The 72089-nt window shown below is 39.7% G+C and overlaps 3 protein-coding genes across 11 annotated transcripts in view; 1 reads left to right on the top strand and 2 right to left on the bottom strand.

Annotated features, from left to right (window-relative positions):
• Positions 1 to 13620: 13620 nt before the first annotated feature.
• On the bottom strand, positions 13621 to 43469 carry LOC121869254 (COP9 signalosome complex subunit 3-like). 2 transcript variants are annotated; one of them, XM_042370502.1, is made up of 9 exons: positions 43351 to 43420; positions 37073 to 37164; positions 33270 to 33518; positions 31831 to 32048; positions 28321 to 28515; positions 26487 to 26638; positions 17806 to 17965; positions 15917 to 16030; positions 13621 to 13992 (listed from the first exon to the last, which is right to left on the bottom strand). In XM_042370502.1, the coding sequence occupies exons 3-9, from the start codon at positions 33397 to 33399 to the stop codon at positions 13831 to 13833; spliced, it is 1131 nt and encodes a 376-aa protein (XP_042226436.1). In that variant the 5' UTR covers positions 33400 to 33518; positions 37073 to 37164; positions 43351 to 43420; the 3' UTR covers positions 13621 to 13830. The 2 variants fall into 2 exon arrangements, with proteins under 2 accessions (XP_042226436.1, XP_042226435.1); XM_042370501.1 differs by lacking the exon at positions 37073 to 37164 and having other exon boundaries at positions 43351 to 43469.
• Positions 43470 to 48405: 4936 nt separating this feature from the next.
• Positions 48406 to 50927, top strand: LOC121869251 (tetra-peptide repeat homeobox protein 1-like). The gene is made up of 2 exons (XM_042370492.1): positions 48406 to 48482; positions 50177 to 50927. Exons 1-2 carry the CDS (start codon positions 48474 to 48476, stop codon positions 50498 to 50500), a joined length of 333 nt encoding a protein of 110 aa, XP_042226426.1. The 5' UTR covers positions 48406 to 48473; the 3' UTR covers positions 50501 to 50927.
• Positions 50928 to 71291: 20364 nt separating this feature from the next.
• Positions 71292 to 72089, bottom strand: part of LOC121869252 (myosin-11-like) — a 19529-nt gene continuing 18731 nt past the window's right edge. For 6 of the 8 annotated variants that reach the window (XM_042370494.1, XM_042370497.1, XM_042370499.1 and 3 more), the window contains one exon: positions 71817 to 72089. This exon is cut by the window's right edge and continues 36 nt beyond it. In XM_042370494.1, coding sequence (XP_042226428.1) covers positions 71956 to 72089 — 134 coding nt within the window. In that variant the 3' untranslated portion in view covers positions 71817 to 71955. The other 2 variants (XM_042370498.1, XM_042370500.1) reach the window with 1 other exon arrangement.

The raw sequence follows: 72089 nt of genomic DNA, 5'->3' as shown, positions 1-72089 counted from the left end.
CTACGTTGATGATCTGCTTCTCTCAGTAGATTTGCCGGGAAAGGCAACGATAATTACCCATTGACAGGGACAGCTGAGGAAGAAGGGCGGATTCAGACTTACGAAGTGGGTCTGTAATCACAAGGAAGTCCTCAAGGCAATTCCACAGACAGAAAGCCGTGGGAGTAAAGGAAGTCATTTGGAAGACGACAGGCTCCCCACTGAACGAACGCTGGGAATCTTGTGGGACCTGGAAAGGGACGAACTAGAGGTCCGGGTCCAGATCCCTAAGAAACCAGAGACGAAACGAAGCCTTCTGAGTATGGTCAGCTCCATATATGACCCACTGGGACTCATCGCTCCGAGCTTCACAAGAGCCATAATTATATATTCCAAGATGAGTATAGACGAGGTATTGGATGGGATGAACGAATCTCCTTCGTGTGTGACAGCCAAGCTAGCCCCTCTGAAACAGCAGACCATACCTCGACTCGAGCTCTGCGCGGCAGTACTGGCTGCCAAGGCAGGCAAACGACTACGACGAGAACTTGAATTACAAATAGACAGATCAGTGTTCCGACCAGACAGTACAGCAGTCCTTCAATACATACGAAACACCGAAAGACGCTTCCATTCCTTCATGGCCAATCAAGAGGCAACGATACACGAGGACTCCAATGCAGAACAATGGCGCCACGTGAAGTTGGCACTGAACCCGGCCGACGACGCTAGTCGTGGACTACATGGAACAGAGCTCAACGATGAGGGCAGGTGGATTCGGGGACCTACTTTCCTTTTGTTGGAAGAAGACAGTTGGCAAAAGAGTCCAATGAGGATTCCAGACCTCACAGACGGAGACCCAGAGGTGAAGAAGGAAACCACGGTGCTGACGACGAACGCTGACCAGGGGGAGGGTACTCTCGATAAGCTATGGGCCAGGTACTCCTCGTAGCATCGACTTCTGAATAGCGTAGTGTGGATTAGAAGGTTCATAGAGTGGCGGCTTGGAAAGCGAAAGAACAAACATCACCGAAAACATCGACTCAAGGTCAGCGAATTAGAAGATGCGAAGTTATTCGTCTTAAGATTGATATAAAGGAAGGGATTTCCCATGAGATGGACGCGCTGGAACGAAGACACTCCATCAGGACTGGTGAGGTAAGCAGACTGGAACCTTACCTGGGTGCAGACGGCCTGATCAGAGTAGGTGGCCGACTAAAGCGTGCTGCTCTCCATCCAGAGCAAAGAACCCCATACTGATACCCAGGGACAAAAAACCACAGAGCTTATCGTAACTGAGGTACATTCGACCAGGGCTGGCCACTCAGGACGCGAGCACACTCTAGCTGTGCTACGCGAGACATATTGAATACTCAAGTGCTGTAAGATGATCGACCGAGTACTACGTACGTGTGTAATTTGTTGAAGAAGCAATTGGAAGCCTACCCACCAACGCCAAGCTGACCTGCCAGAGGATCGGGTACATCCAGAAGATCTGCCATTCACCTGCACCGGAGTCGACTGTTTTTTGGTCCCTTTATGGTTAAACAAGGGCGAAAGGATGGGGACGCTTGTTTACATGTCTGGCCACCCGAGCTATACACCTGGAAGTCCTCACCTCACTGAACACAGACTCATTCATCAACGCCATGATGAGGTTTATATCCCGCAGAGGACCTCCCAAGGGTCAGATCCGCACGGTGAAGAAGGTTCTCCAGGGTGGGGGGATGGGCACACAGGTACTAGACGATGAGCGACTCAACACCCTGTTCTGTGCCGTGGAAGAGATCATCAACGGGAGGCCCATCATCCCAGTATCCGACGACCCGAGAGACCAAGAAGCACTCACGCCGCTTCACCTACTGCGAATGCACGCAGGAACCCTGCTCACTGGAGGCAGTCAGTCCATAGCAAAAGCGTACCGACAAAAATGAAAGCAAGCCCAATTCATTGCAGACCAATTCGGGAAGAGGTGGGTGAAGGAATATCTCCCGACACTCCGGCGGCGACAGAAGCACTGCCGGGCGCACAGCAACTTCCTCACTGGGGACATCGTCATCATAACTGGACATCCTCTCCCAAGGAGCCAATGGATGCTGGGAAGGGTATTGGAGGCGGTACCGGGTGATGACGGCCTGGTGCGGCGTGCCAAAGTGAAGACGAAGGACTCAGTGTTAATACGTGTAGTGACAAAGCTCTGTCTATTGGAGGGAGTCGGAGAGTGAGACTCCCGGCAGACAATGGGTTTCGAGCAAGCTCAACAGGGGGAGTGTTACCGCCAGTAGAATAAACTAGAAGGGAGAGAGGGAGAGAGAGAGAGGAATAGAAAGAGAGAAGGGGGGGGGGCGGAGGAGAGACAGAGGGAGTGTTGACAACGAGCTTTGCTGACTAGCTCGAGTAGTCTCTATCCGTCCAGTGAACTATCAAGTCAGGGAGTTAATAAGTCCTACATTAGACCCGAAACACGTAAGTTTTATATGGTTTAACACCCTACTCTACTCAAATATATTATATGTAGTCGTTAATAGTAATGGAACATACGATTGAATTAATTATCTCATATGTAACAAATGTAATTTGTACTCTGCAGGTTTTGACCGAATAAAGAACAATTGAGTCCTACGTGCAAGGGTCTCCTTATCCCACAGTCGCTCACTGGGCGGTTACAGTCTGAAAGAACGGTCCTCACTGGCGACCCATTATTACCAACCTCAATACACCAGTTGGATAATTCATGAGAATTGATAAGAAATGGAAGCATGGATGTGATTATTGCTCGGGAAAATGTTCGCCTATCAGTTTCCCAGGTAAAATCTGCAAGATATAATGTGAATAATTAAGTTAATGAGTGGATGATAGCGCAACAACTCTATAAAGACAAACAGTTTATAAACGAGTTTCAGAGAAATTCGTTCACTTGTTTCAGTGTCAGTTTGATCGCTGGTGCTGGAACAGGCCTATTGCCTAGGTATTTACTGTATGTATCAAAGGTCAAAAATGTAAGCTGTGTTCAATTGAATATGGTAATTATCCGTCTGTTTCCATCGTCTACTAACTTATGGCTCTGGAGAGACCAAGTGGTACTTGCCTTTACCACTTCCCTCAGCTCATAATAATTTATTGAGATATATAGATATAGATATAGATATAGATATAGATATAGATATAGATATAGATACATCAGGAGCATTATACAGAAAACTTCAAGTAACGAATATGTTGAATACTCTTGATATACCATGGGCTACACGAGGTCTGTTCTGCTGCTTCTTATAGTGTTAATTCGACACCGATTCTCCATTGTATTCTGATATATGAATAGATACTCTAATCACCATGGTTTCTTCTTCAGGTAAGCACTATATTAAGACAATGTCATCATCCATCAGCACTAACGTTGGCCGATATTCACATTAATATCCTTCCCACCTATTTTTCGTGGGTCTTGGTTCTAATCAAACTTTTCCGGTGTCAGTTCGACTCTGTGTTGATGGGAGGTTGAGCGTAGTGACCTGACGGCTAGGAAGGGTGCAACAGACTATGCTCTCTTTACCGCAGATGTATAACGAACTTCTGAACGGAATTGTTTTTCTAAATTATGGGACTAAACCCCGTTAGAGAGTCAATTCCAAAACGGTCGCAGGTGATCATAACTTTTGAACTAAATACACTGAAATCATAAATGAGGGGTCATTTTCCACTAATTTTGACGTGTGAAATATGATGGAAGGTTAATAACTACTGTCTGTATGTATACATTTTAGTTTATTTACATATGTCGCTGTAATCTATTAAAACGACTAAGGTATTAACTTGAATCAAGATAGGGAGCGCTTATGTCAGTTAGTGGTAGTGGAGACCTGAGTCTAAGTGCGGCACTGTTAACTGTTCGGAAAAAAAATATATCGAGTGGGAGTGTGACGGGTCTGACCTCATATCCTCTCTAATATTACGTCAATCAAGAGAGGAAACCTTTTAGCCAGATGACACCGAATGTCAACACACCAGCAAACTCTTGAAAATATTTCCTCAAGTTTCCCAATATTTGTCAGTTGCGTGGGTGTTGTGTGGCAAGCGGGAAATTGCTTCTTTGATTTAAGGCAAGTTGGCTAAAGTGTATTTCGGAGAAAATACGGTGTTTCTGATCAAAAATCACGAGTTAATCTTTACTTAAATATCCAGGTTCTAGGCGTAACCAAACAAAAAAGTGAAGTAAATTAAAAGGGAATAAAGATAAATAAAGTAAACCTTTAAGAATTTAGTTAATTAAATATTAACACAATAAAGAGCCTCGTAGGCTGTCACAACAAATTGATTCACCATCGAAACTTTTAAGACAAATGATACTAAACATCGAAACATCTAAAGAAAAATAAAGCATTGGATTACGTTAACACTGCATAAACATATAAGAACTATTACTGAAATTAACTAACGTGAAACAACATTGAATTACTTAAATGTAACTAAGCAAATACTGATGGACATAAATAGAGACATAAATAGGTACTCACATAGATATACCACATTGGTGGCGACAGGAACAACACAAATAAATTAAGTATAAGTAACAAGTGTCACTCAAAGGATGTGAACTGTATGACAAGAGGACTGAACTGACTCAAGTCAGTTGGTGGGTCCTATATATAAGGTCGGCTCCAGCCACGCGACCCGCCGGTGGGTCGTTTAACGATGCAGATGGTCGTTAGAGAACAAAGAAAGCTGGTTACAATACAAAATAAAGAAATAAGATGGGCTTGAACAAATAATGACAGTTAAAACCTTAACAGCACAGGGTAAGGTGACTAGAATATATAATAGTAAATTTAACACATCATTACAGGAATAATATGGAACATGGGAGCATGTTATATATAAAAAAATAGAAAAATACGACACGGTCGTAACAATATATATATATATATATATATATATATATATATATATATATATATATATATATATATATATATATATATATATATATACACATACAAGTAAATCACTGTAGGTGCGCGTGATCTAGGTATATGCTGATAACCACAAGGAAACAAGAAAACACTAAGTTCCCAAGCGCTTTCGTGTAATTCACATCTGTTGTCCTCTAGGGACTTGATCTCACTCTCCTCTACTGTATATATTAGCCTTGTTAAGTATTACTCCTTAGTCTGTACTCACCCTTGAAGATGTGAATTACACGAAAGCGCTTGGGAACTTAGTGTTTTCTTGTTTCCTTGTGGTTATCAGCATATACCTAGATCACGCGCACCTACAGTGATTTACTTGTATGTGTATATATATATATATATATATATATATATATATATATATATATATATATATATATATATATATATATATATATATATATATATATATATATATATATATATATATATATATATATATAAAGTTGGAGCCTCTGTCTGTTTGTTCACGAACTCCTCCTAGGGTTGTGGAGATAGACCCCCATCACCATATATATTCTGAAACTACATTACCCAGGATACTTGGATAAGTATATTTCATTTTGATCAAAGGGGGTCCCGGGGGGCACAAACCCCCCACTGAAAATTTTTTTCCCTTCGATTTAAATGAAATTTAAACCATAGGTAAATGACCAGAAATGATGCCTATTCACAAAATATCAGCAAATTTCAATAATATTAAGACACCCTAATGGGGGCTAAACCCCCCTATTTTGAAAATTTTGGAAGCCCATAACTTGAGTATTGGAACCTCTATTATCCCGGGCTTTTTCTATTAATTAAACGTAAAACAACAACAAAAATTACCTCTCTTTTATAGAAAAATTTGGCAGATTTAGACATTTTATCTATGACAAAACATCACTAGAATTATGGCAAGAAAAATTATTAGTTAATGCCTCTACTTTTTTAACATTTTCATTTATTTTTTTTTTTCAGACATCCATTATGCCACGGAAAAGAAAGTCCAGTTATGCAAATACTCCACATGCACAAAAGATGAGGCTTCGTCGTCAATCTGAAAGCTGTGATGCAAGGGAAGAACGACTTTCTAGGCAAAGACAGAGGCAAACAGAGTCTCGGCAAAATGAAACCTTGGGTGAGCATCAAGAAAGACAGGAGCAAGATAGATTTCGCCATATAGTTGCAAGAAGAAATGAGTCTGAAGAAGAGAGACAACAGCGTTTGATTGCTGATAGAAACAGGTATCAAAATTTAAGACAACGTGAGATTCAAAATGCTAAACGTTCTGCATTACTGTATGACAAAAATGACCCATGTAACAAGGCTGCAATTGGAGAAATAACCAAACTTTGTCAGTGTGGCGCTAAGAAATTTACTGGAGAATCACTAGGAATGTGCTGTGGAAATGGAAAGGTTACACTGGATCAATTTCCACCTCTGCCTCAGTTATTTGAAGAACTGTTCACTGGGGAAAGTCAATTCAGCAAACACTTTTTGTCAAGACTCAGGGAGTACAACTCTCTGTTTGCCATGACCAGCTTTGGTCACAAAGATGCATCTGTCCAAAGTTGGAATCCATCTGTAAGAATCCAAGGTCAAATTTACCATCAACTTGGGTCACTGATGCCTCCTGAAGATAGAAGAGCAAGATACTGTAGTGGACTTCTCCCCTACAACTGCGTAGCTGCATCCCACCTGCGACGCCTTCCTTAGCAACCAAAAGAGCGGCGTCACCAGATGCGCCGCCGTATCCTAGCAACCGAGCCAAAGACCGGTTACTTCTTGGGTTTTCCCAACATGACTCATAGATGACTCACGGCTGCTGGGTATATAAGCTCTGTCTCTCCATTGAGATTCATTCTAGCCTCACTTCTACAACAAGCAACACCTCCTCCTCCGCCGCTGCCTGGCGCCCCTCGCTTCTCCACGCCTGCCTGGCGGTCCTCGCTCCCGCCAGCGAGCATGGCGACCCACCAGCTGTCCTTCTCTGAGCTTCCTCACCAACCAACTCTCATTCTGGTCTCTCTTCTTGAACAAGCAACACCTCCTCCAGCAAGCTCCACGCTGTCAGCATTCATTCAACCAGGAGGCCAGCAACAGGCAACATCTTCTCTAACGAAGCTCCTGCACATCTACCTCCTTCAACACGCTACTCACCGAACGTCTCTACTGAGCAACTCCTCACCACACGGCACCTCCAGCACCAGACTGTAAATCATATAACGTATATTATACAAGAAAACCACCTTAGAGTTTCCATCCATCCTGAGTGCTAGACAACATTAATACCACGAAACCCTACACTGTATACAAGTGAGATGAAGGAGGTTAGGGTTTAGCACGTCTAGAAAAACGTATAGGTAGTATTACCACTCCCGTAATGTCAGTAGTTCGAAGTCGAAATTCTCGGTGAGGTGATCGTCACTGTAGTTCTTGATAGGACGCTAATGAGAGTACATTTGTGCATGTCTAACTATTTCCGGTTACCTGATACTTGCTGATGAAAGGTAACTTCACAGTCACGTTTATAAAAAGTTTATGGGTTAAGTTTGCAAACCCAAGTGGTCTTTTCTCCATTTATCAAAAAAAAAAATATTATGCAGTCAACTAGAATATCACCGTAATTAACACTTTGAACTGTAAATGTTAGTGATGGACGGAGCTTATCAATAATAGCTTTTATGTTGACGTCCATCCGTGTTGAGATTTTGATTTTGATTTTGCCGCTTACAGCGGCTACTTTATTGCACACCCCACACTCATCCTGTGAGCGGTAGTGCAAAAGGATTACATAATAGAGTTTACAACGGGTCATAATAATTAACTCCCGTTGTCAGGATAATATGGCACCAAATGTTACACAGTATTTTAATTACATTATTTGTTTAGTTCTATACATAAAGGGTAACTTATTCACAAATGCGTGAGTACAGGCGTGTGAGGCAGTATGTCTGGCCGCACACTTTGTTATTCACATTTGCGTGAGAAGTATTCAAGCACATTGTGTATTTGGTTCTATACATGAGAACTGATATAGTTGCTAAGTGCAAAAAACTGGATACAATCTTAATATGTCGGCTATCTTGCCATTAGAGATGAAGTGTTGTGCCATTTCACACACAGTGTGCTTGGACCTGTCCCTAAAAAGTTCTATCTTCATACAGTCGAGGACGTAGTGTTCAAATGTGTGGCCATATGTCTGGCCACACATTCTACATTTAGTCTTGTTTACATCTGCTTGAGGAACATACTGCCGGAGGAACTTACATCCTATCCTTAATCTAGCGGTTACAACATCTTGTAATCTAGTGAACTTGTTACTTGCTCCATATACACGTTTCACTTGATACATGTCATCATGGTAAACTATGGATCGACTAGTGCCTGTTTGCACTTGTCTACTTGCGTCAAATTCATCAATAAGTTCATTCCTAATTACAGTTTTAAGGGTTCTTTTTGACAGACCCAAATTGTATTCAACGGTGTCTTTGCAAGACGCGAGTTTGGCGAGGGCATCAACTCTGTCATGTTTTATGAGGCCTATGTGAGAGGGGATCCACAACAGTTTGACCTTGACACCCTGGTCAACAAGGTACGCATATTTGTGTCTGGCTTCAGAGACAAGAGCGTGACAACCTGAGTCTAGGGTGCCAAGGGCAAGTAGTGAGGATAGAGAGTCAGTGATGATGAGACTGTCAGTGACAGTGGTTTCAATGAATTTAATAGCAGTGACAGTGGTTTCAATGAATTTAATAGCTGTGAGTATGGCAACTAATCCAGTTTGTAGGGTGGTTGCCCAGTTGTTAATTCTAACTCCTTTTTCAATTATATTACCATCAGGTTGAGTCACAACAATAACACTTCCAGCCCTCCCACAGGCGGTGTTAAGAGATCCATCAGTGTAGATGGTCTGTGTGATATTATCATCAGTCTGTAGAGTGTGTATGTGTTCAAGAGCTCTCACTTTGGCAGTGTGTTGGAGATAAATACATTGTATAATTATTTTTTTAGGCGGATAACTCGGTATTGTGATATCGAAGGGAATTGTCCGCCAGGGTGGCAGGAAGCGCTGTTGTGTCTCAACTTTGTACAGGTGGTCTAGTCCAAACATCTTCAAATGTGTAGCTGTAGTTTGGATCCATTTAGACTAACCAGTCCCATGGTTCATACATTCTAGCAATTTTAAGGAAACAATGTTAACAGGATCACCACAACACTTGACAGCTGCTGGAGTTGGGGAGTCGACTTATACCGTAAGTATACCTCTATGACCAAATATTTTGCTTGAAAAAGGGGGGTCGACTTATACACCAGGTCGACTTATACTCCGCCATATACGTTAGTTATGATATACGTACTTAACAGTGAATATACCAGATGATATATATTTTTTATTTTAAATGAACAGTGTAAGAATAAGTTATTACTTTATTATTTAACCCTCTCAGCCTCGGAGTCCGAGACACATACGTGCATGAAAAATTATGCTCAGCCTCAGAGGTTTTTACCGAATAATAGTCGATTTTTTTTTTTTTTTTTAGAGCTCATTTCACTGCCATTGAATTGTTTTAATAATTGTATTGGGGTCTCTTCTCACATAAATTTGTCTGAAAAATTGTATGAAACCATAAAAAATTTAAAATTCTTGAAATTTAATCCACTTTTTTCGAGTACAAGTTGAAAAAGTAGGAAAATGTTTAGTAACACCTCGATTTCCATTCACATTTTCCTTGTATTATGGTGTTCATTGATATGTAGTACAGGTTGAACCTCTCTAGTCCGGCAACCTCGGGACCCGACCGGTTCCTGACCATGGAAATTCACCCTTTTCCTGGACAGATAGTGACTTACGCTTACGTTAGCACCACTTTCACTGCTTCGTGGTCTCTTTGAAGACATATTGAAGGGTTAAAAGTCGTACAGTAGCTTCTCAAATTTTGCGAGTTTTTAATTCAATGTTTTTTATTTGGACATACAAAAAAAACACTACATAATTTAAAATTTTGACTGCAGAAACTCGAATTTCGACGGGTTTGAACGGCCCACCAACGTTCAGACGTATACAATCGTGTAAACAGCGTCATTTCTCTTATGTACAAAAGATTCATTATTGTTTATTACTGAATGTCTTTGTTATTGAATTAATGTTTATGTGTGCAAAATGAGCAATACAATTCATTAATAATTCGTGGAATATTAAAACACACGAGGAGACGAGACGGCTGCCGGCATTGTTTTCGTTAATGTTTACAAAACCAGTGACTGATTGGTTCTACATATAAAACAAGAAAATAAGACCCTGGTTGTAGCTGTAGAAAAATTAATGTAAAAATTAATATGGTTGTTTGAAGTAATGTTAATAAATGGAACAATATAAGTAGCTAACCATTAATGGTAAAGGAAAAAAGTGAGACTGCACATATGTAAGTGAGCACATGTGAAAACATATCGTCATTACTCTACATAAGAATATGAAAGCAACACTTATTTACTGCTCATATATATATTAAAGGGTCAAATGTTGTACTCTGTATAGACAAACAGAGAGAGAGAGCAGAACTGCCGGATGTAAACAAACCTTAATTGAGTTATAGTAGTATCTGTACTCCCAACCTTTCCTCTGTCTGCAGAAAAACAAACTGTCCTGGTAGCACAATATTTGTAAGGCTGAGAGCCATATTAGTGCAGGTAGGTCAAATTGTCTCTACAGCGTGAGATCTGCGCCTTGAGGTGGACTGAGGGAAAGAGGCGGACAAGCGCCTGCGGTCCCCAATCATAGCCTCTCTCGCTCATAGCAAGGTTTCTTAGCTAATGGGAGTCCACATTTCTACAAAAATGTCATAGGAATGTTATACAGTGGTCCCTCGGTTAACAAGCACAATCCGTTCCAGCATGTTGCTCGTTAACCGAAAAACTCATTAACCGAAACCATTGTTTCAATGGGTTTTTGGGTAATTGGTTCCAGCTCACAGAAAATTGCCAAAATTCAACAAAAAATGTAGAAAAGCACACTTACTTTGAGGTGTGTATGTAGAAGGCTCCTGGATGATGATGATGATGATGATGATGGGAATTAGAATGGGGATGGAGGAGAAGGGAGAAGAAAAGGCATTGGGGTGGAAGAGAAGTCACCCCATGGTGCCATTTCACCCATAAAATTTTAGTTCTCTTGGTGTAATTCAAAATTATTTTCTTTAAATCAACATTGCACTGCATTATATATTGTCAATATGTAAAATAAATTTCAAAATGACCAATAATTTGCTTGGAAACACAGAAAAAAAACATTTAGTTGAAGAGAGTCTCAAGCAATATGTTACCTCCACTGAAAAGAGAGAGAGACTAACGCCTGTTTGTGCGTTAACAGGCTGGATGGCGTGCCAGAAGCTAGTTTCTTTACCTTCAATTATGTTCAATAATTGTTAAAATGACTAAAAAATATTAATATTAAACTTTTAAAATTATTGAATAGTATAAACTTATTGATATTTACTAAAATAGTAAGGAATTTAAGCCCTAAAACCAATTACTGTATTGGCGGACTAATACTACAGCTGGTGGACCGCCAAATGCAAGCGAAAACATGTTGGGGTCGGCTTGTAAAAAACTCGTTAATCGAGGGATTGCTCGTTAACTGAAGTTAAGAATCTTATGGAAGGTAACTCGTTAACCGAAATCTCGTTAACCGAGGCGCTCGTTAACCGAGGCGCTCGTTAACCGAGGGATCACTGTAACACTTAAACCATTTTTTTTATTTTCCAACTGGCAAAAGGAGGGAGTGGGGGGCCAATCAGAGAGAAAAAATAGAGAGAGGAGGGAGGGTGAAGAGGGTGGGAGTGAGGGCTGGTGGCACGTGGCATGTTCCAGCCTGTCCCAGTGACGAGTCTTATCGCACCAATAGGGGGGAAACATAGGGAGGAGGAGGCTCCTGGGAGAGAGGGTGGGTGGTGTTTACTGTATTTTTCTATTAATAACTAGACTTCAGTACCTGCATTTGTTTTTTTTACTATACTTTTTGGTGCTTGGCCTCAGTCAAAATATTGGTAATACCTGGTATGGTTTGCTTTTATGCAAACAGTACAATGACCTTCGACTTTCTGGTGTGGTCTTAATACATTATTGCTTCCATGCAATGAAAATTATACGTCAACAATGCATATTAATGAAACTGCAAACACTACCCGTCAAAACAATGCAATTTTTACGATAAACAATCTGTTCAATTAATATGACTTTAGTATCTTATAACCAGCTTTAACAGCTCTATACTCTGCCACTTGCATGAACTCAATATCTTCATTGGTTCAAAAGTTGCATCATCTTTAATTTTCCAAACTATAAAAGCATTTTTCTCTATTGTGATTTTTGGCACTTGGCCCCTTGTTGCACTCGGCCCCTCATATATGGTACAGTGGGGTATGCTATAACGAATCTAATTGGTTCTAGAACCTTGTTCGTTATAGCATTCGTTCGTTATAGGATTAATCCGTTCCAGGCCCCCAAATACAACCACTTAACACTGAAAAATATAATATAAAATTGTAAAAAATGTAAAAAAGTGCATAAATATGCATCTAAATCCCTGAAATAAAGAATATCATTAATATTTGTAATAAAAAAACAATAAATTAGAAAAAAAAAAAAAATTAAATAATGTTCGTTGTAGGAGTTTCGTTCGTTATAGCATTCTCAATTTTATAGGTAAAACCGTTCGTTATAGGAATATTCGTAGTAGGATCCGTTCGTTATAGCATACCCCACTGTAATTCAAAGTACAATAATGATAATGTGTTTAAGTAAACTGTAAAATATTATTAATTCTGGATTTGGGCCAGGTAGAAAAGTGCATCGTACAGCATATGCCATAAAATACGGTAATTTCCCTTATGACAACTGGGTATTTGTCACCAGCCCAGTCAAGTACTACCTCCCTCCAATGTGACGTGATAGCATACACACAGTACAGCAGTCCTCATTTATGACTTTCTTTTCAGGTGAAGAATACGGCTAGTCCTCATGGATATTGTAGTGATTAGATCCACCTCCATCTGTAGTGACAATCTCCAGGCAGAAGGTTACCTGTCAGAATTCATACTTAACACATGGCTTGAATTAATAACAATACAGTGGTGGCTGTTGGGAAGACACACACGTGGGAGGTAACCATCTTTATTGTCACTTTTAACTTCAGAGTTGGGTTTGTGTGCTTCACATAACTAAAAATCACTGTAAAACTGATTAAATTTTTCAGTCACGTGATTATTTATTTATTTTTTTTATTCTTAACTTCTGATTCCAATTGTTCCTTTACTCAGTTTCCTCCACAAAAGCTTCTTGGATCTCTCAACAACCATTCCTTCCCATCTTTCATCAGTCATTCTTTTGCTGAATATCACAGTTTCCTTAACCCCACTCTTATCCCCCTTTAGTCTTCCTTCTTTCTGTACTCCTTACTTGTAACTAAAACTAGGATTTATATGCCTGTGACTTGTCTATTTAATAAGTAACCTAACCTCTCCCCGTCCCACATTTTTCTTGTTATTCATTTTTGTTCCCATAAAGCCTCTCACCTTAGCTCTTATCCAAGCACTTGTAACATTCCTCCCCAGAGAATTTAATATTTCTTCATACATAATACACAGTGTCCATTGTTTGCACCTTGACATAAGATAAGAAATAAAAGTAATTGTAATAAATTCTTTTTTATTTATCCAGAAACAGTTAAGCAAAAGCAATCTTAAATAGAAGCTTAAAACATTTATAAAGATCTATGGAGTAATAAGATGCTAGATGCAGTAAATAAGGATATAAAAGGATTAGGTTTCCTCAAATATGAAAGCCACTTACAAATTAATCCACACAGAAGTGATCAAGTATATAGTAGGCAAGGAAGAGGTGATCACATGGAAGAAACAATAGAGAATGAGGTGGATTGTGCAGAGGATGGCGTGGGCCCTTCATCATCTTGTGGTCCCAACACCTTCTGTACATACTGGGGATTAACTACAATTTCTTCTTCCATAGCTTGCAGTCGGCGCTCAACCTCCATACACAACTGCATCTGTGTGCAAAAAATAAACACTTTACAATGTGGTACAGTAATAATGTAATACCCTAAGAGAGGTTATCAAGCATATTTCTAACATGAATGATGTCAAGTGTAACAGTAAAACAACTACAAACTAAATGAACCCTTTGAAATGTTTGCCAAACAGTAGCTAGCAGGGTGGCTATGAATGCACCGGAACCATAATACTGTACTGCATCACGTTCCCGCCGGAACAGAACTAACTTAGTGTTATAGCTATTCAAATTATGTTCAAGTTGTTTTAAGTATACATAACATTCAGAACTCCTAGTACTGTACTGTATGATATTATTGGTTAATGTTTATACTGTAAGTCACGTGTGAAACTAAAGCTATGAATATAAAGGTTTAGGTTATTTATTGTTTATATAATGCCATCAAAATGATGCATCCAATACCTGTCTGGTTTAATGATCATAAGCTGCCTCTCACTCAGTGTCTTGTACTATTGTCACCTAAGTTGGTGAGTTCTGAGGTGACTGAAGAGGCCGATATGGGACCGGTAGGGTCGTTCACAGAAGTTGCATATGTGGAGGGGCTACAATTAGTACGGGAGGGGTGGTGGCAGAGTATTTCTGGCCTTGGCGCTTGTCTGCCTTGTTATGCAGTCGGGCTAACTCGAAAGTATTGACACCTAGTGTGGTGCTCCTCCAAGCGTTACGGTGCGAAGTAATCGTCTCCTTCGAGAACTCTCACTTTTACGCTTGCCAGCCATTTTAAAGGGAATTTTATTAGAGAGAGCAAAAATTTTATCTTTTGTGCAAAATATATGACGTTTATATTCAAATTATTCGCTGTTTTGCAAGGATGCCAGCAATGTAACTTATATTCTCCTAACTTTAGTCTGAGCTATTATATATGACTAAAACTTAAAGCCTTCTGAAAACCCCCAAATCTTTCTTTGGAAGGTGGGGGGGGGGGGTAGGGAGGAAGGGAGGGGTGACAGTGACATGTTTGACAGTTGGCACCTGTGGTGTGAAGTATTTAGATGTTAATTTATGTCCTTTAGATTGAGTTTTTATTCTATGCTTATTAAATTTAATAGAAGTAACCGGGGTGAATTTAATTTGCATTGCTGGAATTCTTATAAGATAGTGATTAATTTGAATGTAAACATGCCATAGTTTGCACTAGACAAAAATTTTAGTAATCATTTTGTACATTATTCTGATACATGTACAGTTCAGCTTTGTCCTTAGGACAGTGTGTGCATGTAAATGAGTTTCAATAAATGAATAAAGTTACATATATAAGCCAAAAATAGTTGAAAAACTTTATGTAAACAGAGCTTGGATGGCTAAATTTTAGAATAACCAATAATTTTAATACAGTACTGTATAAAAAAATGCACAAATATTAAAGAGCACAATTTTCTTGATATTTACTCCAATGGAAACGAATATAAACATAGAAGAGATTACTGAATTGGCTGAGTACCTCCACAGCTTATCAGCTAATATTCAAAACTAAACGTGATTTTCGTAAGGATTTCGTTAATCAAATTTTTTTTTCATTAACCGAGGGACCAATGTGTGTGTGTGTGTGTGTGTGTGTGTGTGTGTGTGTGTGTGTGTGTGTGTGTGTGTGTGTGTGTGTGTGTGTGTGCGTGTGCGTGTGTGGTTTCCGTTAGCCGGACTCCCTTAAACCTGGAAACCTCCGATAGCCGGAATTTAAATTTGTTTGAAAAATCATTCCCAAAGCCAGAATTATCCAAAAATTTCCGGATATGGGAACAAATTTTCCGGAGTTGAAAATCGAGAGAATTTTCTGAAAAGTCTTGAATAAAGACAAAAGCTATTATTGGGGGGACCTGAACTGACTCGGTGTCGGGTGTCACGAGAACGGGTCAAAACGTCTTGTATCCTTCAAGTGAACTTCTTTACAGTGCTGTACTGACCTCTTTATCAAGATGAGCCATCATGGTGGGAGAGTTGTACTTCTCTGGGTTGTCCAGGAACACCACCATACCATCCCGCTGATTAATGCTGGCATGGATCTCTCCATCATCAATCTGTTGAATCAAAATAATTAGTGATATATCACTCAAACTTTGTATTATACTGTACAACTATTCTTGAACACATTATAAAAACCAAAGAAATCACCAGTAATGAAATCTGCCACTTTCCAAAATTATTTTTGTGAACTAGGTACTTAACCCAAGTGTGGATGGTAGTACACCTTCACCAAAAGCAAAGATAGAAAAATTCTTCCTCTGCTTTAGAGTGACACTCAACAATATACAGTACTGTACCTCAACATTCATGAGGGATAGGTTACTGGGACACTCACAAATGTAGAATTAACCAAATAACAGTCTTTAATACCCTAGTGTACCATAAATTAGGAAAAATATAAATATTTATATATTTTTTATTTCAGCCCTCTAAATACTACATAGGTATGTACAGTTACTTTATGTACAGTTGTACTGTGTTTTAATAAAAAATTATTAAATAAGAAGCAAATATATGTGGTGTGATGTTAGGGAGGTCAACTGGATTACAGTAGCAGTAACGCATCATCTACTCCCGGCCTCACACGGCCCGTGCCATACCACCATGTCTGCACCAGCGGCACACACATGACTACTCGCCTCACACACAACGCTGTCAATGAAATATGCGTACATTCTGAATATTAGGTTTTCCAGTAACATACTTATGACTGGGAAAAATATATAATTTATCCCAGTCATAAGTGTAATACCAACATTATGGGAGCAAAATAATTAGCAGTGTTACTTATGTATATAAAGTGTACTTTTCTTGCCTCATCATGAACTGCTGAAGATATTACTACTCCTCCTTTAATACCTGTGGACAGGGATCATCCAGAATGTCAGATGAAGGGCCGGCAGGTGAGGAAGCTGTATCGGTGGAGTGAAGGGGAGAGGCAGGCCGTGAGTGTGGCAGGGGTGATGCAGACGACACCAGGCTGGTTGGTGAGGAGAGTGACGGGAGTGGAGGAGGAGGGAGGGGTTGGATCTCGGCTTTTGAAACATTGTTATTGGCAATTGTTTGGCTTTCTTTTTTAGTTCTTCATAAATTTCTTGACAAGAATGTAAAACATTCTCAATATTCTGCTTCACTTTGATGTTTAATTCCATTGATGGGTCATAGTCGTGTTAAATTTTTGGCACACTTGAATATATCTGCCATCTTATGTAGAGTCCAGTCATTATGATCCTGGTAAGCTGCTCTAAGTAGTCATCAGGTTTTATCATAAAGTCTGCCACATTCCCACACATAAGGAGTGTAACCCAATCTTTTGCTGTTTTAAAACCTAAGGCTGTCTTTTCTTCCTGGCTGAGATATGTGGGTGTGGGCATCCTCTTATACAGTAAGTCCTCATTTATGGTTAAGTTCTTGAAAACACAACGTTAACGGAATCAATTTTCCCCATAAGAAATACCACATATACTCGTCTATAATTCTACCTCGTTTATAGGTTGACCCTGATTTTTTGACCAAGAAATAATTAATTGATGATATGCCTCATTTATAGGTCGACCCAAGTTTTTGAGGGTAATGGAACAGCAAAACCTTCACTAAAAACACTCTACGTCCTATAAACTGTACTGCAGTGTATTGTACTGTACAGAAAGCACTGTACTGTGCTGTACTGCACTGTGCTGTACTGCACTGTACTACACTGCACTGTACTGTACAGTAAACACTGTACTGTGCTGTACTGTGCTGTTCTGCACTGTATTGTACTGCACTGTACTGTTCTGCACAGCACTGTACTGTACTCATTACCATCACAAATAACAAAACACATTACCATATTCAATATGTATTTCTGAGCTTCCTGTGGTGTTGACAGCTGGACACGGTTGGCCACGTCCGCCAGAGAGAGGGTGAGGAAGGTCCGGGTGAGGCGCTGGATGTTCTTCTTATACAGAGCACTTAGGCACTGCTTCACCAGTCCCATATTCTGGTCTCTGTCAAAGTGTTAAAAACAATCAGCAAATGTTGACAATGACTGGTAGTTTTACAGCTGTTGTGGTACAGTTCTCCATTGCTCTCTGTGAGAGGCTTCACCAAACAAGAGGATAACACCCAAGAAGCCAAGTAATTTAAACCAAAACACTCAGTTTATCAAAACAAACATAATATCACTTTTCTTTTTCTTTTAGGGTGAACAACCCACCTGGGCACAGTTCATCAACCCAAAATAGAGCCTAGGGGGGGCAAAAAAAGTAAGAGTATAAAGAAATTAAAAATAGAAGAGAAAAAGACTACAGTAAGTCCTCGGTTAAAATCGGGGTTACGTTCCTGAAAACGCAACGTAACACGAAACAACGTTAAGCGGATCAATTTTCCCCTTAAGAAATAGATAAAATATGGGAGTTACATTCCTGAACCTCCATTTTGCCCCATGAAATACATTACATATACAGAAAATCATTGCCATTTCTATAGAAAATAATGCATGCATATACAACTACTAAGTTTGTATTGGTACACACCGATGGGCAGAGGTGGTAGAGCGAGCATCTGGTAAGTAGTGAAGGGGAGGAGGAGGATGGCGGGACTGTGTTCTGTTAGTTAGTTCAAATCCTCATTGGTGAGCTCTTCTGTATGGGATGCCAGGACGTCCTCAATATCCTCTGATTCCAGCTCATCAAAGCCTGCCTCTCTAGCCAAGCTGAGGATATCCCTATTCACTGCTGGGACTAAGTCCGTGAATCCCGTAAAACTGTTGACGCACTCGGGCCACAGTTTACGCCACACACCATTCAGGCAACTTTCTGAAACCTCTTCCCATGCCTTGCCAATGTTGTCAATTGCATGAAGAATGTTGAAGCCACACCAATATTCTCGGGTCGTAGGTTTATTTTCTCCGTCTGTAGCCTTGAGCAGCTGGGCCATAGTACGGAATAAATAATACGCCTTGAAAGCGGCGATGAAGATTTGGTCCATAGGCTGCATCAGTGCTGTCGTGTTGGGAGGCAGGAATACAACTTTTACACTGTCATGTAAGTCGTTGAGATTGGGAGGATGAGCTGGAGCATTGTCAAGGATCAGAAGAGTTTTGAAGTCTATGTTCTCCTTGGCCCAGTATTCCTTCAGTGCAGGGACGGCATACACGTTCAACCACTGGCTAAATATGGCGCCGGTTATCCATGCCTTCTTGTTTGCTTTGTAGATCACTGGAAGGTGATCCTTAGAGTAATCTTTCAGGGCCCGTGGGTTAGCAGCGCGATAAATCAATATAGGCTTCAGCTTGAAGTCGCCGGCAGCGTTCATGCCAAGCAGTCTTTTGCCGCTTTAAAACCTGGCGCTCTTTTCTCTTCCTTGGAGATATAGGTCCTCCCAGGCCTCTTCTTCTTCAAAAAAAAAATAAAAAAAAATAAGAGAGAGAGAGAGAGAGAGAAATGACCCTAGTGGAGAAGATACAACTGGACAAACTTAGGAGTGGCCAAAGCTTTGCTGCGTGTGGCATCAACGAGTCAACTGTCTGCTACATCAAGAAGAAAGATAGGGAGATTCATAATGCTGTTGTCCTAAGTGCCCCTCTTCTGCCAAGGTAGCTGCTAGTGTGAGGAATACAGCTATGGTGAAGATGGAAAAAGCCCTGAACATCTGGATTGAGGACTTTAACCACCGCCACATCCCACTCAGCCACAAGTTTATCCGAGAGAAAGCGAAGGTCCTGTATGACCGATTCCATGCTGAGGAAGGTGGTGAAGGTGGTGCTAGTGCTGGTGGTTCTGGTGATACCACAAAGAAAAGTTTTAATGCCAGTAAGGGCTGGTTTGAGAACTTCAAGAAGCACTACAACCTGCACAATTTGTGGATCACTGGTGAGTCAGCCTCGGTGGGTGATGCAGCAGCAAGGGAGTATCCTGTGATCTTTGCTGAGATTATCCAGGAAAAGGGCTGCAAGCCGGAGCAGGTTTTCATTGCTGATGAAACTGGCTTGTGGTGGAAGATGTCAACCAGGACGTTCATGTCCAAGGAGGAAAGGAGTGCAAAGAGCTTCAAGGTGGCCAAAGATCGTGTTTCTCTCCTGCTATGTGGCAATGCTGCAGGACACATGATCAAGCCCATGCTGCTGTACCATGCCAAGCATCCGGGTGCACTCATGAATAAAGACATGCACCTCCTCCCAGTTTTCTACCGCCACAACAAGAGAGACTGGAAGATAGCAGTGTTGTTCACCGACTGGTTTCACAATTGTTTTCTGAGGAAGGTCAAGGATTACCTGCAGGAAAAAGGCCTGGCGTTAAAGTCCTTCTCGTGATCAACAACTGCCCTGGCCACCCTGAGGCCCTCAAGGTTGCCAACAAAAATGTTGCGGTGATCTTTCTGCCCCAAAACTCAACATCATTCCTCCAACCACTCGACCAGGGAGTCATTGTTCTCTTCAAGGCCAAGTACATAACCCACACCTTCAGCAGGATACGGCAAGCTTTGGACGAGGACACATGGGATGGTGCTGCGTCAGTGAGGGAAATGTGGAAGAAGTTCTCCATTGCAGACTGCACCTCCTTCACCCAGCAGTGCCATGATGACCTGACAGCTCTGTGTTAACTCCTGCTGGAGGGCCTTATGGCCAGAGGTGGTGAACAACTTTGCTGGCTTCCCCACAGTTGACGAGGATGTGCAGCATATTGTCCAGCTTGCCTGTCAAGTGGGAGGTGAGGGGTTCGACAGCCTTCAGAAGGAGGAGGTGCAAAAGGAGCTCCTGGGTCATGCTGGGGAAGAGCTGGCTGAGCTTGTCAAGAAGCAGTGTCGTGAAGATGAGGAGGAAGAAGGTGAAGTGGAGGTGTCCACCTTAACCACCATGAACCTCAATAGGGGCTTGCTGTCTTGTAGGGCAGCTGTGGACTATTTTTTTTGACATCGATCCCTTTATCTAGAGATCAGTCAACTTCAAGAGAGGGATGGAGAAGCTCCTGGCTCCTTATAAGGAAATACTGGGCAACCTGGTGCTTGAGTTCCAAGCACCAGGTTGCCCAGCCTCCAACCTCCATGTTCTTCTTGCCTTAGTCCACTCCAAGCCCTACACCTTCTACACCTGCAAGAAAGCCTCAGCCTCCTGTTTGTGTTCCTTCTGTTCATACACCTCCTCCTTCTGAATCTGATTCCGACATGGATGACCCTCCTCCTGCCACTCCCAGCTCTGACCTTCCATGGCTCTCCTCTGTCTCCTCTTCTTAAGCAGATGAGGAAAACATGTAACTCCCCTGCCTTCATCATCATCAGTGGCAGGGGAGAGGAACAACCAGCAAGGAATGGTGAGTGTTAATCTATTTCTTTATAACAGTTCTCAATTTCTGTTTTTGGAAATATTAATTCATTCACTCCAGTAATGAAACAATGTTAAGTTCTCATAGGAAAATGAATGGTTTATATAATTTGTTTATCACTGAGCCCGCCACCAGTTTCATAGTAGACTACAAAATATGTTTTTCTCCCATACGTACGCCTGGCAACGGGAGCAGTAAAGGAAGTAAGTGACTGAGTTTGTTATTTAGCGTGTCGTCCACTATTGACTCTCCTCCTTCGCCAGCTGTATTTCACTGGATTTACTGTTATTAATAGTGTTTACTGACAGAATAGTGCTTAACAGTGATAAATCATGGCATTGAAGCTAGGTTGACTCGTCACTGTAACCACCAGGCTACTGGGCCAAGCTGTGAGGTGTTACGGTTGTTTTTCAAATCATATTTTCGGGTAGATATATGTAACTTTCTTCAATTATCTTACTCAGTTACGTGCACACACCATCCTACATACATTTTGTGGAAAGTAAACAGTAAGTCATCACTGAACGTTTATCCCTTGAGCGAAACCTCACTATAATGAAGGCAAGTTTTTACTACCCATTTTCCGATTAATGAAAGAATGTTCTACTATAATGAAAGGTAAGTCACCCTCACCACCACCCCCACCACCACCTAAAACATAATTTCACCTTCCTACCTACCGCTACATCTCACCTCAACACTCTGCCTCTCTCACTCATTCTACTATGACTGTCATTCATGATTGTACAATATTGTACAATTTGTTATTTTCATTAAATAATTTAAAATTTATGTAACATAATGTGGAAGGAATACAATGAAGTTATAAACTCAGCATGTATAATTACTACAGTAATATCTCCGTTAGCCGGACACCCTTAAACCCGGAAATCTCCGATAGCCGGAATTGAAATTTGCTTGGAAAATCATTCCCAAAGTCGGAATTTTCCAAAAATTTCCGGCTTTAGAAACAAATTTTCTGGGGTTGAAAATCGAGAGCATTTTCTTAAAATGTCTTGAATAAGTATAGAAGTTAAATTATTTTCTGAGGGGGGGGGGGTAACCTGACCTGACTCAATGTCAGGTTGAGGTAGGGTGAGCGATTAGTGGTCTCATGTTACTGACCTTCCGATAGAATGTCAGGTCACCCTTTCTTGGGTGGGGGATTAGTGGGTCTCATGACCTGAAGATGTCTTGAATAAACACGAAACCTGAAGTATTTTTAGAGATTGTGATAAATATAAGTATAAATACGCAAAGTTGTATCACTTCAACATTACATTACATAACATTTTAAAATAAGGAGTGAGAAAGCAGAAAGTGTGAGTAATTAGAGAGATGGAGTAGAAAGGAGCGGTAACATGCACCAGTGTTGCCAAGCGATAAGCTCCTCAACAGCTGATCTTTTAATTCACCTCCATGTAGTCACACAACAAGACCCTCACTGAATGCTTGTTGTCATAATTCGTGTGCGTGCGCGCGTGTGTGTGTGTGTGGGTTTATTTTTCAGCTTGCCAAGCACATTGTGGGATGAAGATTTTGTTCAGGAGTCAGGTCGTGAGGTGACATGCCAAGACACTTACACAGCACACATTAACAGCACTACTAAACCATTGTCTTATAACATTTTATATTATAATTTATATTTTAAAATTAATTGATACATGAGAGCTCGACAGGACTACTTTGTACTTAGATCAATGAATAAACCAGGACCATATGGAGACTCATTAGTGACATCACAAAGCTTTGAAACTGCAACCACATAAATTACCACAACCTGTACTTGCCAACAGTGCGTAACAGACGTAACTGATTGCCCAAGCGGCTAACTAGCCGATCAGTGGTGAAGAAGATAAAAGTAAAAGTAGGTAAAAGTAGGCAAATGTACTAAGTTAATTACTAAAATTATTATGTATGGTGCAAAATATGGGATGTTTATACTCAAATTAATCGCTATCTTACAAGAATTTCAGCAATGCAAGTTATATTCTCCTAAGTGAAGTCAGTGGCATTTTATAAGCAAAAAAAATAAAAGCCCTCTGCCTGGAATATACTGTCAACAACCCACATCCCCAGCCAGAGGGAGAAGGTCTGTTGGGGGTAAAAGTGACTGCAACACCCACCCCCCCCCCTCCCCCAAATGGCTAATTCCCATGTGTGTGTATGTGTGTCTGTGTGTGTGTGTGTGTGTGTGTGTGTGTGTGTGTGTGTGAAGTGTGTGTATGGAGTGTGTGTGAGAGGGTGTGAGGGTGTATGTGAGGCTGTGTGTGTGTGTGTGTAATAATAATAAATAATAATAATTAATGGTTTATTGAAAGAGCATGGCAGCCAGAAGGCTGAAAATATACAGTTACATAATTGAGGAATAGGTCACTTGATTCACAAAAAAATACAAGTAACATAAGTGATACAAATATGTCATATAATAACTAGGTGAGGAGAAGGTTATACTACAGGGAATTTCAACATAGTGACAGTGCAAAAAGTAAGACTGACTGGGAGTGGCGTTTCCGTATCCTATTTAAGTATTCTTTGCATGCATCTGCATACTCGAATTTGTTCTTAGCTTACAAATATCTTTTGACCCTGTCGTTCACACAAGTCAGTTGCGAACGCGTATTCATTAAGTTGAAAATTGTAAAACTCGATTACTCTCTTCGCTATCATATGAGCTACTTGAAACTTTTATGCTCAGCAGCATCGAAAAAGATTTACTTTCTGAAATTTCTGTGGATGATATTATTCCTTTTCTTGTGAAAAAATTGACACAGTTTTCTAGATTGCTTGCTGTCTAGGTGATTGGTGCTTTGTAAATTACTGAATTTTGACTGTTTTAGTGATATGTGCACACATTCCAATTTTAATTATACTTTGAAAACAATTTCAAATTATGCTTTGTAAATTACTCAGATTGGTTGTTCTATGATTGAGATTTTTATTTTAAGTTTATTAAAATTTTCTAGTATTTGTATTATGCACACATTAACATAAATAAGTACAACAATATTGAATAGATGTGACATTTTATTTGCTTAAAACCTTTACTTTTATTTGATTCATTTGACTACGTTTTGGGATTAAGTGGGCCCTTTTGGACCCTTTTGAGTGGGCCCATTTACAAGTTTTCCCGGGAGAAATTTTTGACCCAGTCCTCCACTGTGAATACCTGTATGTATGTTTTAAGTAATGTTAATAAATGGAACACTAGAAGTAGTTAACCACTAATGGTAAAGAAATAAAGCAAGAGGATTGGGAACGCCAACGTATGAACAGTAAGTGCGTACATGTGGAAACATATCATTTCTCTACATAAGAATATGATAGCCACACTTATTTACTGTTCATATATGTTTTAAATAATATTTACGAATGTAAAACTAAAATTCTACTCACCAATGGTGGTAAAGTCTAAAACATAACGACAGCCAATGAATAATGTGCGAGTTTTTACTCAGATGACGAAGTCATCAGGTTCAACTGTGACTGAAGCTGTAGCTTTCTATAAAGCTGTTGCTGAAACTGTTACTGAACCTGAAATTGATGTTGAAGCTGCTTATGATGCTGTATTTGATGGTGTAGCTGAAGTTGATGGTTTAGGCCTTTGAATAATAAAGCTCTCGAAAGAACCTTAAACAGATGCTTTCTTTTCTCATTATACATCTTTATGTAGAGGTCATTTGCGTATATTTAAATTTCAATGCTTTGTTGTGTTAATGGATCCACTTCAGAAAATATGTTCATTGCTTGCTCCATATAATATCCACAGACCTCTCACCTTTTTCACATCGTTTTAACACATCTAGTTTCTCGGCTAAGCTTAGACACTTTCTATTAGCTTTTGAACCAGCACTAAAATCACTTGCTCTCTTGCTCATGTTGAATAGGGATGCAAAAATGCCGTAAGAAGCGTGAGAAAGTTTTCCTCCTGTTCCTATTCAGATGCGTGAAAACAAAGGGACCGCCAAGCTCCGAGTGTTGTTTACTGGTGATGCGCATTACCACTCATTAGCCAGGCAGCTTCTTTGAGCAAGGCGCATTTTATTTATTTATTTTTTTTTTATATCACATCAGGATTTAATTATTATTTATATGAAAATTTAATTTTATTATATTTTGGTCATAAATATGAATTAAATAAGGATGTAAATTGAATTGGGTCCGAAATTATCTAGGGTTTTAAATATGAAAAGTTGTTGGATGAACCTTTGTTATCAAAGGCTTTACTGTACAACATGTGTACAGTAATATGTTGCTCAAAATTCTGGCTTTTTCACATTTAATTTACATTTAACATTTGCTTAATTTAAGTTTCTCTCAGTCCATGGTGCTTTAGAGACACAGGAGGTGTATAATTAGTGGGTCAGAGGCGTACTGTTGAATTATTATTACCTGACCTCGGTTGGTCCAGTAAAACAAATAATCCGGCAAGGCTTTGGAACCAACGGTGATTGACAACTGGTGGTGTACCTGTATTGTAGTTATTTTATTGCATTATATTGAGTGAACCTGTATATAAAAAAAATATGTGATGAAAGCTGCCAGCTGGGGATGCACCACCCCCCCCCCCCCATTTACATTTCATTCTTAGGGGGAAATTGCCCCAGTATTCGCAATGACACTTAGGAACGCATCCTTTGCAATAACTAGGGTATTGCTAAAATGAGTGAGCACTGTTTGCAAACATCTCTTCTTGGTACTTTTTTCTTAGCCTATATTTTCATAAAATATGGTAATATAGTTTGTAAATAAACGTTATGTAATTTAATTAATACTGTGTACCATAAACTATTAATCAGACTAAATCCAGCCAATGATTCTACTCCATTAAATAACACCAACAGAATACATTGTGAACTTTAAGCAAAGGAGTTTGAGAGAGTAAAAAATGGTGAAGGTGCAGTGGCTGACAGCTAAATACTGCAGCAGAAATATGACCTCAACCCCATAACCAAAGTAGAGTTCCAAGACCAAGTCAGCCTCACTAACTCAGTGAACCTGATTTTTTACAGCATCCCAAGTAACCCTAATGTTATCCACCCTCAACCTAAATGCAGCAAAACACTAATTAACAACCGAGAGTAAATGTTCTCTATTAGGGGCACGAAGAGGGCTTCTAGTGGACAGGACCTTCAGCAAAAATCTGCAGGCCATAAAATACATGAGAACGTTTCAATAAACATTCAAATTAAGATATTATACATACCTTCCAAACGTCTCTTGGTTTTTGTTTATAACAGAACAAACTTTGTCTGGACAGTTTGTACCAAATGCTGTCCCCAAGTCCCAGTATACCTGACTTAGAGGCTTGATGAAGCGGGTCACCACCAGGGAAGCATACTTTGGGATCCTTCCAATCTGAAAACACATTATATACTGTAGGAACATAAGAATAGAGGAAACTACAGTGCAAATTAAGATGATTTATTCTGTCTCTGTACTCAAGGTCCCTAATGCCCAGGATTAGTCTTGTCATCCTCCTCTGAATGCTTTCTAGGGATTCTATATCCATTCTGTAGTACAGTGATCAAATCTGAACTGTATAATCCAAGTGAGGTCTCACAAGCACAAGATATTGTCACGAACCCCCCTTTCCGCCACTGGTTACTCTATTTACATCTCCTAGACTAAGTACTTTAAATTTGTCTTCATTATATTTCATCTGCCATTTTTCAGACCATTCAAAATTTTTTTTTAGATCTTCCTGAAGTTTAGCCGAGTCATCATCAGATTTAATTACACGCCCTATTATAGTGTCATCAGTAAATTTACTTGCAGTGAAACATCGATAAATCGGACTTCAACATATCGGAATTCTCTTTTTCGAACTATGAGATGCTCTGGTCACCAGAAATGCAGGTGTACTTAAAAAAAAAAGTGAAGAAATGGGGAAGATTAAATAAAAAAAATCTGATGAAATGAACCACACTTACTGAATACTGTACAGTGGTCTAATGAGATTTGCTATACACCAACTGAGAACAAAGACACTGGGGCTGATCAGGTGCTACCACATTCATCAGGTTTATTTATTTATTGATTCAGTATTATATTCTCATATGAATGGCCTCTTATGGTTTATGGTTCATCATGATTAATACAACATCTTCAGTAATAGAGAGAAAATACAATACTGTATGTAATTTGTAATGGTAGATCATGCTGCCATATGTTGCTCTGACTGCCTCATTTACACACAGGGTCTCAATTGTTTCTCTTACCATTGACTACACAACATTCATACAGGTAGTCCCCGACTTACTACCGACTCGACTTACGTCCACCCGCACTTACGACCGCCTCAGTCGTACCAAAATGTGGTCAAATTATGTATTTTTGAGTCCCAAAGTCAGTACACAGACAAAATTTTCATCTGTAATTCACTTTAAAATGGCTGGCAAGCTTAAAAGTGAGTGTTTTGTGGTGCTGAGAAGAAAAAGTGACCCAAATTTTAGATTTTCTATGTGTTATTTAAGCATTTCCGACTTACGACCTGGATGTCGGTCCCTAACCCCATCGTAAGTTGGGGAGTACCTGTATATGGTTTCTCACTCTTGAACTTTTTTTTTCTTTATTATTATTATTATTATTATTACATTTTCGCCCCCCAGCCCCCAATGTGGGTCAGTGACCTATGCCCGGGTGGGATTATCCCTGTAAAAAAAAAAAAAATCAGAAGGTTATTTACTCAGATGCGTTCGTGTGAGAGCTTTCAGCAAATAAGCTTACAACAGGGGTCACTGTACTGTACTTGTCACCTCAGCCTTCTCATGCTACTTTTCACAATTAAAATGCTTTCGATTTATCCATTTCTCATTTTACCATTTGTCAGCTTACAAGCTATGTAGGTGGTGGTTCTGTTCTTTGTTAACCTTATTGTCCAGTGTTGGTACAGGAAGAAGCCAGACAAAACCTGCTTTGTTTGCAAGAGTCACACTGGATGTGACCTTCCCACATCTGACCTGGGCTGTTGACAATGATCAGTCAAGAAAGGAAAACACTTGTTACTATTGTACACAAAACACCAGGCTTGGACTTACCTTCCCCTCAAGTATAAGAGAAACAAGGATATATTTCTTGAAAGCTTCAAGCATAATATGAGACACAGCTAGAGCTGGAGTGCTGATGCACACGCGAAAGAAATACTGCGCTCTGTCGTAATTCTTTATTGCAGTGTAGATCATTCCTCCATAGTAGTAATAAAGAAGGAAATGCTTGACGTCATAGCTGCCACGCTGTAAGAGAAAAAACATCACTTAACTGTGAACCTAATAATAAAACATTTATCAAACTTGTTCATTAACTTCCTGTTAAACAAAGGGTGGTCAAGCAAAGACTGACTATAATGAGTAGTAATTAAATAAGTAAGCATATATCAGGTACTGTATGCCAAAGACTAACTATAATGAGTAGTATTTAAATAAGTAAGCATATATCAGGTATGCCAAAGACTGACTATAATGAGTAGTACAGTATAGTCTGCATTTACGCGGTCAATTGAACCCGTGGAGGTCCACGTAAAACGAGAAACGCGTAAACGAAATAACAGAACATATGGGATTAATTAAAATAGAGACTTGGCCGACCCCCAAACTACACTTTTTCCGACACAATACGTACGTTGTAGTAAAAATAACATCTTAATTTTAAGATGGTATGCACACAATTAATATTTAAGAGAAATATCAATATTAGGTTTTTTAACACTTACGTTCGTAGAAAAGATGGCTGGACACACGGGGATGGGGGGTTGGTTCCGAGGCAGAGGGCAGATTATTGGCCCTCACCTGTATCACTTGTATCAATTGTATCACTTTCCACCACAGAGGCTTGCACGGCCTCTTTGTCAAACCCTTCAAAGTCCATATCCTCACTATCACTGACTTGGGCCAACTGTGTTGGGTGGTGGGTGAAGAACTCGGTAATGTTTTGATGACTGGGCGACCTTGTGCGTACCCCGCCAGCGCTGCTTCCCGCGTAAATGACCAAACGCGTAAACAAAATCCTCGTAAATCCAGACTATACTGTAGTTAAATTAGTAAGCATATATCAGGTATGCCAAAGTTTCACCTATAATGAGTAGTACAGTAAAACCTAGATTAACCAACCCTCGATTAACCGACTTTCGGATTAACCGTCAATCCCGGACCCCTAAAAAAAAAAAAAAAAATTTTAGCGCACTTGATTATCGCAATTTTTGTTATCACTCCTCCATCAAAATCTGCACACCTGCCGTTACAGCGCATTTTTCGGGCCGAGAATTTAGTTATCACGCATTTGCCTCCAGATGTATTGTTACCCCCTTGCTTCACCTACATCTATTGAGGATAAAATCTTTCACCTACAAATTGACAATAACACATTTGCTAGATGAAAATGAATGGAGGTAACAAAACTTGAAAGCGGTTGTACAAACACAAGCACTCACACATGCCTCGCTCACGCATCGAACTGCGCATCAGCCCTCGACGTCATCACACGAATGAGCCGTTTTCATTGGCCGGGATTTTTCAGTCATCAAAGCTCGTTTTTTATTGGCCCGCATCACCACAGCTGGGGTAGAAGGGGAAGTTTCAGAAAGCGTCCCTCTACCCCGGCTCCCCGCAGTCGTGGGAAACAAGGATTAGTCTTTTTTGTGTGTACCCTATTGTTGTCCATGATGGCTGAGGCCCCTCCCAACATGGCCCCACCACCAGCCCTCGTACCCGGACCTGCCGCTCAGAGGCAAATAAAGAAGAGGAAGACGCTGACGTACGCCGAGAAATTGGAGGCAGTGAGGCAAATTGATGGCAGCAAATCGAAGGGAGCAGTATTGCTCACACTTAGGGTAAAAATATGTTTTATGACTGAGTAAACTTATACAGTAGACAGACCTTATTAATGTTGTATAGCCATAAATATCCCTCAGTAATGAAAGCCAAATATGAGGTCAAGTGAACATTCCTGCCAAGACTTCGCCTTGTTTTTCTAATATGCAACCAATAGCCTAGCCCTATTTTCTTATGTATATGGCTTATGATAACATGAAAGGCTCTAAGGTGAGCCAAAATTAAATGCTATGCGTAAAATATGGATTGCAATTAACTTGATTAATAGGGGCCTATAAAACTCCTTTTTCATTCTTAGGCCAATAAATGTTTAAACGTGGGGCCTACTCAATTTAGTTATAACATGAGGAATATTTAAATAAGAAATTATACCAATAGGTTATAAGTTTGGTTTGGTTTGGTTATGTTATGGTATGTTATGTTAGGTTAGAGAATGTGTACATGGTTTTTTGGTGAGTGTCAGGCTGTCAGTAAGACATTTTGTCTAGCAGCTACCTTGGGTCTAGTTCCAGACTTTCCATGAACAGTATCATAGGGTAGAGTGTTAATTTAAGAAAATTTACGGATAATCAGATATATTTTCAGGTTTTAAATTATTGTTTTTTGTATGAACTTGAAGACAATTCAGACCAAATGACCCAAACATTGAAAGGAAAACACCATGTTCTAGGCTAAATTTCCCTAAAATTATTTTCCTTCTTTTGGCGACTTCACACACCATGGCGCATACTTCAGTCTCACTGAAATTTGGTCGTTTCTTCAGGTGGTTGTCCTTCCATCTTTTGTTTACAAACTAATATCACATGCATCGCTCTCAGCTGATTTCTCCTTCTCTTGTGATTGGTTGATGATTTTGTTAACTGAGCGCTGATTGGCCAACTAGCTCCTGCACTGTCATCTACCTTCCGACAAGAGAACTGAATTTACAGGGTAAACACAAGAGTTATGATAACTTACGGACTGCTTAAGGAACTGTAATTAAATTTTGAGCATGCTAAATTTACGGGACTGTGAGGAGTCTGCAATATATGGTACTGTATCTCGCTAATATACGTAACTTATGAGGTGTTTTGAGTATCCGGCCCCTGTACTGTACTGTACCTTCCTGTACTGTACCTTACTGTACTGTACCTTCCTGAACTGTATTTTACAGTACTGTACCTTCCTGTACTGTACCTTACTGTACTGTACCTTACTGTATTGTACTGTACCTTACTGTACTGTACTTACTGTACTGTACTGTACTGTACTGTACTGTACCTTACTGTACTGTACTGTACCTTACTGTACTTACTGTACTGTACCTCACTGTACTGTGCTGTACCTCACTGTACTGTACTGTACTGTACCTTACTGTACTGTACCTTACTGTACTGTACCTTACTGTACTGTACTTACTGTACTGTACTGTACTTACTGTACTGTACTGTACTTACTGTACTGTGTGCCCCTACTGTGCTGTGCCTTACTGTGTACCTCACTGCTGTACCTCACTGTACTGTGCCTCACTGTGCTGTGTACCTCACTGTACTGTACTGTACCTTACTGTACTGTACCTCACTGTGCTGTACCTTACTGTACTGTACCTTACTGTACTGTACTGTACCTCACTGTACTGTACTGTACCTTACTGTACTGTACTGGGACAGGTACACAAATGACTCAACCATTTATTTTTTTCACCTTAAATAATTTTACTCCAAAATCATGATAATTACCAACCTCCTTACTAATATCCATAATATCTACATCCATAAACTTGAGGGCTGGCTTAAAGCACTTAGACACAAGGCACAGGTGTACCAAGTGGGCATGGATTGAGGTGAGGTGAAGGGGAGATTCCTGGGTCTTCCTGATGGCACTGCTAACAACTTCTATTCCTCGCATCGCACAGCTCCCGGCAACTAAGAGATCTGCATAACTCCCACACAGATCAGCCACTGCATCAAAATACAATAAAGTATTACTCAATGTTCACAAAGATTCTAGTACATACTCTAAATATCAACCAAGTAAAGCTGCACAATGTACCACAGTTTCTAATGCTGGATACAAAGGAGTTTTAATACTGAAAATTAAATATCAAGTGAGTAAGGCGAGAAAATAGTAATGCAATGAAAGTTGGCAAGAGCAACAGGTGACATTTAGAGACTAACATATATGTGTGTGTGTAACAATAATAATAATAAACGGTTTATTAATAGAGTTGCAGGGGTGGCTGAAAATATACAGACTTATATTTGATTTAGACATACAGTGGGGTATGCTATAACGAACGGATCCTACTACGAATATTCCTATAACGAACAGTTTTACCTATAAAATTGAGAATGCTATAACGAACGAAACTCCTACAACGAACATTATTTATTTATTTATTTATTTTATTTATTTATTTTTTTACTAATTTATTGTTTTTTATTACAAGTATTAATAATATTCTTTATTTCAGGGGTTTAGATGCATATTTATGCACTTTTTTACAATTTTTACAATTTTATATTATAGTTTTCAGTGTTAAGTGGTTGTATTTGGGGGCCTGGAACGGATTAATCCTATAACGAACGAATGCTATAACGAACAAGGTTCTAGAACCAATTAGATTCGTTATAGCATACCCCACTGTACTGTTATTAGGAAAGTGACATTTCTCCATGTCTGTCAGTGCAAGCTGTGTTTTCCAATGAGTCACAGTTACTAGTTTGGTCATGGATTTCCAGCAAAAAAACACCCACTATTTGACTGCTGTTGATATTTTTTCAATACCTGTACATTAATATTATATTATTCTACTAAAGATGGAGCACGGTGATTACAACAAATGCCAGATATAATAAAAGGCAACCTCACAGGCACTAGGATGGCGGGTCTACCAACATAATGCACGAATCACAATTACTATGATCAGAAATATTGGTCCATTGTGACACATGGTATCTATGAGGAAAGGGACCGATATCTTGGGGGGGGGAGCGTACATGAGTCATTCCTTGTTATAAGACACTTCACACATTGTTTTTAATGAAAAGGAATTAATTTTATAATAAAGATTTCCAAAGGTTTAAGAATAATTTGCATGTATAAAAAGACTGACAAATTATTGGGACATCAATAAGGACTGTATAAAAGGATAGTTATATAGTGTACAGTATAGTACTCACTCATATCTGGTGCATACTTGATCTGTTCTTCAGCACACACATTGATAAATTCTGCAACAGTAGCATGGAGGGTGTCAATATTTGCATCATTATGAGTTGTATTCTGCAACCTAACACAAAGCACTGCCATTACCCCGAGGGAGTGGCTCTGTGGCTGCAGCGTTGCAAGAACTGTGTCCAGATGAGCAACATTTTTGGCCAGCACTTCGGTACTCTTGCTCACATACTTCACTACCTCTCCATAGTTGCCTGTAAGGTAAATGTCTACATTATAGTACAGTATTTGTCTTGCACACCAAACTCTCACTTCTTTCCTTCTAAACCAAATACTTACCAACTGTTTAACATTTATTTAACTTATAAATTTATCCTAAAATTATTTAACTCAAATGAAATTTGAAAATAAACTTAAATATTAATGATTTCATATCCCAATATTCACAACCTACTGTAGCAGCTTCCTCCTGTAAACATCTAGTACTGTACAGGTACTTCTCGACTTACGACCTACTTGACTAATGACCACTCTGACATACGACCGCCGCAGTCGTATAAAATATTTTTCAAATTACGTATTTTCGAGTCCTGACGTTAGTGATTGCGCTGTGTACTGACAAAATTTTCGTTTGTAATTCCTTTTAAAATGGCTGGCAAGCTTAAAAGTGAGAGTCTTGTGGTGCTGAGAAGAAAAAGAGACACCCATTTTAGATTTTATATGCATTATCTTCTCATTTTCGACTTACGACCTGGATTTGGGTCCCTAACCCCACCCCCGCTAAGTAGAATTAGAATTAGACCTATATATGTGTGTGTGTGTGTGTGTGTATGTATGTATATATATATATATATATATATATATATATATATATATATATATATATATATATATATATATATATATATATATATATATATATATATATATATGATTGCTTGAACTTAATCCGTTCCCAGAAAGTTAATTTAGATTTAACCCGAAAGGATAGATTAACCCCGAAACCATTAATGGGTTTTTGGGTAATTGGTTCCAGCTCACCGAAAATTTCCTAAATTCAACAAAAATGGTAGAAAAGTTCACTTACTTTGAGGTGTGTATGTAGAAGGCTCCTGGATGATGATGATGGGAATTTGAATGTGGGTGGAGGAGAAGGAAGAAGAGAAGGCATTGGGGTGGAAGAGAAGTCACCCCATGGCACCATTTCACCCATAAAATTTTAGTTTTCTTGGTGTAATTCAAGATTATTTTCTTTAAATCAACACTGCACTGCATTATATATTGTCAACATGTAAAATATATTTCAAAATGACCAATAATTTGCTTGGAAACACAGAAAAAAAGCGTTTAGTTGAAGAGAGTCTCAAGCAAGATGTTACCTCCAGTGAAAACAGAGAGACTAACGCCTGTTTGCTGTGTTAAGAGGCTGGATGCCGCGCATTAAACTAGTCACTTTACCTTCAATTATGTTCAATAATTGTTAAAATGACTAAAAAATTGAATATTAAACTTTTAAAATTATTGACTAGTATAAACTTCTTGATATTTACTAAAATAGTAAGGAATTTAAGCCCTAGAACCGATTAATGTATTGGTGGACTGATCCTAAAGCTGGTTGCCCGGTCAGTGCAAGCAAAAACATGTTGAGGTCGGTTCGTAAGAAATTCGTTAACCGAATTTTTGCCTAAACGGACATACATCCACAAAGAGGCGAAAACAATGCCAGGATTAAAGGCATTCAAGGACCGAATTACACTTCTGTTACGGGGGAATGTAGCTGGTTTCAAGATAAAGCCCTTCATGATCTATCATTCAGAGAACCCAAGGGCTTTTAAACATGTCAGCAAGCACACACTGCCAGTGTTTTATCGAAGTAACAAGAAAGCCTGGATAACCCTAGTACTGTTTGAGGTTTGGTTCCTGTCTTGTTTCATTCCACGAGCCAAGGAGTATTGTCTGCAACAAGGGGTTGCATTCAAGATTTTGTTAATTTTGGATAATGCTCCGGGACACCCACCAAACCTGGACGACATGTACCCTGCTGTTAAGGTAGTGTACATTCCACCTAACACTACCTCAATCATCCAACCCATGGATCAAGGTGCTATTGCAGCTTTTAAAACTAATTATTTATGTACGACCTTCGCTCAGCATAAGGATGAGGTTACAGGACAGTGCATGAATGGAACATGGAAGAAAGTCCTGAAAAGATATGTGAACAGTTTCAGAGGATTTAATGAAGATGAAGTAATTTCTGAGATGAGTAACAAGATAGTGGAGTTGGGTCAACAGTTGGAGTTAGAAATTGATAATGAAGATGTTGAGCAGTTAGTTGAAAGTGTAGCAGAAGAGCTAAGTAATGAGGATCTTATTGAACTGGATGCACAGAAAAATGCAGAGGAAGAAGAGAGACAAAATGTAGAAGAAGAACCTGCAACCCCCCAAAAATTTTCAGTGAAGCAAATAGCAGAGGCATTTGTTACAATTAATAAGGGGATGCAAATGTTTCACAAAATAGATCAAAATGTTGAGCGTTTTGCCAAAGTTGACAGAATGGTTTGGGACCCAAATCCAGGTCGTAAGTCGAATTGGTCGTAAGTCAAAAATGCGAAGATAATGCATATAAAATCTAAAATGGGTGTCTCTTTTTCTTCTCAGCACCACAAGACTCTCACTTTTAAGCTTGTCAGCCATTTTAAAGGGAATTACAAACGAAAATTTTGTCAGTACACAGTGCAATCACTAACGTCGGGACTCGAAAATACGTAATTTGAAAATTATTTTGGTACGACTGGGGCGTTCGTATGTCCGAGTGGTCATAGGTCGAGTAGGTCGTAAGTCGAGGAGGAGCTGTATATATGTATATATATATGTATATATGTATACTTCCATATACGTAGAAACAATACCTCACTAGTCGGGCAATCCCCGATGGAGGTTCACGTTGCTTACGAGAGACGAATCAACAGACTTTGTGTAAAATAAAACTAAGCCTACGATTGCTTTTCTTGTCCTTGTGGTGCTGTGGCACCTATCCTTGGTCACACACAGAGGTCCACAGTTCAATTCCCGACTAGTGATCGTAAACCCATTCGCGGGTTTACGATTCGCGACTTCAATGATTCACAGTAAGCGGCCTTGTGGCTCGGGTGGCTCAGCGCAACGAGTCACCCCACACGTCCGCAGCATCTCATCTCACTCTGTTTGCCCTCACCCAGTACCCATGACCAAGCATCTCGTGTCATACTCTCAAAACCTTCGTGTTTCTTTGTGAAAATGGCCCAGAAAGGACTGCCTAGTGTCAGTGCTTGTGATGCTAGTGGTGTGAAACATAAAAGGCAAAGGGTCAGTGATGACTCTGGCAAAGAAAGTTGAATTATTAGACAAGTTAAAGGAGGGGATGAGTGCTACCGCGGTTGGTCGGTTGTTTGGTGTGAACGAATCCACAGTGCGGTACATAAGAAAGAATGAACAGACAATTCGTGTTTCTGTTCAAGCAAGTGATCCTGCAAGTGCTGAAGTGGCGCAAATTGTTCGTGACAAGAACGTAGTGAAAACTGAGAAAGCTCCAGACTTCCACATACGAATCTAAGTAGTACAGTATTGTGAGTTAAGTTTTTCATACACAGTATAAGTACCGGTATACCTGTATATTAGTGCACTAAGGTATTATATAAGTGGCTATTTTCGGTTTTGCCAATTCGCGCCATTACTTGGAACCTATCTCTCGCGAATGGCAAGGGTCTACTTTTTCATATAAATAATAACTAAATCCTAATATGTAATATACAAATAAATAAAAACATGCCTTGTGCATGGAGGCTGCCGGGCTTGTGAGTGGTGACGCCAGCATCACCAGTATAAACAGTTGTAGCTTGGCGGGCCTTTGTTTTCACGCATCTGAACAGGAAAAGGAGAAAAGTTTTCTCAGGTTTCTTATGGCATTTTTGCGTCCCTATTCAACATGAGCAAGAAAAGAAGTGATGGTAGTGTTGGTTCAAAAGCTAAAATAAAGTGTATAAGCTTAGCCGAGAAACTAGATGTGTTAAGACGATGTGAAAAAGGCGAGAGGTCTGTGGATATTATATGGAGCAAGCAATGAACATATTTTCTGAAGTGGATCCATTAACAGAACGAAGCATTAAAATTAACAGAGACCTGAAAAACACAAATGGCCTCTACATAAAGATGTAGCTTTATTATTTGAATGCCTAAACCATCAACTTCAGCTACACCATCAAATTCAGCAAGAACTTCAGGTTCAGTAACAGTTTCAGCAACAGCTATGACATCTTTATGGAAAGCTACAGCTTCAACCAGAGTTGAACCTGATGACTTCGTCATCTGAGTAAAAACTCACACAACAACATTGACTGTCCTTATGTTTTAGACTTTACCACCATTGGTGAGTAGTATTTTTGTTTTACCTTAGTAGGCTCTCTCCAATAACGTCTAATAGGTGCCTGAAAAACGCCGTTATTAGCAAAAACGTTATTTGTGTGACATTAAAATTCATGTAAAAAGGGTTTATTGGTGCAGCCGCCCCAAGAATTTCACCCATTTTTTCCCCTTTGAAGCCCTCCTAACACTTTTTGTTAGCTGAAATAAAAAGAATTGTTATTCAATCATCAAAATAAAGAGTTTGAGTAATATAACACTTAGTTTGGTGGAGTTTTTGAGGTGCTTGGTGTGATGATTGTTCCGTATCTGAGGGCCGCTAACACTTGCACTGTCTTTCATTCTACAAGCTAACCATTTCAGAAGAAAATGCTCTGTTATCACTAACAACCTGTTTCTATCACCTTTATCATTCATAGCTCGCCTCGCATTTCCATCACTACCGAAATATTTTTAACCAGCGCAATACTCTTCTTGGTCTCCTTTAAGTTCCTCTTAATGTTTCGCACTGTAGACTCAGGACAGTTCAATTTCCTCACAATATCAATGTTCCTTGCACCACTTTCAATGAACTCAACAATCTGTTCTTTATCCTTGACCGAGTAGGCACGCTTATTATGGCTTTGTCTCTTAGCTTTGGGGTCTTTTTTCTCAATCACTTGAAAAGTTCCCGAGAGTTCAGGCGGCAAATCACTCCCTTCACCACCTCCCTTAGCCCCACAGGCAAAAATGCGGAAGCCATTATTGATCACCGACCTTAGCAACCACTGATTATAGAGGCGAAAATCTTACACGTGGGCGCAGCGCTGTGTTCGACGGAGCGTGAGTGAGAGTGAGGCAGAGCGGACAACTACGTCATCAACATGGCGGCAAACAAACGCTTTCATAGATGCGCTCGGACGCTTCCCGCAAAATCTCCGTTACTCAAGAGAATCCAGACGTTATTATCGAAAATGGGTATCTATTGTAACTTACCGTTATTGTCAAAAACGTTATTGTGGAAGGGGTTATTGGCGAGAGCCTACTCTACATCCATAAGTATTAATTAAAACATATATGAACAGTAATAAGTATTGCTTTCATATTCTTATGTAGAGAAATGATGATGTTTTCACATGTTTGCACTTACGTTGGCCTTTTTTTACAGGGAAGAGCCCACCCGGGCACAGGTCATCGACCCACAACAGGGCGTGGGGGGGCAAAAAAAAATACGAGTAAAAAGAAATAAAAAATATAAAAGAAAAAGATTATATTAATCTACACCACGAAGATGCCAGAAAACCAGCTTTCTGAAGTGAGACAGATTGTACGAGTATGGAAACACAGAAAAGGGCAGAGCATTCCACAGTTTGGCTGTGTGAGGAAAGAAGGATGTACTATAATGGGTTATTCTAGTGTGACCGACATCCACACAGAAACGGAGGTCACCGCAGGCAACATGAGTGATATTAGCCCACGGCCTTGCCGGCGGTACACAGGATGCCAAATCCACCGAACATTGCCCGTTTAAGATCTGTAAAAGAGAGAGCGAAGCAACTTGAGGCGAGAAGAACGGGAAGAAAGATTATCAAATAAAGGAGGAGAGTTAATAAAACAGAATGCCTTTGATTTCACCCTATCTAACAGTTGGACAGAAGAAGAGCCACCCCAGATATGAGAGCAGTACTCCGAGTTAGGACAGATGAATCTCTTATATACTTGAAGTAATTGCTCAGGAATTAAGTAGCTACGGCATCTGTACAGCATTCCCAACTTTCAGGATGCAGCTTTAGAAATGCTGAGGATGTGTGGCTTCCATGACATATTAGAGGAAATGGTGAGGTCTAACATATCTATTTTAGAATTTGGCAGAATGATAGTGTCCTGAAATGTGATTGGTGGGAGATCATCTAATTTGGAAAGTGTAATTCGTAAATACAGTCGGCCCTTAACATACACGGGTTTAACATACAGTGAGTTCTGCTATAACACTTGTTTTGACAATGCGAATTGGCTCTAATGCGATTTATGAATAGAGGAACGATATTTGTATAACGCGAACGCTTGTTTGCTGTAACACGATTTTTGCTTACTATTTCTCCAATTTTGTGGTATTAACTGTGAATCTGGTGAAGAAGAATATCTCCAAGAAGCGTTCTGGTGATCGCATTCCCGGTGGTGATCGTAAAAGAAAGGCTATAACCCTTGAAGAGAAGCTCGATGTTATCAACCTCAAAATCACCCTTCTCCCCCATCAAGTTATGTTCATATTTTTTCAAGGTAAAGTGCTACATTTACTGTATGATTTCATTATTAGATATGAATGTAACATTTATTTAGACTGTGCTAACCTTTGTGTTAGGCTAACTACTAATTTTTTTTTCGATTTCGAATAGTAATCTGCACCTAACCCTATTTTCTCCATAAGCCCTGTTATTTCTATTACGCGAATTTCTATAACACGATGTTTTACAAGAACACAACTATCGCGTTATAGCAGAACTGACTGTACACGGATTTGCAAATACGCAGATTGCCACCAGAGGAATATACATTCAAATCGCGCGCGACACCACACACTGCCCGCCACACCACACACACACACACATCGCCAGCCACGCCACCCTGCGTTCCCGGCAGTAGTGACGTAGTGACGATGTGGAGGCAGAAGGATAGAGCGGGGACGAGTAGTGACGCTCTGGAACCGGGAGCAGGGACAAGTGGAGATGCCAGCCAGTACATTATTAATTGTTTTTATAGCTCTTTTTGCATTTTAATATTACCGTATATACTCATCTATAACCTTCCCTCGTTTATAAGTCGACCCTGATTTTTTTTACCAAAAAATCGTTAATTTATGATATTCCTTGTTTATAGGTCGACCCAAGTTTTTGGGGGCAATGGAACAACAAAACCTTCAGGCTCGCTGTGCCTAAAACACCAAGTGCCGAAGGCAAATTGTTTACCATTTATTATTACGACACTGTACACTGAAAAGCGGGTAGTTTCAACAAAAATATTGTATATTTCCATTCAAGTATATATTCAAGTCAATTAGAAGGGAATATTACTGTAATACAACAGTTTTTAACTGAAAACCATTCGAAAAGCGATTACGGTAACATCTTTAGAACGAAAGAAAGCGAAAGTCATTGCTTTCATCACCATTTTATCCCACTTTCCACTGTAATACGATCATGTCATTTCAGCAAAAATATTACATTTCCGTGAATGTATTATATCAAGCACAGTATGAATAGAATATCACTAATATAACAGTATTTTAACAAAAAACTATTAAAAAAACGAGTAACATATCTTGAACATCGGAAGGTGAGGTAAAGTCTTTTGTTTTCATGTAGTTTACAGTGGTCTCTCAGTTAACGAGCACAATCCGTTCCAGCAGGTTGCTCGTTAACCGAAACCATTGTTTCAATGGGTTTTTGGGTAATTGGTTCCAGCTCACCGAAAATTGCCTAAATTCAACAAAAAAGGTAGAAAAGTACACTTACTTTGAGGTGTGTATGTAGAAGGCTCCTGGATGATGATGATGATGGGCATTAGAAAGGGGGTGGAGGATAAGGAAGAAGAGAAGGCATTGGGGTGGAAGAGAAGTCACCCCATGGTGCCATTTCACCCATAAAATTTTAGTTCTCTTGGTGTATTTCAAGATTATTTTCTTTAAAACAACACTGCACTGCATTATATATTGTTAATATGTAAAATATATTTCAAAATGACCAATAATTTGCTTGGAAACACAGAAAAAAAGCATTTAGTTGAAGAGAGTCTCAAGCAAGATGTTACCTCCAGTGAAAACAGAGAGACTAACGCCTGTTTGGTGTGTTAACAGGCTGGATGGCACGCCAGAAACTAGTTTCTTTACCTTCAATTATGTTCAATACCTCATAAGTAAACATTATTATTGTCTACATATGTTAATAACAACAATATGATGGAGACTTCTACAAGAATAATAGGTAATTATATAGGACTAACCCACGAGCGAAATTGATTGAAAACAATTATAAAAATGCAGGATTTCCATTGCTATATTAAAGTGGACACTGTTGTAATTTGTGGAAATATGTTAAAAAAATGGCTATTTTTAAAATAAACGCTACTTAACATTTGTTGGTATGAAGAACAGACCTTACCAATCAAACCTACCTAACCTTACCTAACTTCCCCGGTATATTAAACAGAAAGAACTTACTATGATATGGTGAAATTTGAGGCATTTCTGGACGTGATATGATATGGCCGAATCGGTGCTGCAGCCCCGGTGGGTTAGTCCTATATATTAACCGAAGAATAACCAAAATAATCGGTAAATTTGCACTTCCACCTCCCACTGTGTTAAAAGTCAAAAATATATTTTCTAGTGTATTTGTGTGTGTTTAGACCGAATATGACCTTCATTTCCATCGGAAATTGACCGTTTTTTATTTTATCATTTTTTTTTCGTGGGACTTTTTCGAAAAAAATTAATGGCTAAGCTAATAAAAAATAAACCAAAACACACTAGAAAAACAAAAACCTAACCTAACCTAACTGACTCTCACCATATAATGGAATCACCTATTTCTTACCTTATTGGGCTGGTTCTTGTTCTTCGTTGGATTCTGAGATTCTTACACAACGCCACATATGATGTTCTTTGAGATATTAACATTCAGTCTTGCACTTAAAACACTTCACTGAGGTTGGAAGAACACCATGAGATCAAAAAAATGCTATAGTTTCTTCGTTTTTCCCCCAAAACTCGCAATCAGCTCCATATAATTGAAGTGACACCCATCGCAGACTTCCATGGTGGGAAATGACGTTGAATTTCGAAATATGAGACCCAAAATAAATATCGATATTGAATGGGCCAAAAATACCGCAAATTAAACCACAAATCATTTTAATTGGTCGCAAAAAAAAAATGCTTTTGATCGGTAGCGTAACGCGTACGGGAATGCATGCGTGTGATGATTAATGAAGGAGACGCTCAGTGTGAGAGGTAAGGTAGGTGATAATGGCAGAAGATTAATGGAATAAAAGAGAGAAAATCTTGGATATGTTATCTCCGTTATTATACAGAGGCGACGGTAATGTAATACTGTAGATGAAAATGATCTTATAATTAGACGTCTTATTAGAATATGATAATAGATTAGTTGTAGGAATGTGGAATGTTTAAACACAAAAATACCAAATAATCAATAAGACAAGTCAATAGACCCATGGCCATAATATTAGGGCCACCTGACCCACTAGCTGCATGGCCATAATATTAGGGCCACCTGACCCACTATAGCTGCATGGCCATAATGACATTCTTAGATAATAGAATCCATTACATGCAGGGTTTAACATTACAAAGGCGAGTTTTGGATGGGTGAAACTTTTTCTAACCAAGCTTAAGCTTACCTGGTGGCCTATGGACCAGGTCACCACACAATTATGGCCACACATTCACTAAAACGGACAGAAATAATTGTGGTTATGTCTCATTTTTTGCTTCACGGCTCTCATTAAAATATAACTGCTAAAATAAAACATACTAAATATTAATATTTATCTAGATGAAGGAAAATAAATCGAGTCAAATCCTCTTTGGCTCGTCAGGTTTTTGTGGTCATAGCTGTCTGTACCTCCCTGCAGCTCCCTGACCAGCACATATTAATGCATCGAGTTGTTACTTGAGCCACCGTTACTGACCTTGTGAGGACAGAGACGTAACATTATTAACAAAGTGTTCCAGAGCAGATGCCATGGTTTGGTACAGTAGGCGTCGCTTACTCTCTGACTCAGGACCAGGGACACTAGTGGAACTTTTGTCAACATCTTGATAATTTGACCACAAGCTTCAAAACTTGAGACAAATTTTTAAAAGCCTCATAATTATTAAAAAAGTATATATATTTTTAAATTTGTTTTGACATTTAAGAATCCTTGGTCACTTGTAACCTCTTCACCACTGATCGGCTCGTTAGCCGCTTGGGCGATCGGGTTTTTTTTTTTTTTTTTTGCGGGGATTAGCCCACCCAGGCCAGGTCACTGACCCACATTGGGGCCTAGGGGGTGAAAATGTAATTAATAATAACAATAATAATAATAATAAAGAACCATAAAGAAATACAAATTGAAAAAAAATTTATTGAGAAACAATATACAGTATATATGTTGTGTTGTCAATAGTAAGAGAAACAATTGAGACCCTGCAATTGTGTGTAAATGAGCAGAAAGTGAGATCAGCAACCTGGGAGTTGGTCACAATTTTCGTGATGCCATACAGCAGCAGGGTCTACCATTAGACAACACATTATGCTTCCAATATCTTCCCAGGCGGTAGTACCTCCCTGTTTGGTAGCTGCCTACTACCTACCTACGTCTCTGATTACTTTTCCTTTCCTTTTATCCTCTTCACCACTGATCGGCTCGTTAGCCGCTTCGGCGATCGGTCACGTCTCTGTCACGCACTGTTGGCCAGTACTGGGCATGTTCAAAGGAGGGCCACCAAGCTGGTGCCTGCACTTCGGCATCTCAGCTACCCTGCGAGATTGGAGCGCCTGAACTTGCCTAGCTTATACTACAGACGGGCAAGGGGGGACCTAGTTGAGGTTTATAAGCATCTCAGGGGGCACTACTCAGTTGAGTGTCCTTACTTGGAGCTGGCGGACGCTCGCCCCACAAGGGGTCACAGCTCAAGATTGAAGAAGCCGCAAGTCCGGAAAACCGTGAGGGCAAACTTTTTCGGAGTGAGGGTTGTAAACTCTTGGAACAATCTACCAGAAAGTGTTGTGACGGCACCGAGTGTGAGCTCTTTCAAGAGAAGACTTGACCAACACTGGAGCGGGTTCAGGTACATTCAGGAGCCGGTGCATGCCCAGTATTTGCCAACAGTGCGTGACAGAGACGTGACCGATCGCCCGGGCGGCTAGCGAGCCGACCTTTTGGTGAAGAATATAAAGGAAAAGAGTCGTGACCGATCGCCCAAGCGGCTAACAAGCCGATCAGTGGCGAAGAGGATAAAAGTAAAAAGTAAAAGGCTCCTGAATGTACCTGAACCCGCTCCAGTGTTGGTCAAGTCTTGTCTTGAAAGAGCTCACACTCGGTGCCGTCACAACACTCTCTGGTAGATTGTTCCAAGAGTTCACAACTCTCACTCCGAAAAAGTTTGCCCTCACAGTTTTCTGGACTTGCGGCTTCTTCAATCTTGAGCTGTGACCCCTGGTGGGGCGAGCGTCCGCCAGCTCCAAGTAAGGACACTCGACTGAGTAGTGCCCCTTGAGATGCTTATACACCTCAATTAGGTCACCCTTGCCCGTCTGTAGTATAAGCGAGGCAAGTTCAGGCGCTCTGTTTTTAAGGGTTTTAGAGCCAAAAAACAAACAAACCGAAGCTAAATTCATATAATAAAAGTTAGCGGTTAGCGTTAGCTTCCGCTAATTATTTTAGCTGTTTAGCGGTTTAGCGTTAGCAAAATTAACTTTTTAGTTAGCTGATTAGCGGTTAGCGAAGCTAACTTTTCATTTAGCTGTGCCCACCACTGATTTAAACTTACCCTTCCCTGGTCCTGTTTTACTCCTTGTCCCAAGTAACCAATTTTACTCCCCAGGACCTGCTTGTTTTTTGACTTCCTCTTACCCTGACCTCTCTCTACTGGAGAAACCCCCCCTTTGGAGTGACAATTTCACACTCCAGGGATGCAGACAACGTCTTTACCCCTCGCGCGAGACAAGTGTACTCCGTCACAACTGTACAGGTAGTCGTTGCCATAGAATGGTTGCCAGTTATCAATGAACGCCCAACCATTGCTTGCACAATGTTTTTCCAGTCGGCAATTTATAGTAATTGCCCTGGATAGCCATTCACGACCAACTCCTCTTCTAGGCAAGACACCACATACTATCGGGATCCCTCCCCTATCTCTAACCTTCCCCAGGGCCTCCTTATACCTCTTGAAAAGTTCCTCAAAACAAGCTCCAGTCAGCATCAGGCGACGGTAAGAAAACCTGGAATGTCATAAATTATATTCAGAACAGGAACACTCAGCCTTTGGCCCCCCACTCAGCTTTTATGATAAATGATTCAGTTGTAACGGAACCCTCCCCCATTGTCAACCACTTCAATGAATACTTTGTTAATGTTGGCAAAAATCTTGCAGAGAGCATCCCTGATCACCATGAGGAATTTAGAGCCTACCTGCAAAACAGACAGCAAAATGAGCTTTTCTTATCCCCTGTCACAGCAGATGAATTACTGGTCATCATAAAAATGTCCAAAGATGCAGCAGCAGGCGAAGACAATGAGCACCATTAAGAAAGTAGCCCACTTATTACTACTTGTTCTCCTACACATTTGTAACTTCTCCTTCGCTAGTGGTGTCTTTCCTGATAAACTGAAAATTGCTAAAGTTCACCCAGCATATAAAAAATCTGGGGACAAAGATCTCTTCAAGAATTACCGCCCCATATCAGTCCTCCCAGCCTTGGGTAAGATACTGGAAAAGCTAACATGTCATAGACTAAATTCCTTCTGAAATGCCAATAACATCTTTACAGACTCCCAGTTTGGATTTAGAGCTAGCAGGGTCGACAAAGAGTGCTCTGCTATCCTTTACTAATGACATCTTAAATTCCCTTGATGACAGTCAGTTCACAGTCGATATATTCTTGGACCTCTCTAAAGCTTTCGAAACTGTCGACCATACCATCCTCCTTTCAAAGCTTGAACATTACGGCGTTAGGGGCCTGTCCCACAATTGGTTTACCTCATATCTGTCCAACAGGATGCAGTATGTCTGCTATAATAATCACCAATCTGACTCCTCACCAATCTTTTATGGAGTCCCCCCACAGTTCCATTCTCGGTCCAGTACTGTTTTTGTTGTACATAAACGATATAGTCCACACCACCTCACTCATAAAATACAACTTATTTGCAGACGATAGTAATCTCTATGCCAGAAACTCAGACCTCTATTCCTTGATGAGAACTATGAACACTGAATTAACTAAAGTCAGGACCTGGGTAATAGGTAATAAACTGACCTTAAACCATGAGAAAACCCACTACATGATCTTTCACAGAAGGAAAACTTTCCCCCAGACTTGGACCCTCTGTACCTTGGTAATACAGTCCTTAAACGCGAACAAAATACTAAATTCCTCGGAGTTGTTGTTGATGAGAAACTTAACTGGAGAAACCACATACAAGCCATTCACAGTAAAATCAATAAACAGTGTGGATTCATGTATCACACTCGACACCTGATACACACTATGGGGCCCCCATAGTGTGTGTCAGAGGCCCCCCATAGTATGGGGGGCCTCTGGCTCTTCAATAACACAATCTCTGGTTACTGCACAAAAGAGAATTGTACGGACAATGACCTACTTGAAAAAACAGATCACACAAACGAAAAATTTGCTGTATTGAAAATTTTAAAATTCGAAGATATTTACACCGAATCTTGTCTCAATAGGAATGTTTGTAACTCTAATCAGCGTTTACTGCCACAAAACCCTGACTCAACCTATATTTAGCGTTGATGACAAACTACTTCTCTGCTTCTAAATACGCAGTGTCACAAACCACACATTCACCATCTTACAACCACACGTACAGTATGAAATGTGTACTGTACCCTGATGCAAGCTCTGGGGCTTTGTGTAGTCTGCCTTACTGAAGATATTGGAGAACGTAAAACCAAATCACTTCTTTGTGATATTAAACGTCAAAAAAATCATAGTTTTCTGACTTAGACTAGACTTGTCCATCGGGAAGCAGAGTTTTATGATGAACAATGAAACCATCACTTTACAAAACATCTTGGTTATTTTCATCGCACAAGTTTCAGAGCAGTCTATCTCCGTCATCAGACAAACTCCAAAACAAAACCTTAAATGGCGTTAGAACTCAGTTGTGTAGTACAGTATATATGAAGTCAGTGTCAGACATGATAAAACAGGAAATCTATACATGACAAGAACTTAACGAAAATGAACTCTCGAGACCGAAGGAAAGTAGAAACACAAGGTATAAGGAAGTCTCGTTCCTCTCTAAGCAGGGTCTCTCCTTAATAGGCAATAGAGTCTCCATTGTCAGGAGTCCTCTACAGTAGAGTTAGAGTGGGTGGTGACAACTGTAGTTTAGTCGAGCTGTAAGTAGAGATTGGCGTTATGACCACGCGCACGGATGTCGCTATGAGATATATTACTAAGTGCCGGTTTGTTCTAAATGACGCCTTTATGTTCAAAGATACGTACTTTTACTTGGCGTTTCGATTAACCAATGTACACTGTCGCAGCGGCAGCACTGGTATTACAGATTACAGTAGAGATGCTTGTAAGTCCTTAGCAAGATCATCTTTGAACTTAAAAGAAACTGTTGTTAGTCTGATTGAGCCAAATTATTTCTCTAATCAGTATGCTGGGGATAACAGTCATTAAACACACACACACACTGACGTAATATTTACTTAGGAAGTGCAACTCATGATGCGCAGTCGTTGGTTTCATTGTCTTAATGTTGTTCCAGAAGGATTCAGTCCTCGCTCACAGGATATAACAGTCCCAATAAATGCCAGTGTATATGCTGATTATCTAACCAAAGGAATATTATTTCTGACAAAAATCTGTGAAAGAATAATGAAGTTGTAAATGTTACCAACTTAGAATAGGAAACGGTAACTTTGGTATTAATCGCGTCAGTGGTTACCTACCAAATTGGCCACCAGGGGAGCTTGACCGACTATAAAACCTTGCACATGTCCTCGGACACACCAGAAGGACGTCACGATTTAGTACCTGGGTCAGACGACCGAGGTCAGACTTACGATGGGGCTGGTGAGTAGCGATGATAACGTTAAAACATCTCTGCTTTAGAAATAAGCAGAAGTTTTTTGCTAAAAAGGGACTTCCTTTTGTTTTATTTTTACAGTTTAAAGCAATTTAATATTTTATGGTACAATTTACTGTTTCACTTAAGACGTAGTTTACCATCATATGACAGTCAAATTATACCTAAACTAGGTTAGCCTTATATGAAGCCGTTATTGTTAAATAAGTATTAACACCATCAGTATTTTTAAGACTTTGCATCGTCCTAATTACATGAAGAAAGAAAAGGAAAATAAATTTGTTCACTTAACTGCCTCAAGGATTTGGAAGAACCACGGATCAAGATAAAAACACGAAAAAAAGAGATAATTTACAGGGTTATGAGGATAATAGGTTCATTTATTTATTTACTTTCTAATCACTCCAGGATGAGTATAAAATAAGTGGGAGTCCGCAGTTGTTGAAGCGTAGTAGGAGCATTATAACAAGAATTTGATCAGTGTGGTGGAGTAAAGGTCAACAGTTATACGAGTGTCTGAGGAAACACTTCCTCGTGGTCGATCTCATTGTTTTCGTTATTCTAAATCTTACGTAACATAACCTAACAAACATTTAGAATAGGTTCTGGTGCAAAATGTGAAGACGTCATTCAACGTGTTCACAGATAAACGCCATCAAGAAGGTATTTCTCCAGTGGATATATTTCCCGATTTTGTTCTACTTTGTGCGTAACCGAGGGACTTTTGTCCGGGGGGAGCTTTTACCGGGAGGCTTTTATCCTAGGGGTCTTTTGTCCGGGGGGAGCTTTTACCGGGAGGCTTTTATCCTAGGGGTCTTTTGTCCGGGGGGAGCTTTTACCGGGAGGCTTTTATCCTAGGGGTCTTTTGTCCTAAAGGGCTTTTGTCCTGACACCACTGTCAACTGGCTCTCCCAAACTGGCTTGGGTCGGGTGGATGTGTGTTTTGCGTATTTTAATTATTTTTTCTGAACAAACCGGTAGCTGCATTTTTTACTGTACATTAGTAATCGGGATGATAATAAATGTACTGAAAGCGATATTACGACGCTTTGTGCCAGAAAAAAATAGGTTACGTTTGAACTAATGTTATTAAATCGTGTCCCTCAGAGAACGCAATCTAGTGCAGTTTATCATCTGTTCCTCAGCAGATTTTCTAATTTCTATCGTTCTATTAACTTTCCCCATATGACGCCTCCAATAAGTTAGTCATGCTCAACTCATTTATTCTACAAAGTGTACAATTTAAATTTAAAGAAGTTAACCTTAATTTTGTCCTTGTTCTCTTGAAAATCTGCTAGTATGGGTTTCTAGAAACTATAGGTGAAGTTATGGTTTCGTTTCACTTTAACTATTTAAAGGGAAACTTCGCTACCAACTTTTTCTCTATTTTGCATCATTAAATATTTGTCCTCTTTTAAATTTTCTTGGTACTTGACTTTTAGCGCTTGTATATAGTCAGCCTTCCTCTTCGAATAATTCTATTCTCGTATTGAATTAAAATATATCTCTTTTGTTTCGTATATACAATATGTTCTTGAATCCTAAGGAGTCTAAAGCTCATTCCTTCCAGTTAATAATCCTAAATTAAGTTATCCGTAAAACCCTTTGATTTATGATGAAAAGAAATATTTTTTAATGCATGTTCAGCTTTTATTAATGGTCATATTTTCCCCCCTTACAGTATGCAATAGTTCTAGTTTTGTTGGTGGCCTTGGTTGTTTTGCTAGGCCCAGCCAGAGCCCTGCCCTCACCCTCGGCTGTCCCTGAGGCTGACCCCGTGGCTGGCCCTATACCTGGCCCTGTAGCTGACCCCGTGGCTGGCCCTATACCTGGCCCTGTAGCTGACCCCGTGGCTGGTCCTGTACCTGGTCCTGTAGCTGACCCCGTGGCTGGCCCTATACCTGGCCCTGTAGCTGACCCCGACCCCTTCTTTGGCCGGTACCGGCCTTGGTGGCGTCGCCGCAGGTATGGTTGGGGCCGCCGCCGCTGCTGCTTCGGGCGTTAGAACCATCGCCTTCATAATGTATAGTGATACTCTCTCTTAGATGAACAGTACAGTTGAGCCGCCCGTAATATATAAGTAATAGGAAATCTTAGTAATATTGATATATAGTGTCAAGGCTTAATTGCTTACGATGATTTTCAAATAATTTTCCTGTATCCCGAGTTAAACAATCAAAGTGCCATATGTTGATGGAAAAAAGGTTATGTTTTTTGAAGGATCTGTTACAGTTGAACTGCATCTTTTACAAGTTTATTTAGTGTTTCAATATTGAAAAAATCTTATTTTTTTTGTGTAGATTGACATGTAATAAATATTGTGAGCTTAATCCTTAAAGCACAACCGCACCCTTTAACATTACTAGTTTAGTCTAACTCCTCTCCAAGTTTGGCAGGACAAGAAAGCTTACAATAAAGTTGTTTTCATTTCATGACATTTGTTTAGTCGAATGTATTTTATTTCAACCTTCAGTTTAGAAACAGTATTTTCTGTAAGTTCTGAAAATAAGCTTGTCAAGAGACTGACATTATGTGGAAATAAAATGTGAACTTTTTTATCCCATGACTCACCGCACCAAGTGGGAACAAAGATAATAGATTAGTTACATGCACACACTTAATCACATTACAGAGAGTTAACTAAGACGATCATTTTGTTTTAGACACTAAACAATACTTGGACCACCCCCAACGACCCAGTTGTTAATGGGTACCTGATTTTGCAATTGAGGAAGTAAAGGTCAAAAGACTATAGGGTTTATTTATCAGTGGAATAATGTCTTACAAATTATTCTCGTAAAGACTGTCATTATCGTAAGTTAATGTGCAGCACACTGAGGATGCCTTCACCTTGTCTTTGTGGGAGTGCCCACCTGTTATCTAAACCGATATTGCTGAGTCAGTTGTAAACTTCCTCGTGAGTAACCCTGAGTAAGGAATCTACCTGATGGCACAGCCTTGGGAGCGTGAAGCCAATCACTTTTCACCTGAATTCAACAGATGACAGAAACTTTAATAATGTCTTCCATGTTGAAAACTACAAATGAGCAACTACAGTAGTATAAGATTGACAAAAAAAGAAGCTTAATAATGTTAGGGAACGCAGAACAAGTTACCATAAAAAACTAGAAGTGCATAATTTGCATTTTGCATCCTCATGAAGTGAGGTTGTCTGATGAAGGATAACTAGACAGTAGACATTGATAGTTATAAAGTTATGTACAATCCAGTTGGAGAAAAGTTGGCAGGTATCAGTGGCCATTACTCCTTAAAAGAATGTATGCTATTCCTTGCAAACATAAATGAGAATTTACACGTACTGAATGACGGCGTAGTCGACACAGGAACGGACAAAGGACTTGTACATGGTGAGAAGTACAGGGATGGTGGCACCAAGGGAACCCCTGCACATGGTAGAGAGGGGAGCGAGACGCCGAAAGCATATGTCTCGAAGATAGCGGACTTCAGGGATCTGACAACGTGTGCGAGTTACATACACACCCAGGTATTTTGTCTCATTAATCCAGCCCAAGGGCGTTCCTGATAAGAGAAGGGGTGGAGGTACAACACGACCGTGCCACATGGCTTTTGTTTTAGCAATTGAAAGAAGGAAACCAAGTGAATCACATTCTCTGGAGACCAGATGAAGGACTTCCTGCAAGCGTTTTATGTTGAACATTTTTAGTCTCTGATTTGTTGGTAGAGTTCATGAATATACCTATATATGAAGTCTCTCTGGTGAGGATCCATAAATTTACATGTAATATTTTCCCAAATAAAAGGCCATTTAAACAGCGGACCAGCCCAGGCCATCAACTGTAAACTATAATAATTGGTATGTTCAATTCATTGTTCCTTCTCCTTTCAGTAATGAAAGCTTTTGTTAAACGACCCACCCACCCCATGTCTTTGTATGTAATAAGTAATTTTTGTCTAATGTATATTTTCAGCCTACGGGCTGCAGAACTTTTTTCAATAAACCGTTAATTATTATTATTATTATCTTACATTTGCTTCAGCCTTTCATGTTAATTCATCGTCCATACAGAGGTTCACGGATTATCATTATTCTGAAATATATAAAGTAAATGTTTTCTGATTCATTCATTAATTTATGTTTTCATTTTATATTAGACAACTTCTGTATGCATGCCTCACCCCTCTTCGCTCCCCCTCTCCCCATGCTTCGGGTTATTATTTAACAGATTAAAATACCTAAATGAGGGACTAATCTTTATTTAAAGGGTTAATTATGATATATTATGATGTATCAGACTGGTTTGACGGGCCTCCTTAAGAGTGAGTGTTAACAAATTCTGGACTAGTCATCCTTACAATAATGTTTTCAGATTGGTGTAATGTTACGTCCCCTGAGGGTTGGTGCTTATTCTTCTTATTCATAGTACTTAGTTTCCGGGCATGCTGGTCGTGGGTATATGAGTCTGGTCGGGCAGCAGACCGGCACACAGTGTTGAGCCCAATAGATCTCCCTCTCAGACGTCATGAATTTGGCGAGTTGACACAGGACCAGGAGAGTAGTGCCTTGATTCTCTATTATATTTCTCTGGCTTTGTTCATCTCCTAAAGTAAGTTACCGTGATGCTACTTCTAAGTTTCAGTTATGTTTTTAATTTATATAGTATTAACAGTAACTAAAACAAAAAATACAGATTATATGTACAAAATTTTCATCAATTTATGTCTAGTGCTATAGTTTATTGAATTTCCATAACTAATAACACAAATTCATTGTAAACTATACTTTATTGTTAATCTGTGGTTCAGTAGCTCTCTTCGGTTACTTTGACGTGAATCTTTACTAAAACGTGGCACTTTGTGGTTTCTTTATAAATATCTGAATATACTGTACATCATTTAACTTCATGGAAAATTTTTAAACATACAACAGTAGGCAATATGCGTCAAATATCTTATACATAGCTGGATATCCACTAATATTAGTAAGGCAATGTGATGTACAGATCCGTGTTTACATTGATAGGTTCATTGTATCGTCTCTATACACCCCGTACCAATTGTTCGACAGCCACTGTACAGTACACTGAGTGAGGTACATTACTATGTCATTTACTTTTTGTTACTAAAATATATATATATATATATATATATATATATACACTCGGTTAAATGTACGGAGTTAGTCTTTGCATAACAAATATATAATAATGGATCTGGAAACAGTTACCTTGCTGATGCAGGCGAGGTTGTTTATCACAACCTCATATTGTTGATTTTGGGTATTTTCTAATGGCAGGAAATTAGCCTTCCATGTTTGTCAGTCAGTATCTGATTCGATGCCTTCGTAATAGGTTTCCTTAGTTCTCTCCCTGGCTGTGGCCTTCAGTGCCGTAATGGGACTTGCTACAGCCATGCCGGGACCACTTGCTGACCCATCTGCAGACCCCGGCCCCTTGGCTGATCCTGACCCATTCTTCTTCTGGAAACCAAAGCATCATCGCCGTCGCTACTACAGGCCTCGCTACCGCTACGGCCAATACTGGTAGAATCCAGTGACCTCCAACACCGACCGCCACCACCCACGCTTTGCCATAAAGAGATGAAATGTACCGGAACTTTCCCCCCACACACTCATCAGTCTATCACTTTATGTAACTTGCTGACAAAACCCATGACCCTTCAGGCTTTTACGCCCTTAATGCACGAGTCATAAAGGCAAGCATGAACCTAGCATGCTTCCCAGATGGGCACTGTAAACGCTTCTGCGCTTCACCTTGCACAGGATGTAAGGGGGTGCCCAATAAACTAGCCCCCCTCCGGAGCAATCTAATAAAAAAAATCTAAAATCTTAAAGACTCTCGGCCATTTAACGTATCTCTCATGCTGTTTTATTGCAAGAAAATGTAATCAGTACATCTTTAGAGTCTACTCGAACAATAAATAAATAAAAGAATTCTTGCGTATAAGTTTCTTACAATATTTTATGTAATTATCCATCTGCCATTTATGTAAGACTGTCTTTCATTGGAAATGTTATTTATACGTATAAAATACATATTTATGTCAGTCATACGGAATTTTAACTCCTTGTTTACGGCTTCCCCTCTAAGCTGGATAAAATCGTCTGGCCAGGAGCTAGGGGGGGGGGATATAGTTGACAGGATGGATGATATCTTGTCTGGTAATGGGAACAAACCCATTATCTGCCTGAGTGCAGGAGGCAATGATATTAGCCGGTGTTGGAGTGAGGCGTTTCTTGAGAAGTTCAAGACAGCTATAGAACGTATAAGGTTGAAGGGAGGGATCCCTATCATATGTGGTGTCCTGCCTAGAAGGAGAGTTGGCAGTGAATGGTTGTCAAAGGCAGTTGGTGTCAACGGCCGTCTTGACGGATATTGCATGTCAATATCAGTCCCATCCATTGACAACTGGGACAACTTTTACGGCAGAAGGGACCTTTATGATTGGGATGGGGTATATCTGTCTAGGGATGGGGTGGCAACCCTGGCTGGTTCCCTCGAGAGGGCAGTTCAAAAGATGTCGAAGTCTTTAAACTGCTAGGATAACATATGAGCACGGGGGTGGAGGAGACTGCAGTGGGAGCGGGTACACAAAGTAAAAGATTACAGGAAAATAGTGCTAGGAATTATGACAAAACTAAATTAGGCAGGGAGTTGAAACCTAAACGCGACAAGGAGAGGACTCGGAACACGACTAACTTAAATGTCTACTACGCAAACAGTAGAAGTATGAGAAACAATATGGATGAAATCAGGGCGTTGGTATATACCGAAAAAATCGATATAATAGCATTCACCGAAACATGGATAAACCTAGACTCACATGAGTTACCTGTTGAATACCAAATTGCAGGTTACAAATTATTCCTTACCGTTAGTCAGATTAGGAAAGGAGGAGGAGTAGCAATCTATGTCAGGGATAATCTGAAGTGTGAAATAAATAAGGAAATAAAAACTGAGCAGAAACAATCTGGATAGAATTAATCGATGGTAGGGAAAAATTAATCACAGGAGTAATATATAGACCTCCTAATCTTGATAGAGTTAATGAGCGACTTATTTGGGATGAAATGCGCAGGTCTTCCATACATGGCAAATTCTGTATAGTAGGCGACTTTAACTTTAGTCAAATAGATTGGATTGACCTTACAGGTAACTCAGAATCAGAGAATTTTCTTGAAACAGTTCAGGACTGTTTCCTAAGCCAACATATAACTGAACCCACCCGGGGTAATAATATACCCGAATTAGTTCTGTCAAACAGAGAAAACCCCATTATTAATGGCGAGGTAGGGAACGAACTTGCTAACAGCGATCACAAAGAAATAAGATTCTAATTAGAATTTCAGGGCAGGCGCAAGGAAAATTTCACTAAAGTCCCAGATTTCAGAAGGGCAAACTTTGATAGTTTGAAGAGGTAGCTGAGAGAATGGGTATCGTGCCTGGGGGTGAATTACATGACCTCAAACAATGTACCCACAGAGGGCGACCTCACCTTACCTGGAGACCTGGCGGTTGAGGATGACATGATCACGAGATCTGAGGTTGACGAATTCCACAACAATTTAAATAATGAGTTATTTAATGCACAAAGGCAGAACATGCCATACAGAAAACTCAGATCAAACAACAATGACCCTAATTGGATAAATAATTATTTAAAGAATATTATTGGACAAAGGAAGGCTATAGGTAGGAGAATAAATCGTAGTGAAGTTTACCTCCGAGATTATTATAAGGTATTGGCCGTTAGGGTTAAGACAGAGATAAGAAAAGCAAAGAGGAATAATGAACTGAAGGTAGCATGAGAGGCGAATCAAACCCCAAGGGATTCTATCAAATGTATCAAACTAAAACACGAGAAAAGATTGGACCAATACAGTCAGATACCGGCGAGCTAACTGGTAATGACGGAGATATGGGCAATAATCTGAATAAATATTTTTCAACAGTTTTCACCACCAAAAATTTAAACATGATACCCGAGGCACCGACTCTATACAGAGATAGTGAAGAAAATAAATTAAGAGAGATAGTAGTGACTAGTAAAGATGTTAGTAAGCAAATAGACCAACTAAAGCCTAATAAGTCACCTGATCCCGATGGGATATTTGCCAGAGTATTAAGGAATGTACAGTATGGAAAAGCTTAGTATGCCCTTAGCAAAGTTGTTAATAAGTTTTTTTTATTTCTCTAGTGCTTCGTGCTACACAGAATCAATCTTCAGCGAGAATAAGCTAAGAAACATTATATGTCTTTCTTTATTTCTCACTTGATAGGTATACAGTGCAGCGAAACAAAGAACTCTGTCCTTATATACCGGAACAAAAAAAAAGATTCCTATTAGAAACTGTAGTAATCTAAATCACCACACTGGCAACTCTTTCATTATTGTTCAGCATACAACACCAGTCCAACAATAACTCTACATGACACCTACAACATCAGTCTACACGGAACACCTACAACACTTGATAAATATAGTGTTATTTCTTACACCTTGACCATGAGACGAAAACAAAAAAAGTGAACCTTAGATGGACTCGTGGCCACTCCCGTCACTGTGTTTACTGAGTACATATCTCTTGGCCTTGAGGCACCATTATTTAATCAGGCTGGTTCTCGCCTTTCTATTTCTCTACACAATTTTCTTAAACTATCCATCAATTGGTCTTTTGCCCTGATCTTTTTTAACTGGAGATATTTGTCCGGTAAATAGGGATAATTCAATTTTATAAGCTTAATTGAAATTAATTAAAATTATATTATTTTGCTGTGTTTAAGACGTCGGTTACTCTCCTCGTATAAACAAATTATACGTAATTTAAGTTAGGCTAGATTAGTTGGCAAGGGCTATGGAATTAACATCACCTATGCTCGTACTTTCTATCTTCACTTCATTCGTTCTGTAGTTGACTATCATGCTCTCCATCTTGTGACTATCTCGCCTAAACAACTCAACAGCCTTGAGGCAGTGCAAAATGAAGCCATGCGCATCATCCTAGGTTGCCCAAAATCAACCAGAATTGTAAACATGAGGAAAGAGCTCGGACTGCCCTCCCTATCTGAGAGGATAGCCCTACTTAATACCATGTTTTGTGTCAAAGTTTTGAAGAACAATAGTTCTCAAACTACAACTCAAACTGAGTTGATGTTCTATCTAAGTAATCCCGACCATCTCGCCAACCTTTCACAAAAGACTCTCTTTGGGGCGTGGCTTCATAAAAGTGTTGCAGATCTCCTGAAACTGAATGTCCCAATCACCCCAGACGAACCTATTAATGCCATTCCTCCTTGGCTGGACATATCAGTTCCTATTAATTACACTCCTGTTGGTAGTAAGCAAATGTTAAACACCGATGTGGTGAGATGTGTCACACTAGAAACTATTAACAGACACATAGAGAGTATTAAATCAAGTGAATGTTATGCTTTTACTGATGGTTCTGTGCAGACAAACACAGGTAGAACAGGCTGTGCAATTGTAATATATAAAGAAAAAGAGATGATAGTGTCAAACAAACAAAGGCTGAACAACTGGGCCAGCACAACACAAACTGAACTAACTGGAATCTACTTAGCCACAGACTACCTCAAAGAAAATGGAGGTGGGGTGATATTCTGTGACTCTCAAAGTGCTTTGAAATCAATGAACAGCCCGTCAGGCTCTATGTCTAAAGTTGCATGTGATATTAAAAGGAATGTGATAACTGCCAATGAGAACAACTTTCGTATCGAATTTGTGTGGATTCCGTCCCATGTTGGAATCAGGTATCATGACCGTGCTGATAGACTGGCCAATGAGGCATGTAAGAAAGAAAATGTTGACCGCGACCTTGGTCTGTCCAATGCCGTAATTAAAAACATTCAAGTCAGAATCATGAACTCTGATCTAGAAGAAGTGAGAAATGCAGAGAGACCTGACAGTTGTAGCATTAGTAAATATGACAAATTTTGTAACAAGAGGTACCGGTATGGCCAGCATAAGGACAGAACCAGACAATGTGATGTAGTCGTGGCCAGAATTAGGCTAGGATACAGACACATCTGGCAAGTTAGTAACGCTGTACCCATACCGGAACACTCAGCATGTAAACTTTGTGATAAACCTTTAAAGCATACACTTGAACACTATATTATTGAATGTGACACTGTCAAAGACTTCAGGCCACCTGACTTACTGTATCTTGAACTATGTAATTACTTCATTGAATCAGGTGTGCTTGAGGACATTCTTGCTGTTTATCCCAAATTTGCTAGCCCACACTGATTAGTCTTCAATTAGAATATGACTCCAATGTATGTGATCCACTGACCCATATATGCTGCTGGTGAATGTGATGTATTTCCTTCTTTGTGTACGAACCTCTGTCCTGCGTGGCAGTGAACAGTGGCATTACCCACATGAATCTGACCTATATATAGTGTCAATGAATATGATGCATTCTTTGTGTACGAACCTCTGTCCTGTATGGCAGTGAAAAGTGACATTACCCACATGAATCTGACCGACGTATATGTATGTATGTGTGCGTGTGTGCATGTATATGTACGTGTACATGTATATGTGTATGTATATACGTATATGTATGTATATGTGTGTGTGTGTGTGTTTACATATATGTATATGTACTGTCAATGAATATGATGCAACTCTTTGTGTACGAACCTCTGTCCTGCATGGCAGTGAACAGTGACATTATCCATATGAATCTGACCTCTATACATTTATAGTTGTTAATGAATATGATGTATTTCTTTGTGTGTGAACCTCTGTCCTGCGTGACAGTGAGAAGTGATACCACCCTCAGTGTCAAGACCTGACTGAATTACTCGGAATAGGCAAACTGTACTACAAGCTCTGCCAATAAATTTGTTAAACAAACAAATAGGTTAGGGTTGTTAAGATGAAGTTAGGTTAGGTTAGGTTAGTTATGTTAGATTAGGTTAGGTTAGGCTAGGTTAGGTTTTTTAAGTTGTGTTAGGTTAGGCCTGGTGTGCTAAGATTAAGGTTAGCTTAGGTTTCTATTCATGTTTGTAAAAGTGTGTAAAAGATAGTTTGAACTAGGAAAAATATTGATATTGTCGCACTTTTTTAAATTATCTCTATTTTGAATGATATATATGAACAAGTCTTAAAAATGCAATGCACTCATGTTAATCGCGAATATTAAATTAGAGACTTTACAGTAGGATCTGTTAAGTTAAATTAGAATTGGTTATGTTGCTAATGTTGAAGCTACCCAGATTGTTCGAGTTAATGATAGTGTTAGGTAATTTGTTCCACCCATCCACGACTGTTTCAGAACCAGGGTTTACCTGCCTATTACCTATATTAAATTTTCCTAATTTAAAACCATCACTACATGTTCATTCCTGGTTAAATAGTTTAAGTACCTTTGTTATATCACCTTTGTTGAACCCTGCCTTTCATTTATACACTTTGGTCACATCGCCCCTCATTCTACGTCTCTCGAGGAAGTGTAAATTCAGATATTTTAATCTGACTCCCTTCTCAAGGTTCCTAATACCCGGGATTTGCCTTGTCATTCTCCTCTATATAGGGACGATCATGGAGGCAGCCACTCGGTGGGAGACGATCACATTCCAAACACGTAAACCAACACTTCCAAAGGACAGAAAACAAACCCACTGGGACAAAACTATCGTGGAGAAGAATGGATTGAGAGAGCACCAAATGACAGAGAGAGTGCTCTTTATGACCACACAAAACTACTCCATAGGCACTCGCCTCAATCCCCAGGAATAACCTTCGTCTTGTGGCCTTTTTCCATACTGTTTATAAGTGTGTCTTTGGGAAACGAGTGAACAGACCAACACCACAGCCACACCGTCTTTTAGGGAAAATCTGGAGGGTGACCTGTGAGGCATAATTAGTAAAATGGTGTTATCAAGAGGAGACTGACAACTGTAGACTGCCCGACATATGGATCACAAAGAAGTGAGATTCAAAGTAGAACTTAATGTCGGTCACAAGGAAAATTCCATTAAAGTCCCAGATTTGAGAAGGGCAAACTCTGATAGGCTGAAAAGGCAGCTGAGAGAAGAGGTATTGCGTTTGGGGGTGAAGTACATGACCAAACACAATGTACCCACAGAGGGCGACCTGGTGACCTGACAATGATAACCTCACAAAATATGACTGTTGAGAGTGACCTGACCACGAGATCTGAGGTTGACAAATTCCATAACAATTTAAATAACGAGTTACTTAACGACACAAAGGCAGAATATACCATACAGAAAACTCAAATCAAATAATAATGACCCCCCTAAATGGATAAATGATTATTTAAGCAATATTATTGGACAAAGGAAGGCTACAGGTAGGAGAATAAATCGTAGTGAAGTTTACCTCCGAGATTATTATAAGGTATTGGCCGGTAGGGTTAAGACCGAGTTAAGAAAAGCAAAGAGGAATAATGAACTGAAGGTAGCAAGGGAGGCGAAGTCAAGCCCCAAGGGATTTTTCCAAATGTATCAAAATTAAAACACGAGGCAGATACAGGCAGATGCCGGTGAGCTCACTGATAACAACGGAGAAATGAGCAATAATGTGAACAGAAATTTTCAACAGTTTTCACCACCAAGAATTTAAACATGATACCAGAGGCACCGACCATATACTTGCAGAGATAGTGAACAAAATAGATTACGTGAGATAGTAGTGACTAATAACGATGTTAGTAAACATATAGACAAACTAAAGCTTAATTAATTACGAGGTCCCGATGAGATATTTCGCTGAGTATTGAAGGAATGTAAGGAAGAACTTAGTATGCCCTTAGTAAATTTGTACATGTTATTAAAAACGGGTGTATTATCAGAATCCTGTAGGATAGCGAATGTGATACCGATTTACAAGAAGGGAGATAGATCACTATCCTCTAACTACCGTCCAATCAGTCTAACATCAATTGTAGGCAAATTGCCTCGAGGACCATAAGTTGCTCAATGATTCCTAGCATGGCTGCACAAATGGGCGTTCATATCTGACAAATCTACAGTACGTATTAACATTATTTTCAACTGTTTTCGAATTAGTGGTATGATGTCGTATTTCTAGACTTTAGCAAAACCTTCGACAGAGTCCACCACGAAAGACTAAAACGAAAAATGGAGGCTCATGGAACAGGAGGATCATGCCATACACGCCATACACATACTGTAGGTGTAGATAGCTTAGGAAAAATAATCCCAAGTTCTCCGAAGATCTTTATTCTCTTCTTAAATGCGAAGATGTTTTACCAAATTAGGTTTTGTGTGAACATATTCATTAATGTGTATTTTGATGAGGTGCATGATCATTCATGGTCAACAAGAAACCTCCCAACGATAGAATTACTGAGACGTTATCATTAATTGGGAATTATTCCTATTTAGTTTAACATATATAGTATAGCATTTATAGTTATTCGTCATAATGCAATTTTCTTACATTTGATAGACAATGCAATGTCTAAAATATTGCGTTTTTAATCATTTAAACAAGAGAATCACGCTTGCGGATGGAGAAGGTGCCATAACCTTCGGTGTTCCCTCCTTGACGGCCACAGTCGAGGCTGCATCAGAGGGTGGGTATAAAAGCCTGTGAGGAGTGACCAGCACCATCTACAGCTCAGCTCGACGCCCCGGCAGCACACTAACACCCTCATCATGAAACTGGCAAGTTGGCACTTTCTCTACACCTTCAGTTTTTCTGTAGATACTTGGGTGTTCACACTGGCCAAAAACCTTATCTTTTGTTTAATAACATGAACATTAAGATGACAGTGGGCCTCATCACTGAACATGGGGCATTATCTACGAATGTCTCTTAACTTTGTTTTGTTGATTTTTCTTCTGGAATATTTGCACTTTGTATGTTAACAGTTTCACTTCTTGATGCAATATTCTCATTGCACTTTTACGTGGGATCCAAACTCTTGTGATAATTCCTTTATTGATTTCTGTGGAGAGCATACGAGACTCATCCTGATTAGACCAATGTTTTCCTCACTCCTGACAGTTTGACCACCTACTATGGTTTATAATGTGAGTTTTAACTCTGTTGTTTTCCATATGTCTGTAATTCTCAGAATAATAATATTTTTGGTTTGTCATTTGGGAACACGATATTCTCGCTTGAACCTGCACAAAAGAGTTGGTGACTAAATGTCATTCCACTTTCTTCGTTGACTGATGCATAGTCACTGACCGGGCATGATGAACTATATGACTAACACAACTTTATATTGATCTGGTGTTACGACGGACACACAGACACAGACAAAGAATATCGGATAAAGACGTGGACTGACGACGATATATGAACGGATGAAGAAGCACATAGACACAGTAAATATATGGACGGAAGGACAAGCGGTTCCTATGTTCATATCCACCATTAAATATAGATATATTATATACAATACAGTTGATGTAAGAATCTAAAAATAAGAGAATTATCAAAGAAAAGTGAATAACTTATACTCTTTTTACTATTAGTCATTTTATACATATTAATTAATTCTGATTTTTGTTTTCAGTTGTCGGTAATCCTCTCCATACTGGTGATTGTGATAGTGGCGAGCGAGGCACTGCCAGGACCAAGCGCCGACCCCTCACCAATTCCTGACCCATTCCTTTGGAAGAAGTGGAAGAAGGGTGGAGGGTGTTGTGGTGGTTACGGCGGTGGATATGGGCGTAGATATGGTAGAGGCTATGGTGGATATGGGCGTTGATACGGTGGAGGGTACTGGTAGCAGATCATAAGTGTGAAGATGTGCCTCTTTTTCTGTCCCAATAAAACGCCTCTGTCTGCCCTGATGTAGCAAATGTGTTGTATCAGCAAGTTATATTTGTTCCCCATAATGTACTTGACAGTACAGTATTTTAACTTGAACAAGATATCCCTAAAGTACAGCAGTATATTGCTGTTTTTCAGTCGCATGTAAATTTAACCACCAATATTAACATGATCTTTATTATTCCTTCATCAGGAATCTTATATTACCAAATAAGATATACAGGAAACGTTAATAGATAAAACATTTTGAAAGTTTGGAGCCAATACTATTTACAATGAGTTACCAATATAGTCAGTGTTGTACAGAGGTGGTGTACTAATCTTGTGGGACTGATTGCGATGGTTTGCCAAATAACATCTTATGTATATCTTTGAGACACTGATATTAGGGATATCAAATAAAACTAATGACTAATGTGTATTAATATCATTCAACCAAACCACTTATAGTATTAGATCATTTCAGAAAAAAAATATTAAATTTTCTCATTTAAAAAAGGAGTAGACCTACCTGTCTTTTACATATTTTTTTTCTTTGTGATTCAATATCAGCAAGAGAACAACTGACATACATTAGTATGTCATAATCCTCGAGGGTATGTTACCAGTAAGTATATATTGGGTTCATATATACAAGAATTAAACAGAATAAAGTTTGAAAAATAAACCCTTTAAGTTATCAGGTGAAATAATAAACAGAACATGATGTACTTACTCGTAATGGAAGATACTGTAGTGGATTTCTCCCCTACAAACGCTGTTTGTCGCTGAGTAGCCAACCCCACCAATTCCCCAGTGTATGCCTCGTGGTCTAGGTCAACCAGCGCCGCCATACATCACGGAGCGGGGATCAACTACTAAGCCACGCCTACCCCCCGCTATTTAAGACCTGACCTCGTGGTGACCTGTCCTCTTTCTACCTACACCAACCAGCTAGCAACACCTCTTCATCCTCCTCCGCCTGCCTGGCGGTCCTCTCTCCCGCCAGCGAGCATGGCGACCCACAAGCTGTCCTCCTGTGAGCATCCTCACCAACCAGCTCTCTCTACATCACGCTTGTAACCATGCTGCCTTCCCAGCACCATGCTGCATTGTACATCCAATACAACATGTAAAAAGAGAGAGCACATCGTGAGTTTCCTTTCTCCATCCTATCCTGAGTGTGAACCAAACATCTGAAACCCCACCAATGGTGACCCCGGAGATTCGCACTCACACAGGATGGAGGAGAAACTGATCACGCTCCCAGTCTTCAAGCAACATGGAAGACTGGCTTATCCACCCAGAAGCAGCTCTCATCGGCTCTACAACTACTGTCTCTACACCGCAGGTTAGACACCCTAGAGCAGCTCTGCTACTCTAAGCAGACAGTCGCTCCTCTTCCGACCCCAGAACACCCGTCCTGCCTCAGACGCCGACCCCGGCCCAGCAGTAACCCCTGCCGCCCCTGATGCGGTCTCTGTTCCTGAGTGCGGACCCCACACACCCCTCTTTTCTGCCTCAGGTACTCCCTGCTAATGTCCTGCACCCTGCTGCTGTCGTGGACCCAGCTGCTGTCACGAGCCCTCATCCGCTTCTGCTGACAGAGCCTCTGCCCCTGACCCAGGCCCACACACCCCAGCAGGTGCATCTGACGACTCTGTACCTGCCGTGAGGGAAGTACAACATTCATCGCCTCTACACACCCTTTTTTCCCTCTCTTCTCCCACAGATATTGTGTATCTAGACAGTTGTATCCAGCGACAGGCTCATCCACGCCATGGCCGTTGTCTCACATGAGGCATGCACCGCCCGTTCTGCCTCACATGTGCTAAGCAACCCTGCAGACAACAAGTCTCCTACACCGCCTTAGGGGTTAATATTGCATAATATTGCATTATACAGCAATGTGTATGTTTATTTGAGTGCCCCATAATAAAAGTCCGTTCTCTCTCATTTCAGGACGCCTGAGTCCTCCGTTTTCTCTTAATTTTGGAGTGTAGTGCACCAGAGACTTCGTTATTCCTTAGTAATGACACAGAATTTGATATTGCAACTGGGGTTGCAATTGTTGAGGCAACTTAGATATGTCTGATTACAGTTGGAATATTCAAGATACATTGTTAGTGTTGTTTAAAGCTTCAACTGTCTTTATAGTTGGTAAAACTTGTCAAGTCTGTCAGTCTGAGTGGCATGTGTGAGGCCTTGTGTTCGTACAACCGATAAATATATAAAAATATAATGTTATGGTAATTATCAGAAACACACATAGGCATGACTAGGTTTATTACAAAGTAATGAAAAGGATGCTGTACAGTGGGTAGTCCACAGAACATGTAGCTGTTTTTATTTGAGTGTCCCATCATAGGAGTCCGTTTTCTCTCATTTCAGGGCGCCTTAGACATCCGTTTTCTCTTAATCTTAGAGTGCAGTGCACCAGGGACTTCGTTATTTCTTAGTAGTGACACAGAATTTGAAATTGCAACCCCAATTGCAACTGGGACAATCCCAGAACCAGAAATTTGATACGGACAGTTCAGATTTCGTCTGATTTATCCGAAATCCGGATTAAAGGGGTCGGAATTAACGAGGGTCCAGTGGTGGTAGTGGAGGTGGTGGGTGGAAGGAAGGTGGCTGGCAACACAGTGGTGGTGGTGGTGGGTGGAAGGGAGGTGGCTGGCAGCACAGTGGTGGTGGTGGAGGCGGTGGGTGAAAGGGAGGTGGCTGGCAACACAGGGGTGGAAGGGAGGTGGCTGGCAGCACAGTGGTGGTGGTGGAGGCGGTGGGTGAAAGGGAGGTGGCTGGCAACACAGGGGTGGAAGGGAGGTGGCTGGCTGGCAGCACAGTGGTGGTGGTGGAGGTGGTGGCTGGCAACACGGTGGAAGGGAGGTGGCTGGCAGCACAGTGGTGGTGGTGGAGGCGGTGGGTGAAGGGAGGTGGCTGGCAACACGGTGGGTGGAAGGGAGGTGGCTGGCAACACAGTGGTGATGGTGGAGGAGGTGGGGGCGGTGGGTGGAAGGGAGGTGGCTGGCAACACAGTGGTGATGGTGGAGGAGGTGGGGGCGGTGGGTGGAAGGGAGGTGGCTGGCAACACAGTGGTGGTGGTGGTCGTTGGTGAAAGTGAGGTGGCTGGCAACATGGGATATGCTTCAGTGGTCAACCCTATCTCTTCTGTAGGCAGTTTATTCTTAAAACTAGTGAAGCTTTTCTTGTTGAATAATTTAGCAGGTACTAATTGTTTAGTGAAAGAATATCTCTCCACTATATCAACACATATGCATTCACATACTTCCTTTGCTTCAGCCATGAGCATCTTTGAAAGATTCTCACAGTACTTTGAGTTTCTTATTTCTAAAATAACAGTTTTGAAATTTGTTATATATTCATGTACTTTAAACACATCAATTTCTCGAGACTGCATTTGGTTGTAAATTACTTAAACATGAGGCATGATCTAATGAAAAAGCTCCAACCAGAACATGAATTTTTCATTATTCAGGTAGTGCAAAATTCCTGTTTCTTCTGAAATGGTTCGATCTGCATTTACCGTCGACTGGATTTCAGCAAGGCGGCTTTTTAAAGGTTGCAAATTTTCATGAACTTTGTTCACGGTCCGTATGTTAAAGTTCCACCTTGTAGAGGATGGGCGCGGAATGCTGACGTTCATATGCTTATTGAGAATGGATACATGTTGTGGTGATCTTGAGAAAAATGTTGGTATAGCCAAAACGTTAGAGAAAAATATTCTTGAGTCCCGCGTAATACTTGCTGCATTTCTCATTATCAGATTCAGTTGGTGCTCATAACAGTGAATGAAATGTGCATTATTATAAACTACTGTACTTTTATTTTTGCCCGAACGCCCCCTTTTTTGCCTTTCATGACATTTGCACCATCAAATGTGTGAGCTATCAGTTTTTGTCTCTTTCCTTGAAGGATTATATCTAACTGCTCTAGAATACATCTTGATATGCCATCTGCAGTTTGATTTTCTGGAATAAGGAATCCCCCAAAACGCTCAAATATTTCTTCATTCAGCACGTACCGTAGAACAATTACCATTTGAGTGTGTTCTGAAACATCTGTTGTGTCATCAGCCATGACAGCTACAAATGAAGCTTCTTTAATCTCTTTCTTTATCTCATCATGGTATATCTGCAGCAGGCAGTCAAGTATCTCATTCTGAATAGTCATAGAAACACCTGTGAAGACTGTACTTATTTCTAAATGGTTCTTTAAATCTGGGTCTAATGTAGATGCAAAATTTATTAATCCCCTAAATACACCTGGATTTACTGAATCATCTTTTTCATTATGTCCACGTAAAGGAATTTCAATGTTTCCACAAAATGTAATGCAGCCTATTATCTTGGATAAAATTTCACGGTTCTTGGTAACCTTCCTGTTATGCTCATTGATCGAAAGTCTATAGGCTTCACTATGTTTTTCTTTAATATTTACGCCTCCTAAAGTGATAGTGAAACCACGCTTTCAATATACTTCTTTGACTTTTCATGTTTTTAGGTTTTTTCTTTCATTTTGTTTTTATTTCTAAAGCCGTCTTTTGTCCAAGTTACATCACTTCCAATTCCAAACAACAAACACGGAAAACAAAATAATGTATCGCTTACTTCACAACCACAGAGCCAATTTTTCCTTTGGTACCGTTCTGAATGAAAGCTACGAATATACCTCTTACTGTTACTTATTCCTGGCTGAGATATTTGAATATCAGGTGAGGGACGGCCTCTTGTCTTCATAGCAACTTTCTCATGAAGAGACAACTATGAAAATTTAAGTTGTTGAAGTTCACTCACTGTCACAGAACTTGTTTCTTAGGAAAACAAGGAGGCCATGTTTAATTAATTCAAATTATTCTACACAATAACGTTTCTGGAAAAAACAATGAATACAAAATATAGTCTCTATGAGTATGAATCATACCCATCATCCTGTGTGGTGCTTACGCGCCGTCTGCTATATCAAGAGTATTTGAATGTGATAAATTGTGGATGATGTGATATCACACTGTATGATATCACATCATCTACAATTTATCACATTCAAATACTCTTGATATAGCAGACGGCACGTAAGCACCACACAGGATGATGCGTAAACACTACGTCCCACACTGATAACCAGATCGGCACTGAGTGAGCCACAGTACTCGCCCCCGCTTGCCTCCAGGACATGCGTGAGACAAAGCAAACGCCCGTTATTGGAACTGTCGAGTAAGACAGTTCCACATACAGGGATTTTTGTTGTTTTCTCAGAATTAGAGGACGGCCATTGACATAAAGTTTAAGGATTATTGATAATAGTTTTAAATATCTTGTACAAGTACAGTGATCCCTCGGTTAACGAACGCCTCGGTTAACGAAATTTCGGTTAACGAACTGCCTTCCATAAGAATCTTCAATTCGGTTAACGAATTTCTTACGAATCGACCTCAACATGTTTTCGCTTGCACTGACCGGGCAACCAGCTTTAGTATCAGTCTGCCAATACATTAATCGGTTCTAGGGCTTAAATTCCTTACTATTTTAGTAAATATCAAGAAGTTTATACTATTCAATAATTTTAAAAGTTTAATATTCAATTTTTTAGTCATTTTAACAATTATTGAACATAATTGAAGGTAAAGTGACTAGTTTAATGCGCGGCATCCAGCCTCTTAACACAGCAAACAGGAGTTAGTCTCTCTCTGTTTTCAGTGGAGGTAACATCTTGCTCGAGACTCTCTTCAACTAAACGCTTTTTTTCTGTGTTTCCAAGCAAGTTATTGGTCATTTTGAAATATATTTTACATATTGACAATATATAATGCAGTGCAATGTTGATTTAAAGAAAATAATCTTGAAATACACCAAGAGAACTAAAATTTTATGGGTGAAATGGTGCCATGGGGTGACTTCTCTTCCACCCCAATGTCTTCTCTTCTTCCTCTCCTCCACCCCCTTTCTAATTCCCATCATCATCATCATCATCCAGGAGCCTTCTACATACACACCTCAAAGTAAGTTAACTTTTCTACCATTTTTGTTGAATTTAGGCAATTTTCAGTGAGCTGGAACCAATTACCCAAAAACCCATTGAAACAATGGTTTCGGTTAACGAACTTTTCGGTTAACGAACAACCTGCTGGAACGGGTTGAGTTCGTTAATCGAGGGACCACTGTATAAATAAATAAACATATATGATATATTATATTACGGTATATAATACATATATATCGGGTGAAATAGGGGGTGCTGCAGTTCCACAGTGCCTACCGACGAGCTGCCACTGAGTATACCTCATGGGCCTTTGTCAAAAATCTTCGTTCATGATGTAATTTTGTTTCGGAAAAGAATGGTAAAGATAGTTTTTTTTTTACTGAGTGTACAACTGCTACATTCTAAGAATAGAACAGAAAAATTGTCTCAGGAATATTATGATTTGAAAATCAGATGTGCTAAATTAGAAGAAGAGAAACTAAAGAAGCAGTTGCCTTTAAAGAAGAAAAGCACAGGATGAAAAAATAAAATGCATAAATACAGTGGGGTATGCTATAACGAACGTAATTGGTTCCAGAACCTCGTTCGTTATAGCATTCGTTCGTTATAGGATTAATCCGTTCCAGGCCCCCAAATACAACCACTTAACACTGGAAAAATTCTGTGGAAAATGTAAAAAATACGGTACTTTATCTTACCTTAGTGTTATTCAGCATGCAGGTACCCCTAAACACTGGCACATCACTATCACTTCCACTGGGAGTCTTGGCTTTAAGGTCCTCAAACAATTGTCTGGCCTTCTCACAAATTATAGCTTCACTAATGTTACCACCTGCCATTTCTTTCTCCTTTATCCACACTAAGAGTAAATTTTCCATCTCTTCAATCACATTACACGTTGCTTTGCTAAGTCTAAAGATTCCCTTAGCCACTTACACAGTTTTTAACTCCTCTTTATTCTTCAAAATCGTACATATAGTCGATTTAGCCATCCCATATTCATCACTAAGTTTCGCAATGCTTCTTCCATTCTCACGTTTCTTTATAATTTCTTTCTTAGTTTCAAGGGTTATTAGCTTTCTCACTCGCTTTGGATGACTCATTGTTACAATTGTATACTTGTATAACAAAATAGTTATACAAATAACGCGAATTTCCACATCAAAAGACGAAATTTCAACAATAACAGCGGTGCACAATGAGACAAAGATGGCGCCTGTTGTGGGTCGCGGTACAACAATATTCATGCGCCAGGCAAAATAGTCCCGTATTCATCCGCGTTCGTTGTAGGAGTTGCGTTCGTTATAGCATTCTCAATTTTATAAGTAAAACCGTTCGTTATAGGAATATTCGTAGTACGATCCGTTCGTTATAGCATACCCCACTGTAAGTAAATATGATCTGATTGATATTGTTTTCTTAACAGTATTTCACATTTGTAATTTAACTAACAAAAATATGGAGTCCTTTGTCATGTGAAATATCAAAGTTTATGTTCTATAGACTACATATAGTATTTAATATGTTTTCATTTCCAGAACTCAACATAATTTTCTTTTTAATGACATGAAACTGTTTAATTGTATGCTAATTTTTCATAAGGAATGTGGGATTTGCTTTGCAGTTCTAATATACAGTATAGGTTAATGGTACAGTATTATGTATTCATTTTCCACAAGACATCTGATACAAGTTCTGTAATTTCAGTATAATATAACATTTTGTTTTACCTTATTCAAATTGGACAATCATTTTTGGAAGTTAGTGCCTATTGTCCATTAGAAATTGGACCATAATTTTCTATCTATTACAAGATACAATATAACTATAGATTCCTGTACTGTAATCTAAAATATTGTGCCTTCCATACAGAAGTCTCACCATAATTATATAGGGTAATTCTTTGGTGACATGTTCATTATTACCTTACATTAACCATTACTATATTACAGATTATTGTTACTTAATTGCATATACTTTTCAAGGGTTAACAGGGAAATGAAATGAGATGATTTTTATTCCAAACTTTATGGAGACTAATGTATGTTATTACAAAGATGAATGCTGCAAATATATTTGGACAGTCCCCCCCAAAAAACTATCGTTAGCCATGGGGTCAATGTGATTTGAGGCTTTCCAAAAAAAGTTACTCGATGTACAGTACTGTGTTTCTTAACGGATGGTAGTTTTACATTCGCGACCTTTGAGTATGAATGGGTAGATACGTTTGCAAACGATGTGAATCCTCCGAGGCTTCAGATCATATATTTCAAGACTCGGAGTGGATGTCGTAAATGGATACCAATGTCATGCCAGTCATCAATGGGATCTTACATCAAATGGAGTAAGAAATTATTGGGAAGATATCACAAAAAGTGAGAGGGGCTATCATTGCCCTTAACAATGAAGGTATACATAATGCTGAAACAGAGTTGAAAGTAAAGAAGTAAATATATTTGAGTACTGTATTGTACTGTACTCCAATAAAAATTTTGGGTAGAGTACCTTACATGGGCATCGTAAATGAAGTTTTCCTCCGACCATTCACATCAACTCATCCTTTTCACAGTGAATCAGCTCCTAGAAAGAGAGAAAAATTGAACAAAGTATTAAGATTGTGGAACTCTGAAGTGGCAAGTTGTTGAGGTAAACACTTGTTGGCCTTTTCTGAATTTATTGTTTATACACACTATGTACACTGACAAGACCTGAGAGGTTACTCTTAGTTAAGTGGTACACTTCCCTGTTCAGTGGTTGTGAGCAGAGAGAGAGAGATCGGTCAACTTGGTGATCGAACATGATTAGCT

Source organism: Homarus americanus, unplaced genomic scaffold, assembly GCF_018991925.1.
Source record: "Homarus americanus isolate GMGI-L3 unplaced genomic scaffold, GMGI_Hamer_2.0 scaffold53975, whole genome shotgun sequence".
Classification (NCBI taxonomy): Eukaryota; Metazoa; Arthropoda; class Malacostraca; order Decapoda; family Nephropidae; genus Homarus; species Homarus americanus.
This window is presented reverse-complemented; position numbering and strand designations above follow the sequence as displayed.

Excerpts from the sequence above, each read along its gene's own strand:
- LOC121869254 (XM_042370501.1), bottom strand. The coding sequence starts at position 43,405 with ATGGCATCTGCTCTGGAACACTTTGTTAATAATGTTACGTCTCTGTCC. Across the intron at positions 32,049-33,269 it reads CAAGTATGCACCAGATATGA|TGGCTGATCTGTGTGGGAGT; the intron begins GTGAGTACTATA and ends ATTTTGATGCAG. Across the intron at positions 16,031-17,805 it reads AGAAATACATATTGAATATG|ATTGATGATGGAGAGATCCA; the intron begins GTAATGTGTTTT and ends TTGATTCAACAG.